The sequence below is a fragment of the Vulpes lagopus genome, chromosome 15 (genome assembly GCF_018345385.1).
Source record: "Vulpes lagopus strain Blue_001 chromosome 15, ASM1834538v1, whole genome shotgun sequence".
NCBI classification, from domain to species: Eukaryota; Metazoa; Chordata; class Mammalia; order Carnivora; family Canidae; genus Vulpes; species Vulpes lagopus.
In genome coordinates, this window is record NC_054838.1 from 21,270,433 (window position 1) to 21,342,521 (window position 72,089).

The 72,089-nt window shown below is 38.7% G+C and overlaps 7 protein-coding genes across 7 annotated transcripts; 5 read left to right on the forward strand and 2 right to left on the reverse strand.

Annotated features, from left to right (window-relative positions):
• Positions 1-3,101: 3,101 nt before the first annotated feature.
• On the forward strand, positions 3,102-4,049 carry LOC121476130 (olfactory receptor 51Q1-like). The gene has a single exon (XM_041729871.1). It carries the CDS (start codon positions 3,102-3,104, stop codon positions 4,047-4,049), a length of 948 nt encoding a protein of 315 aa, XP_041585805.1.
• A 6,162-nt stretch (positions 4,050-10,211) lies between these two features.
• LOC121476131 (olfactory receptor 51B6-like) lies at positions 10,212-11,159 on the reverse strand. The gene has a single exon (XM_041729872.1). It carries the CDS (start codon positions 11,157-11,159, stop codon positions 10,212-10,214), a length of 948 nt encoding a protein of 315 aa, XP_041585806.1.
• Positions 11,160-17,097: 5,938 nt separating this feature from the next.
• On the reverse strand, positions 17,098-18,036 carry LOC121476463 (olfactory receptor 51B6). Its single transcript, XM_041730504.1, has one exon. It carries the CDS (start codon positions 18,034-18,036, stop codon positions 17,098-17,100), a length of 939 nt encoding a protein of 312 aa, XP_041586438.1.
• A 15,456-nt stretch (positions 18,037-33,492) lies between these two features.
• Positions 33,493-34,431, forward strand: LOC121476459 (olfactory receptor 51B5-like). Its single transcript, XM_041730501.1, has one exon. The coding sequence runs from the start codon at positions 33,493-33,495 to the stop codon at positions 34,429-34,431; it is 939 nt and encodes a 312-aa protein (XP_041586435.1).
• A 7,243-nt stretch (positions 34,432-41,674) lies between these two features.
• Positions 41,675-42,607, forward strand: LOC121476460 (olfactory receptor 51B2-like). The gene has a single exon (XM_041730502.1). It carries the CDS (start codon positions 41,675-41,677, stop codon positions 42,605-42,607), a length of 933 nt encoding a protein of 310 aa, XP_041586436.1.
• Positions 42,608-50,464: 7,857 nt separating this feature from the next.
• On the forward strand, positions 50,465-51,400 carry LOC121476132 (olfactory receptor 51B2-like). Its single transcript, XM_041729873.1, has one exon. The coding sequence runs from the start codon at positions 50,465-50,467 to the stop codon at positions 51,398-51,400; it is 936 nt and encodes a 311-aa protein (XP_041585807.1).
• A 12,855-nt stretch (positions 51,401-64,255) lies between these two features.
• On the forward strand, positions 64,256-65,191 carry LOC121476461 (olfactory receptor 51B4-like). Its single transcript, XM_041730503.1, has one exon. The coding sequence runs from the start codon at positions 64,256-64,258 to the stop codon at positions 65,189-65,191; it is 936 nt and encodes a 311-aa protein (XP_041586437.1).
• Positions 65,192-72,089: the final 6,898 nt, after the last annotated feature.

A 72,089-nucleotide genomic window follows, 5' to 3' on the forward strand; every position in this document is an offset into this window, starting at 1 on the left:
TTGCTTCTTTAAAAAAAAAAGGATTACTCAACATAATGGGGAGAGATATAAAAATTTTGAAAATAATTGTTTTTTAAATACAAATACTAATATTGTTCTAGTATAGACTAAACTAAGAGCTACCTCATTCTTAATTCCATCTTTTATCAGTACACTTCCCTGACTCTAAATTTATTTATCTTTACAAGCAAACAAAACACAATATGTAATAGAGTGCTGGAAATAGGAAATATCCTGGTCTAGCATTCCATGTGATAAATACTTCATAAGGAGAATTTCTTCTCAATAATTGTTTTTGTCTAAAGAATTCTGGAAATTCTCAGTCAAAAACATCTATTGAGAGGGGAGCCTAGGTGGCTCAGTTGCTTAAGTGCCTGACTCTTTGATCTCAGCTCAGGGCATGATCTCAAGCCCTGCTTTGGGCTCTATCCTGGGTGTGGGAAAAAAAAAAAATCTCCAGAGAAACTATTTCCACAAAGCTTTTGTTTGTTTGGTTTGGTATTTATTTTGGTTTTGATGTTGGTCAGGCTGTTCTTGGAAAATCAGCACTTCTGTATGCACTTCTGTGTCCTTAGCTAAACATAGTCCAGGGCAGACTATGCCACACAAATTTTTCTTGCTTCTGTTCCTTGGGCTCCAGTAAGGCCCAAGGGCTACTCCCTTCCCTGAGGACTTGCAGGAGCCTATACAAATGCTTCTGCTCAGCAGAGTGAGGAGTTCTACAGGAAAAAGCAAGGCACCTGGATGACAGACACAGGTGAAATAAATGGTTATGGGGTTGTCAGAAAGATGGGATAGAAAGTGAGGCTGGGCAGAAAGACTTATCTCTGTGAACTGGACATAGAGATACATGTGACTGCTGAGCTGGAGAAAGGAAGGGTGATACTCTGGGAGCTTAGGGGATATGAGCTAAAACTGCATGATGGCACTGTGCCAAGGCACAGATTGTTGATGGGAACTTTCTCTGGGTAACGTTATGTTTGGAGAAAGGGAACCAAAAAAAGTGATTTCTTGGTGATGGAAAACCTGCTGGAACTCTGATGCCATTTTGGAGGCAGGATAAGGATTGGTCAATAGGAAGAGATTCTGGTTTCCATAGACCAGGATTTCCTCCCTTCTTGTGCTCTTCTACTTCCTCAGTCTACAAGTCTTTATAGTGGATACGATAACACTTATGATCACCCTCAGTCACAAGGGGGTTCCATTTTCTTGTGGAGGACAGAAGTAACAATATATTTTGAGTTTATCAAGAGCAAGTTTAGAGAAAGTGGAAGGAATTTTTATCAGATAGCAATGTTAAAAACAAACAGATAAAATAGTAAACTATTTTAGTCCAAACAACTGTAAGAGAGGAAAAATAATTTTCTGTTCACCCTTCTAGGTTTTTGGCTGAGGCCTCCCTATAGTAAAAGATTATCAGGTGAAAAATTAGCAAAAGTTTAATAATGTATGTACTGAATTTACCCTGGAAAAGTGAGTAACTCCTTGAAATAGCCCAAACCATCTCCTTAAATAAATGCCTTCTTTAGATAAAGACAAAGGAAGATGTTGGGGGGTCGGATGGGTCGGAGGGAGGGTTTCTAGTGGGAGGTTCCCAGGAAAAACACAGTAAACAAGGGAATGATTGTTATGCAGATTTACATCTCTGCCTTCTTCTTTGATAAGAATTTCTAAAGATTTACTCCTTCTCCTCATCAGGTCTTCCTTATACATGTAAATAGAGGTCAGTGTAAGGATCTGAAAGGCAACATCTACTCTGCTTTCAGAGATTGATTGTTCTATGTCTACTGTTTCTTAGAAATAATCAATTCAAGATAATCCTTAAACCAAATAGGCATATGGGGGGGGGGAGGCAGATTCTACTCCCTTTCACGTCTATCAATATAAACTTATACAGTTTCACAGAAAACTACTGGCTGACCCTATGGATCCAATTGCTTTTGAACCAAGAGGATATTTTTTCTTAGTCCAGCCTTATGAGGCTGTTCCCACAGAGATACTCCTACCTATTGTTGCAGTCTTTCCCAGAAAGTGTATCCTAGGCTAGTCTTTTATTTATTTTTTATTCTTTTCTTTTTTTCTTTTTTCATTTTATTTTTTTAAAAGATTTTATTTATTTATTCATGAGAGACACAGAGAGAAAGAGAGGCAGAGGGAGAAGCAGGTTCCATACAGGGAGCCTGATATGGGACTTGATCCCAGGACTCCAGGATCATGCCCTGGGCCGAAGGCAGGAGCTAAACCACTGAGCCACCCAGGGATCCCCCGTCTTTTATTTTTTTAAAAAGATTTATTTATTTTTGAGGGGAGTGAGAAGGGACAGAAGAAGGGAGAGAGGAAGAGAGAATCTAAGGCAAACTCCCTGCTAAGCATGGAGATCCTGTCCTGAATCAAAATCAAAAGTTGGGTGTTTAACCGACTGAAGCACCTAGGCACTCCTAGGCTAGCTTTTTAATATAGGTTCTTATGACAGATATCTGAGCACCAGAGTTTTACCCATTTAGCTCAGGTAGGGTCCTTTCCAATAAAGTCCCTGTACCTGTCTGGCTTCTAAAATTTTCTTCTTAGGACTCCTAGATTCTGAAGTCAGGCATTATCTTTTCCTACTCCTTTACCTCTGTTTGTTTCTCTCTTTATGGTTTGCCTGGCTCAAAAGAGTCAACTGGCATATTGGAATTGCTTTGTACATTTACTAGTCTTAGTCTCATCATTTTCTTCTAGCCTCATGGCATCCAAGGATGTCCTATAGTAATCTCTTCTCCATAGCCATACTTTCCAACAGCCATAAAGCCCCTCTATACCTTCCTGCTGCAAAGGCATAACTACTTTCTGCACAAAGAAGCCTGTAGGTTAAAACCAATGAGAACTTCATGCTCTCATCACTCGTTGACAAGAGATGACAAGCTAGGAGCTAAAACAAGCAAAATTGATAAAACATTTGTAAACTCATTTCCCAGCCAATTCCCTTCCCACAGGTCTTACTTGATGATCTATCAGAGAGTGATTTCCAGTAGTCAGAGAATATTTACTCAAATTCCTATGTTGTCTACTTTTCACAGATTTGACAAAGAACTCTGGTCTTGAGGCTGCCTCCTCCAGTCATGTTTTTAGTCACTAACTCCACTCAAGTCCCCTTTTGCTTCATCCTTAATGGCATCCCTGGCTTTGAGGTTTTCCATAACTGGATTTCCATCCCCTTTTGTTGTCTCTACACTGTCTCCATCATGGGCAATACCACCATCCTGGCAGTCATCAGGACAGAACCCTCCCTACATGAGCCCATGTACTTGTTCCTCTCTATGTTGGCTATAACAGATCTGGGGCTCACCCTCACCACTTTGCCTACAGTCATGGGAGTCCTCTGGTTTGGGGCCTCAGAAATTAGCTTTGAGGCTTGTTTTGCCCAGTTCTTCTTCCTCCACGGATTCTCCTTTATGGAATCTTCTGTGTTGCTGGCCATGTCCTTTGATCGCTATGTGGCCATCTGCCGTCCCCTGCATTATGTCTCCATCCTCACCAACCGAGTAATCAGAAGAATAGGGGTGGCCATCATTTGCCGCTGTGTTCTGGCTGTTCTTCCCCCATTGTTCCTGCTGAAACGATTGCCCTTTTGTGGCTCCCACCAGCTTTCCCACTCCTACTGCCTCCATCAAGACATGATTCGCCTGGTGTGTGCTGACACCACTGTCAATAACTGGTATGGATTTGTTCTAGCTCTGGTCATTATTACACTGGACCCCCTGCTCATTGTGCTTTCCTATGTACTCATCCTGAGAAGTGTCTTGAGAATCAGCTCCCAGGTTGAAAGGCTTCGGGCACTCAATAACTGTCTATCCCATATTCTGGCTGTTTTGGTCCTCTACGTGCCCATGGTGGGATTGTCCATGACTCACCGCTTTGCCAAGCATGCCCCTCCAATTGTACATGTCATCATGGCCAACATCTATCTATCAGCACCTCCCGTGATGAACCCCATTATCTATAGTGTTAAAACAAAACAGATCCGTCGAGGCATTTTTCACCTCTTTTCTCATAGACAATTGCAATAGAGCATGGAGAAATGGGTTGTGGATACTATTCCTTAAAGAAAGAACTTAGGAAACTTGGAAAGTTAGGGTTTGGGTATCCAGTCATATATGAATCACAAAGCAGGAATGGGTGTTAAATACATTATTGTGCTCCCTGGATTGGTAATTTAAACTAAGCTGAACCATCTACCCATCATGTAGCTGTTCCATTTACAGGAGATTTTTGCATACTGAGTTCCTCAAAACTGTAATTCTCAACTGTATCATATGGATAGAAATGTCTGTGATTCGTCCTGTACAAAGGACCACCCTGACCTACAAGTTTGCAGGCAGGCTAAAAATGTTATTTGTGAGACTTATGCTACATAAGTGACGTTAGGAGCCTGGTTAGTTGACATTATCTGACCTCCAGGGGAGAATTGGCCTTTCTGGTCTGGACACCAAAAGCTGTAAATCTTGCCTTATATCCCCTCTGGCTCCAGGCTGGGCTGGCTCCCAAGAATGGAATCTGGGAAGGGGCAAGCACATATGGCCCAGGCTCCTTAAAAATGTGAAGACATGATAACATAGAAATGCAGCTCATTCAAAATTGCACGTAGGCAAACAAATGTTTAACTTCGGACTCTGTCATATGCCCTATAAATACAGCCTTCATGGGAATGGTCAGTTGGAAGTCTCACCTGAGAGGAGGATGCCCTGCCCAGGCCTCTCATTTGGGACTCCAGCTTGGGCTGTCTCCACCCAGCATCCCCAGCTAATAAGGTTGGATGTTTTAAGTACCCAGTCTGATATAACTCTGTCCTATTCTCCTTTACTGCTTACAATTGCCCTCATGTATGCACAGATTTCCCTTTTCTTCTTTCTTTTTCTATTAGATTTTTATAATATCAATAAAGTGGTTTCTCCCCCCCCCCCCCCACCTTTAAAACTGAGAGTATGGCTGCCATGAATCTTTTGTTGAGAAAATTAACTTCTTTTTGCTTGCATTTAACTTACTTAATTTTTTAACTCTTGATCTTATTTAGCCAATACCATTTTTATCTATCAGATAACATGAGGTCGTGGCTTCCCTGATTGTAACCATGGGTCCTCTGTCAGACATGTTTTTCACGGCTTCTGGCTTTATAATTTTTTGCCTTCTCTGGGTAAAAAGACTCTTTATAGGGCAGCCTGGGTGGCTCAGCAGCTTAGCACCACCTTCATTCAGCCCAGGGCATGATCCTGGGGACCTGGGATCAAGTCCCATCCCACATTGGGCTCCCTACATGGAGCCTGCTTCTCCCTCTGCTTATGTCTCTTCCTCTCTCTCTCTGTCTCTGTCTCTCTGTCTCTTATGAATAAATACAAATCTTTAAGAAAAAAACAAAGACTCTATAATTCAATCCCATCTCCCTAGATCACATCATTTAGGAAGTGACAGTAGAGTCAATGTTCCTTCTAGACTTTTGGTAAATTGGAATGAGTTATCTACATTTTTTTCTGGCCTTCTTGTTTTCATAAAAGAATCATGTGATTGGTCCGGGTCCCTAAAGGAAACAACTCAGCTAAGAACAAATTCTTGCCATTGAATGTGTTAGAAAAAGTGAATAGGATCTGACTTGAAAGCCAAGAACTTTCTCAGTATCTGTAATTTTTAATAAATTTGTCATCATTGTAATGCTTTGTCCACTATTCTGGACATTCAATTTATGTACTGACGCAAATTCTAAGCCTCCCTCTGGAGGGTCACAGGAGCTGTGAGTGAACTGGGGGCTTCTCTGGGGGCAAGAGACCAAGTGAAGTTTGGGTTTATTGTGAAGTATAATCGGAAGAAGAGCAGTCTGCCTTGGTGAAGTAAACTTTGAGAAATCTCTGACTGCTTTCTAACTGCTGAGTGACTGAGAAGTGACTGATCTTTATCATGAAAGCAGAACACTTGCATAAAAGAATACATTTAAATGTATGTATTGTGCCACTGTCTCTATCCTCATTTACCAGCACATCAGAAATACTAGTTTTCCATTTTAACTTCAAAGTCCTCTGAGAATGTTTTTTTTTTTCCTAGTTTAATAATGAAATAACAAAAACTTGGGACACCTGGGTGGCTCAGTTGTTGAGCATCTGTCTTCAGCTCAGGGCATGATCCTAGGGTCCTGGGATCGAATCCCACATCAGGCTCTCCATGGAGAGCCTGCTTTTCCCTTTGCCTATGTCTCTGCCTCTCTCTCTGTATTTCAAATAAATAAATAAATAAATAAATAAATAAATAACATTTAAAAAAATAACAAAAACTCAGGGTTTAAGTATGTATGGTAGAGCTTCTTTTCCATCTGAACCATAACAAGACCTGAGGGACAGTCCTCTGCCCCCTTTCTAGAGGCTGTCTCCTGGTTCATTCACTAAGGGGGCAGGTGGCAGTAGTTGCCAAGTTGAGAGGGGAATGGTTGGAAAGCAGAAGGCTTGTGCCTGTGAGATAAGATTCCAAGTCTAGGGAGGGGCTGAACATATGAGCCTGTTGTCTCATGGCTCAGATAGTACCCCACCTCAGCCCTCTCAGTGTTGCATATATGGGGACTCTTGCTTGGGGAGGGGGAGGGGTTAGTCACTGATGAAGAATGAAGAATGATTTTCTTGAACTTGGGTCCCAGGGGACACCCTGACTTCCTTTCCCTCTTTAACATCCTGCCCACAGAGACTTCCCCTTGGGTTTCCTTTCTGACTCTCATTCCTGTCTCCCTGGCCCTCTCTCATTTGTCTTCTCCCCTTCCTTCACTCATTTTCCTTCCCATCTATTTCACTGACAAAGCCTACCCCCCTCCCACCCCCCCACCCCCGAGGCTTTTTCTGTCCTCTCTACTTACTGTTTCTCATCTTGCCCACTGAGGTTCACCTCTAAGCCACTCAGTCCCCAGGACAAATCCGGATAAGCAATGCATATCCCCCATGTGCCCTTGCAACACAACTGTCCTGCACACAGCTGATTGCCTGCCTTCTCCATGGGTGCTCAACAGTTGCTAAGTCCTCCTCTAAATGGCATTTGGCAGTGTTTCAAAGCCTGTGGTTCCCAGTGCTGGTGGTGAGGCTGGCCCCCACTCTGGCCACATTCAGACTCACATCCCCAGAGAAGCAGGCAGAGATCCTCCAAGAATGGTTAGGGACATAAACTTTATCCTGCCTTCAAGCCAGTAGATACTGAACATCTAAGACATTATAGAGAATGTCAATTGAAGTGGAGGTTACATCTGGACCACAGTCTTTGACCTCAAAGGTTATATCTAAAGATTTTAAAAACCATTACCGTATAATGTAAATGTATCAGTTTATGTTGAATACAATTGAGCACATTTTACTGTAGTGCTAAGCCTCACCAGGGCCTTAATGTACTCGGAATGGTGTGAAGCTAGTCAGTCACAGCCAGAGCCCTGTCAGGCCACAAGGTGACCTGTATCTCACTTATGTTTTAACGTATAAGTATGCTTTATGGAAGGACTTCTTTGGAGATACTAAAACCATATCCATTGCTGCGTATAAAGGAGAAGATGGTTGCTGACAAGCAGAGCAGAATATTGAGTTGTTATTCTCTCTTTATCTAAATGCCTCTCTTCACAGTATTTTCTACCACATGCTTGATCTTATCCTTCTTTATCCTCTGAGGAGGGGTAAAATAATGTTGAAAACTTATTATTGCTGGGCTGGAACCAGCCTGGCACAGTTTTGTCTTTGGCATCACCATATGCTCTAATCCCATGGTTTCCATAGCTGGCAAACACCAATGATACTCTGATAACACTGCTCTTAAGGCACAGAACCTGTTGCTCAGTGACCACCAGTTCCTCAGTTACCTAGATACCTCCATGGACTGTTGATATATAATAAAGACATTATTTTCAGTTCTGGCCTAGTTCCTGGCCCTAGTGATCTAACTGTCTACAGAACTCCTTACCAGACAAAAAAGAAATGTTTTTTGGCAGATGCAATAAATAACCACTGGAATTCAAGGTTATTACTGAAAAAACACAATTGGTTTTATTGAGAGTCCTTTATTTATCCCACATTGAATGGGTTGCTATGGCAAGGAGGCAAAGAACCAGCCAAAGCTTGAGCAACCCTCTCATAGACTCCTCTTCTGTATCTTTTTCTTTTTCCTCTTTCTCTCCTTGGTTATCCTACAGCTCTTAGGAAAATGTGGAGACCACAATGATTGAAAATCATTCACTAAAAAAATCAACATTTCATATAACTCCATTAAAAAGAAAATTCACCAATGGAAACTTAGGGAAGTTGACAAAGATGTCCTATGAGGTTGGCTTCAGTGTACACAGAATATATACCCAGGAAGGAACAGGCCGACTTCAAACATAGGAGACTTTGGTTATTCACTTTGGCGAGTCTCCTTTAACACAGTGATGAGCAAAAGCTTAGAGGAATAACCCAAAGTCAGAGACTTGGTCTCCATCTCTACCTCTACACTATATATAAAATGCAGAATTAGGAGAAATAGACACAAGAACATCATCCACTCTTAGTTTATTATTTGATTTAATAAAAAAAAACATTTTCCTTTTTAACTATTTTTTTGCATTTTCAAAATGTTTTATTTAAATTCAATTTTTAACATATAGTATAACACCCAGTGCTCATCTCATCATGTGCCCTCCTTAATGCCCATCATCCAGTCACCCTATCCTCCCATTCACCTACCCTTCTGCAACCCTATATTTGTTTCCCAGAGTTTGGGGTCTCTCATGGTTTGTCTTCCTCTCTAATTTTCCCCAGTCAGTTCCCCTCATTTCCCATATGGTCCCTTTCATTATTTTAAAGAACATTTTCTTAAGCTCCTGCTCTACTCAACCAAAGCATTGTTCTTGAAGCTGGTACACAGTGGATATCATAGTCCAGTAGGGGAGGAGCAGAGAGAGAGACACAAAAGAAGAAATTTTAGGTGTGACAAGTGCTTCTAAACAGAAAGTTGTGCCAATCCTTGGGCATGACAGACACAGGATACATTACATAGCTTGTAAACTGCACCAGAGCATTTGCCATGGTCCCACATTTGCATTTGGCTTGCCTCCATATTACCCAAAATTCCAGTGATTCTGTAAAGTTCTTCTTCTTTGATGATTAAGGGCAAGGGAAGGTGCAAGAGGTCAGAAATTCATTTATATTTAGCCCTGATTTCATCAATCTTTAGGGAAATAATCTTCCTCTGGGTGGCCTCCACAAGGCTATTGAACTCTGGCAAATTTATTCCTTCCTCTTTCTATATTAAATCTATAGCTATCCTTACTGTCACCTTTGAGAATGGGATCTTATCTGAATCCCTCCTCACCTGCTATATGGATTAAACTTATCCTTACAACCTGCCCTGAAACCATTTTCTCCAGGCCAGGCTTTTTTCTGCTCCTAACACATGTGTCTCCTTCTTTTTCTTTTTTTCCCCATAATTACACACACATAATCTACCCTTTGTTACCTCTGTTCTACACACCTGATAAATATGCACCAAGTTCCAAATGTGTCCAGTTCTGACCTGAATTAATTTCCTTTCAGGCTCTGATTATTTATAGTTTCTGATTAGCACCCTTTCATCAAGATCATCATAACAAAACGTCTTTCTCTGGACAAGGAGTTGATTCACTTCTTGATTTCAATTCACTTTACTATGTAAAAATTGAGCATTAATATTTTACATGTACAGTTGTCTTGCATGCATACTGTGTTCAATAGCCATCATGTGGAAATTAGCTCAGAAAGACTGTTTTGATGATGACAAGGTTCTAGAAAATGGAGCTGGGTGCACATAGGGACACAACAAATAAAAGTTAATGGTTGCAAGGATGTCCAGTCCACATGAAAACACAACCAAGACTGGAATCTGTTAAACTTGTTGGACCATGCCACAGAATTCAGAATCACATCAGAGCTGTTATTAGTAAAATTAATGCATTTAGTACAAAATGAATATCAATTGAGCACATGCTAAGAACCTTGCACTATGTTTTGTGCTTTACTATGACTTATTACATTTCATCCTTATGAGGAAAAAAAAGGGGGGGAATGGCAGAAAAAAAGCAGCTGTATCTGTAAGACTTTTTTCTGACATTTGCCCATTTATTTAAACGTGTTTCTTAGAAATTTGTGCCATTCAAGTAATCATTCTGTTTATAATTTCTTAGTCCTTTTCCAGATAGGAGAAAGTAAATGTCATGTTCTTGGTGGGGACAGAGAAATAAATTGGAGTATACTACCGCGAATCTGCTTAGTTTTAATACTGTAGATAATAGGGTTCATGAAAGGGGGGAAAAGGAAGTAGATGTAGCTCATTATGATGTGTACTAGATGGGGAACATTCTTCCCAAATCGGTGGATGAATGTCAAGCCAAAAACAGTGACATAGAAGACCAAGATGCAGCAGATGTGGGAGACACAAGTGTTGAGGGCCTTGGACCTCTCTTCTTCAGAGGCAATGCTCATCACAGTCTGAAGTATCAAAATATAGGAGCAAAATATTATCAGGCAGTCCATTAGGACCATAGAAAATACCACCACAACAGGATACAGGCGATTGAAGGTGATGTCAGCACAGGCTAATTTGATAACATCCTGGTGAAGACAGAATGCATGAGAGAGGACATGGGATCTGCAATAGGAAAACCAGTAGAGAGGCAATATTGGAGGCAATATGAGAACAAATCCCCTCATGAAAACTCCCACTCCAATCTTTAACACTTGGATGTTGGTGATAATGGAAGTATATCTCAGTGGGTTGCAGATGGCAATAAACCAATCATAGGCCATGGCAAGCAAAATTCCAGACTCTATCATAGAGAGGCTGTGGATGAAGTAGGCTTGGAGAAAGCAGATGCCGTGGCTGACTTCCCTGTGATTTATCCACATCACACACAGCACAGTAGGCATTGTAACTAGGGTCATCCCTAGGTCTGTGGTTGCCAGCAGGGCTAAGAAATAGTACATGGGTTCATGGAGGTTATGGTCAACCCTGATGAGAAATAGGAGAATGCCATTGCCAAGAAGTATAGAGATATAGACGACAGATAATGGGATGGAGATCCAGTGGTGTGATTTTTCCAGGCCCACGAAGCCAGTCAGCAGAAAGGGTGTAGCACTGGTATTGAGTTCCATAATAGGCATTTTCATAGAGTAAGTCTTCTCTTAAGGAAAGACCATGCACAGGTCCATAGGTCTTCAGAAATGCTCCTTTAGTAGCTTCTACTTTTTATTTATTTCCTGTAGTTCTTTTCTAAACTGTAATGACACCAGAGAAATAAAGTGGTCATTCTTAGGAAAGCCTTAGAGATAGGAGAAAGAAGAAAGAAAGAAAGAAAGAAAGAAAGAAAGAAAGAAAGAAAGAAAGAAAGAAAGAAAGAAAGAAGAAAGAAAGAAAGAAAGAAAGAAAGAAAGAAAGAAAGAAGAAAGAAAGAAGAGGAAGAAAAGAGAAAAGAAAAGAAGAAAAAAGAAAAGAAAAGAAAAAAGAAAAGAAAAGAAAAGAAGAAAAGAAAGAAAAGAAAGAAAAGAAAAGAAAAGAAAAAAGATCAACAACTGCAAATCATTGTTTAATATATGTGCCAGGGAATGTACTAGGCAAGGTGGATTTAATTGTGAGTTTATGAGATAGAGCTGATTCTTGTCCTCATAAAACATAAAATGTGAAAAAAAAGAAAATATTTGAGATTACACTATTAAGAGAAAAAAAAGGATGACAGTGACTGAAATGCATAGCTAGGGTCTGGGGGAGGGTAGAAAGGGGGAATGGGGGGAATGGGGAAAAAGGGGGGAGTACTTTAGTAGGTGCAGTCCAGGCTGATGGCAGCCTGCAGCCTTAGGCTTCATGTGGGGGTGGGGGTGAGGCAAACTTTGCCCTGGTAGAGCAAAGAGCAGCAGATTGTGCAAACCAAAACTAAAAACAAACAAACCAAACACCCTCCCCACAAAGAAACAAACAAACAATCCAAAACCAAAAAAGAAACTGTTTTGATAGGGATGGGTCTGAGTTGCCCATCCTCACATGTCTAACCCAGGCTATTTCCTAGGTCATGCTGAGACCCAGAGGAGTGTGGGAATCAAATAGGGAGGGAGAGACAGAGTTAGAGAGCATAACTGCTTCCTATTATACAATAGACATGGTGGGATGTGCCAGTGTGCCCTATTTTTAAATAGAATGCCCAGAAACATCTTAATTACCCTATTTTTTGATAACTGTTACTGAAAATGATAAAGAGGCCCCCACAAGGTCCCAGATGCCAGGAAACAGCAGAGTTGTTCTCTTCCTGCATCACATTAGACAAGGGGAATTTCAGAAATGGTGATCTCTTAGTAGTATCTGTGAAAAAAATAAGCCTTAACGTGTCCTTTTCCATGTTCACACTCAAAGACTGAGAACCTGTGCTTGACTCTAGCAAAGTAATGAGCATCCTTTGTGGAGCTGGCTGTTACTGATGTATGTGTGTGACTTGAGAGGTCCAGGGGTTGGACGAACAGCTAATTGATAATTAGGATCATATATTCAATGACACAGTTTGATGATGTTGAAATAAACTTTCTAGGCCTGAGATGGAACTGCTTCTACCCAGGGTGCCACATTAGCAAACTGAAACTTACACAACTTTCATGTCCCTGTCAATGTTCCACTTGACCAGAAACACAGTATATCCATCAGCCAAGCCCCCAAAACAAAGTCAACTCTGGGCCTTCTCACCCAGACAAGATTGACTATGTGGCTTCAGACAATAAGGTGTTTCTATTTGTCTCTTCCTTATTCTTTGTTCTTTATTCTTTATCCTGTAAAAACTTTCTGGCTTGCACCCCATATTGCAGTTCTCCAAAACTGCATGTCCGCTTCATGAAGTGTTAAATATATTTGTTTGCATTGGGGTGCCTGGGTGGCTCAGTTAAGTGTCTCACTTTGGCTCAGGTCATGGCTCAGTGCTCTGGGATTTAGCCCCACATCAGGTTCCCTGCTCAATGGGGAGTCTGTTTCTCTCTCTCCCTCTCCTCCTGCCTCTCCCCCTGTTCATGCTATCACACTCTTCCTCTCAAATAAATAAATAAAATATTTTAAAAAATATATTTGTGTCATCTAAATGGTCTTCTTTAATCATTATTTAACACTGCAAAGACTTCTAATTCTACAACTCTACAACCTTATCACCTTAAAAAATATATCCATCAACTCACAGAGGTGTTCATTCCTGGGGAGTCCTTAAGATCTTGTATTGATGAAAAACTGTTTTCCCAATCTAATCATTCTATTCCAGAAACTTAGAGGCTTCAAGAAGACACTCTGGTTCTCTCTTTTCTTCTGTGTGTTCTCATGGAGGAACACCACCCAGACATTTAAGTAACACACTTTACATTTGCCTTTCCTTGGGATCCTTCTCTCTTTTGTTTCCAGCCATTGTTCCTCATATTCCTGTCTGCCTTGTACCCTTTATTCTTATCTTCTGCATTCCCAGCATCATCTCTGCTGACTGATTAGATGATTTATATTATGCTACCTGTTCTGATACATGGCATCCAGTAGATGTAATGTAATCATCAAATACTCACTATTCACTTCTACATTTGCTGAGGTGTATACATTTCCAAAGCCATAAACTGATCATCTTACCTATAGATGCAATACATTCCTGACTTTCTTACCAGTGAATACTGACTGTGAATGCCTTTCTACTCAAAGCATCCATCTTTCTTTCCTAGGGTAGCATCCCTTGCTGGTTAAAATGGTGACCACTTTCCCCTACCCATACCACCCCATCACCAGATTCACTATTACTCCCTATCTGTGGGAGTTTAAGATCCTCAAAATCTAGAGTGTCTATACCTCAATATAGAAGAGAGTGAACAAAGCTCTACTCTGCCTTTAGTTACAGAATATGTACACTTATTTCCTAACAAATAAGAGGCTCTCTTCTGGGAATATGAAGCAATTTAAAGCAGAGTGTGTAATGTCTGCCTCTGCTTTCATCTGAGACTGGCCTCCTTGGCAAGTTTTTCTTTCTCTTAGTCTATATCCTTGATCATTATAGTGCCTCCCCTCCTCAACCCGATTTAAGCTCTGGGGGAATAAATACTTGGTGGCACACACAGGGTTTAAGAGAAAGTTGGTACAGACAGCTGGAGAGCACAAAAATAGCTAATCCATCCCAAACCTCTGAATCATTCTAGAGCTATCTGCTTCTACGGTAATAGGTAACGGTACGGTAATAGGCTACGGTTACGGTAATAGGTAACATCTATTACCACAAATGTTCTGCTTTTTTCTTCCAAAATATATCTGCCTAGTAAGGAAGGGAAAGGCATATTTTGGCTTTTCCTTATTCCAAAAATCTGCAAGAAAAGATTGTTTGGGAGTCCAGCTTTTTTTTTTTTTGAGGGGGGGGTTCCTTAGCATATTCCTATGCCTCATCACCTCTTGACTGACATATTGCTGCCTTTCTCCATAAGTTTCATTAAACCAACTCTCTATACTCTACCCTGCCCTGCCATATCCTGTTATCTATACTAAGCCTTCTAGGACATGATACACTGGAGTTTCTTACTGACCTATTCATGAGTCTTTTGTTCATCGGTGCCATAGATGTGACCCTGGAAACCTGACTCTGGCCAAGGTCTTGGTTTCTACACCATCTCTTTTGTTTGTATCCAGAAGCCAAGCTTCAAGTAGCATTTGTTTCAGAAGGTCCTCCCCAAGGCCCTTTTCTACCTCCTCCCTCCTTTGTTCTCCCAGCCTTGGGAATTTGGAGCTTTGGAACAGTGATGCCCCAAGGTCTAGAGCTGTATCTTGGTTTGGGCATTAGCTTTGCCACCAGGAAGGTGATTAATTTTAAGCATCACATATTGATAGGAAAGAAAAGTTAGGGAGGGTGGACTTTTGCTCCCCCCTCCTTTTTTTTTTTTTTTTGAGAACTCCCAGGACTTTGCCTTTACATTGAAGCATATGTGGATATAAGGATCAGAGCAAGGCATTAAATTGGTCTATCAGGAAAGTTTCCCCACCCTAACTGCCTTGGCCCAAGTGTTCAGCTGAGACCATTGTAATCCCAGAGCTCTGTTTCAGAGGACTCATCTCCATCTAACTTCCCAGTCCTTTATTTCTTAAGAGCTCTTTCTCTGATCTTTCCATACCATCTCTGCAAGGTAGGGAAGGACAGAAAGAGACAAGAGAAATTTTGGAGGTGTCAAATGCACCCATTTGAAGACCTTCTAAAATATATTGTTATCCTAATGTCCTTTATATTCATCTACAATGGCAGGTCCCAGGATCACTGGGCCTAGAGAGAAAGTTAAGAAAGATTTCCTTTGATGGAATTAGATCCCTCTGAATTGATTCCAAGAGCACAAGGAAAGGATGCATTCTGAAATAAAGAGTTAGGAGTTCATATTTTTGAGGGTGTTACATGAAAATTCAACTTAGGATGCCCAAATATTTGAAGGTATTACAGGACACAATAATAGAGACATTCAGAGGACATGTAGATTCAGAAACATAATCAGAAGAACCAAGAGACACACAGAGACATTGGTCACTTTTTAAGTTTTATTCATTTTGATCAAAAATTTGTATTTTATTAAAGATGACCCATGTGGTAGTTTCTGTAATACAGTAGAAGGTAAGACTCATCATCCTCCTGGAGCACATTGTCTAGAAACTACAAAAGGAGATAGACAAATGTCATGCAGATAGATACACAGCTGACTTGAATAAAATAAATGAATGAATAAACAAACAATAGTCCATTGAGCTCATCTGCTAAGGGTTATTTGTAAGCCTGGAAGTTGCTCTAAAGGTCTAGTTTCATGTTTGTTTCTCCATAGTACTCATTAATCTCAAAGAGTTCTGGGAAATTCTCACTTTCTTATGAACAAGACTAGGTGCAGGAGTCAGAAACCATTTTGAATGCCATCATGACAGAGCCCAGAAACAAGCTCCATCTATATGAAGGAAAGTGACTAGTCACTGGGTGGCCCCTTGTGTAATCCTAGTATTTCACACTGGGTCTTCTGTTCATAAAAATATCTTCTCTGATTCACATTAAAACCTGTAACCTGGGTCATGTGTACTGCTCTTTAATTGGTCATAGGACTTAATGTGAACTCCTTTGTATGTCTAGAATATGAACAAAATCAACTTTGATAGCTATTTGGAGCCAGAAAAATGTCATTTTTTTTCTTCTAGTCACAAGCATTGTCTCTATCCTCTCCCTTTCTCTCCACTCACACATATGACCAACTCTTTGTCAGCTGGTATTTTTCACATCCCAGGAACACCCATCTAGCCTTATCTGGGGTGTACTGCCAAGCTGGAACTTTAATGCCACTTCACTATTTGAAAATGCATATATCTCTGATTATTCCCTGTATCTAGGACTAACTCATTAAGACATTAAGATTTAGGAGTTATATCACTGTTATTATACATTTTACATATATTTACATATTTACATATAGTGTATTAGAATAATAAATAATAAATGTTTATCGAACATTTAACTTTGTAGACTTAGACACACTTTCTGTAGAGTTGTCATATTGAGCTGATGATAGAATAAGGATCATTTTTTTCACTTAGTGCAATTTTACAGAAATGGCAGTTATACTATTTCCATATTAGCAAAAAAAAGTGAGCGTTTGAGATTTAGAGTGTCATTGCTAGGTACCTCAGAGCCAGGACATGTAGAACATATGGAGAGACAACAGGCTTTTACTCAAACAGTCAGAGACCCATACTGTAGATCGAAGAATCATATATTAGGTGCTTTAGGCTCACCAAATAGGGTAAATGACCTAAAAAAAAGTATCTCAAGTGTCTCAGTTGGACACTTGAGATATATGCTTAGTGTTATATTTATATATGTGTGTGTGTGTATATATATGTGTGTATATATGTATATATATTATGATATATAATGCCATGCACAATCCAGCAAAAAATATGCATGTAATATGATGTTCTAAATATCAGAGAGAGGTAGATTTCGACTGACATGTCTTTCCCTAGCTACTCCTACTGATAAAGCTGTCAGTTTTCCCAGGTTCCCTGAGTTATTTCTTGGAGAGCAATGGGTCAAAGTTATGCTCTAGAATTAGGCAGAGAGAATAAACGAACTATACCACTCTGGATCTGCTTGGTTTTAATGCTATAGATAACAGGGTTCATAAAAGGGGGGAAGAGGAAGTAGATATAGCTCATTGTGATGTGGACCACATGAGGAGCATGTTTTCCAAATCTATGAATAAATGTCAGACCAACTACAGTGACATAGAAGACCAAGATACAGCAGATGTGAGAGACACAGGTGTTGAGGGCCTTGGCTCTTTCTTCTCCAGAAGCAATGCCCATGACAGTCTTGAGGATCAAAATGTAGGAGAAAAAGATGATGAGAAAGTCCAACAAGACCATTGCAAATACAACCACAACTGGATAGAGTCGATTGAAGGTGATGTCAGCACAGGCTAACTTAATGACATCTTGGTGTAGACAAAAAGCATGAGAAAGTACATGGGAATGACAGTAGGGAAACCAGTGAAGGCGAATAATTATTGGCATAATTGACAGACCAGCCCTTGTCAATACCCCTATCCCAATCTTCATTACCTTGGTATTGGTAAGGATGGAAGTATATCTCAAGGGGTTGCGGATGGCAATGAAACGGTCATAGGCCATGGCAAGCAAAACACCAGATTCCACAATAGAAAGAGTATGGATAAAATAGGCCTGAGAGAAACAGACCTGATGGCCAATCTCTCTGTGATTTAACCATAGGACACCCAGAACTGTGGGCATTGTGGTCAAAGTCACTCCAAGGTCTGTGGCTGCCAACATAGCTAAAAAATAGTACATGGGCTCATGAAGGCTATGATCATCTTTGATAAGAAAGAGAAGGGTGCCATTACCAAGAATAATGGAGATATAAACTACCAATAATGGGATGGAAATCCAGTGGTGTGCCTTCTCCATGCCTGGGAAGCCAGTAAGCAGAAATGGGGAAACAGTGGTGTTGAGCCACATTGCAGGCCTTGCAAAGAGGAAAATACTCCTTTCGGGGATGCAGTAGAAGCTCTGGTTCTGTAAAAGTTACCCCTGAATGTGCTACCTGTTCATAAGATGTTTATCAGTCTTGACTTCCAGTGATAGCAAGGATGATAATTTAGTCATTCTTTTGAGATTCCTAAGTAACGGGAGAATAGAATGTATAAAGAACTCTACATATAATTCAGGGTTATTGGACAACATACTGGCGATACAGCGATGTAGGCAGAATAGCCTTAGCTGATGTCTTTATAAATTATATAATCAAGAAAGTAAAGACAAAAATGAAAGAAGAAATCCATATATTTGAATAGTGTTGGAACTTACAGCATGTTTCTCATGGAGCTCCTTATCTTGACTTGCGATATTGAGGGTGGATGGAAAGTTTCCCCAGAATGTATGAAACCTAAAAGATAGTAGAAAATTAGTTCCAGGTAGTGTTGGAAGTGCAAGTATGAACATCTGATGGCAAAAGAAAAAAATACATATATAAGTAAACAAAAATCAATCAATAAAATAGACTTAATTGATTTGAGGGAATGACTAATACTAGTTGCAAAAAATGAAGCTTTAGAGAACTTTGAGAAGCTACAAAAGTGATACAAGTTAATTACATGTATCTATCTCCAAAACACATAGACCTCAAAATCTATGTTGCCTAGCATCATAATCCCTTAGTTATTGAGGTCATGTGTCTCAATGAATTCAAAATTTCACAGTATTGATAAAAAAAAGAGCAATAAAACGATTTTATGATAAGTACTTGAGAGCACTATTTGTTAACAGCATAAATTACTGTCAGTATATCACCTATTCGGAGATACAGACATAGATATTGCTTATGTAGGCAAGATCAAGGTGGATATTAAAAGCTATGGAATCTGATGAGATTTAACGAAACTGAGAAGGCTCTGTGACATTAGAATTTCAGATAATCCCTCTTGTGGCAGCCAAAGTCTGGGAGTAAAGAAAGCTTGCCTTGTGGCATCATGGAGAGACAATGAAGACCATCTTTATTTGGTTGATATGGACTAAATATCTCACATGCTTTGAAAAGGACATCTTAGTGTGAATTTAATATATGAGTCATAGAACACCTTTTTGCCATGAAAAAAGGTCTATGAGATTACTGGACTTTAATCCTCAGAAGAATTTGATTGATGTTCCAGCTGTGCTTTGTATTGTACATTGTAACAACAATTATAACAGGGAAGTCCTTTCATCCTGGACTTTGATTTCATTATCTATCAATTTCTATGTTGCCCAGTGACACTCTTGACACAAGATGTGAGAAGGGAATGAGATGGCCAATGGGGAAGTGCTTTGCAAGGGGTAAATTATTCTTCACTTCTGAAGCTTTGGTATTATTATTGAGAAGAGCCTTCTTCTTCTCATGCTCTCTTTCCCGTGACTATGTACCATGGTTATTCATTCTGAGAAATGTGTCAATTTTTTTAATGAAGCCTGGGGAACAGATACAAGATGCTGGGGGTTTTGAGGAGGCTGGATTTGACTGTACCTGAAAGTATTAAACTAGGGTTCACCTGAGCAGTGGATAAAAGATAGCATGTGTGGGCAGAGAGAGGAGAGGAGAGTGGTGAGTGAGTGTGGGGACTTTCGAAGATAGCTAAAGACATTAAGCCTGGAGCACTGAGACTAGAGTACATTAAGGGAAAAGCAACTCTCTTCATACGGGTAAAAGGAGGAATAGCTGACTCCTGCCTGTGAGTGAAAGGTTTGGGAAATACTTGGCTTGTGCAGGGTTAAAGAAGCAGGTGTGGGGGCACCAGACAGAAAATACAGAGTCAAAAAGCCAATTTAAAGAAAAAATAATTGCCGAACCTTCATTTTGTGTCAGAACTCTAGGACACTACATGGGTCTCTTTTTTGTGTGTGTAGAAACCTTATAGTAGCCTATTTTTTCCATTTTACAGAGTCAGGTTGATTATATGTCCAAGGTGATCCAGTAAGCAAAAGACAGAGTACTTTTTATACACTTTGGATTAGAAAGACTCCAGGAGTGGTGAAATCTTTGTAGTATTTTGGAATACAACCAAGCTTACTGCCTCTTTTTTTCTGTTTTTATATTGAGAATCTGAACATTTTTACTTGATTTACTCAGAGCTATTTCGGTTGGACATGAAATTATCTGTAAATTTCAGGAGTTTAAAAATCCTAGAATTTTTAAATCTTGTCCCTGCAGCCACTGATGATCTCCCTGAATCTTGGAGTGGACTTGAGTTTTCATTAATGAGAAGTTAATTACCAAAGTCTCAGACCCTGCTACAAAAACTGTGCGCTCTGTAGAGACACCCTAGGTATCCTGCTCAGACTTTTATCTTCCCTCACCTTCTCTTAGTCTCTTTTCCTGACAATTCCTCTATCCTGCTTCCATTTAAAAACATATATCCTAACCTCTGTTATCCTTCTTTTCTAGATAGTTCAAATTTATAGTCCATTCTCTGTTTACTCTATTGCAGGGCTTCCTATGGCTCTATTCTCAATACATAGTTCTTAGCAGAATGCCTTGCACATGATTCATGTTCTTTTCTGAATGATTGGTCTGCGTATACATATAAATTGATTTTCTGACCATCTTAGATGCCTGAGTTTTTTAAAAAAGATTTTATCTATTTATTCATGAGAGACACACAGAGAGAGGCAGAGATATAGTCAGGGGACAAGCAGGCTCCCCACAGGGAGCCTGATGCAGGACTTGATCCCAGGACCCTGGGGTCACAACCTGAACCAAAGACAGATGCTCAACCACTGAACCACCCAGGTACTCCTTATATGCTTGATTTTAAGCAAGTTCTCAAATCATCAAAGCATATAGATTGATCGGTACTCAGTGGGTGATTGATTCTGAACACACCTGGAAACACCCTGAGGGCTGTTATAAGGGATATGGAGAGAAAACTCTACCCTATCTTCAATTCAGGGAGTTGAATACCTATTGCACCCTGTGTCCCTCTCCAGGTGCTGAAGACACACAGCTGTGCAAACCTAAAACAAAGGTGCACGCACAGCCCCCACTCCATCCAAGATTAATTTTGACCGATTTATCAGTCTTGGATGATGGTGACTATTCTCCAGGAAGTGTTTAAACCTCTCATAATTACAGAGCTACCCCTTCTCACTCTTTTGGAAGACATTCTATCTTTGTCATTGATCTGGGCTTCTAGGGGGGAAAACACCATGCAGGAAATCACAGTGTTAGGCTGGAGGCCAGAGAGGCCATAGATACAGACATGGGGAGAGCAAGAATGAGAAATGCATAATTCATCCCTGATTCTACACCCATCACCCGGTTTGTTCCCATAAGTCTTCTTTGTCTCCTGTGTTCCAGAATCTGTCCATGGCCTTATTTTATATATCTGAGAAGGTAATCCTTAAAGAAATATTGGAGGGTCTTAAAAACCCATGACTATTCTCCACATACTCAACAGAGAATGCTATCATTTTCTTTTGCCAAGAAATCAGATCCCTAGTTCCTGCCCTCTCTGCCCTCTTACCTGCAGTGAGCCATTGGAGAGAAGATTCATTACATATCCTCACTAACCTGAATTTTGTTTCCCTTTCATTCTTCATTCCATAGGTGTAAATCTGGAGTCCTTGGCCTTATCAACGACTTAGTAGTCGACTTAGCCACTCTTTTCATAGACTGCACAGAATCTTGGCAAGTAAGAGCATTTATTTCAGAAACTCGTCTCCAGGGTCTTTTCCTGATTTAGGCCACTCATTGTCCCTTCCTCTCTGTATCCCTCGATCCCTTTGTTCCTCCCTCCTTCCATCTTTTCTATTTTTATTTGAACCCTTGACTTTGGAGATCTGGGGTTTGAACAGCAATCCCTAAGGTCTCCGTCTGTAAAAAAAAAAAAAAAAGTGTTGGGGGGGGGTTTTAGTAAAATCTCCGTTGCTAGGAGAGTGATTAGTTGTTTATACCTATTGGTATATGGAAGGAAAAGTAGCCCATATAGGACTGTGACTAAAACAGAGTTCTTCAGAAAGCATTTTCTCCAGTTGTCTGTGGGAACTCCCCATCATTGTTCCTAAAATGAGGAACATGTACAAGTTAGAGGAGAGCAGGACATCATTTTGGTGCAGTAAGAGTTCTCCCCATCCCATTGCCTTTCTCCTAGTCTTGAGGTCTGGCTAAAGTCAATGAGAGCCCAGATGCCTATCTCGGAGAAGGAAGCTCCCTTTCCTCCTCAGCCCTTGATTTCTTTTCCCTCCTCTATATCCTCCATCTCCATGTTCTCCATAAGAAGACAGAGCAAGGATGGCAGTTACTTTTAATCAAATTATAAGTGAGCTATGGAGGACAGAAATTGTAATGCTAATTATGTAGAAACCAAGAGTCTTACTCTCTTTCCCATAGAGAAATGACAACATATTATACATGTGATTAAAAGCATGAATGTTAGAACTTGAGTACTTGGTTTATACCATGACTGGTTCTTGCTGTGTTACTCTGCCACTTTTGAGGACTTAACCTCATTGTACTTGTGTTCCTTATCTCTAAAATGCATGTAATCATAATCACCATCGCATAAAGTTCTTTTAAGTTTTAAATATAAATCATTTAGAATAGTACTCGACATATAATAAACACTTGGTCAGTGTTAGCTATTATTACCTTGGTCATGATGAATCACACTCATTTTCATTACTTATATTTTGGACTGTTTTCTGCCACTGAATATTGAAATATTTGAGAAATGAACTCTGTCTTTTATAATTTTATGGCATATCAATATCCAAGTGATTAAACTATAGAATCAATGTCATATTTCGCAGTTTCTTTTTCTTTTTCGTTTTTGTTTATTTTTTTATTGGATTTTGATTTGCCAACATATAGTATAACACCCAGGGCTCATCCCGTAAAGTGCCCCCCTCAGTGCCCCTCACCCAGTCCCCCAAACCCCCGCCCACCTCCCCTTCTACTACTCTTTGTTCATTTCCCAAAGTTAGGAGTCTCTCATGTTTTGTCACCCTCGCTGATATTTCCCACTCATTTCTCTCCTTTCCTCTTTAATTCCTTTCACAATTTTTTATATTCCCTGAATGAATGAAATCATATAATGTTTATCCTTCTCCGATGGACTTACTTCACTCAGCATAATACCCTCCAGTTCCATCCACATCGAAGCAAATGGTGGATATTTGTCGTTTCTAATGGCTGAGGAATATTCCATTGTATACATAAACCACATCTTCTTTATCCATTCATCTTTCGATGGACACCGAGGCTCCTTCCGCAGTTTGGCCATTGTGGACATTGCTGCTATACACATTGGGGTACAGGTGTCCTGCCGTTTCACTGCATATGTATCTTTGGGGTAAATCCCTAGTAGTGCAATTTCTGGGTCATAGGGTAGCTCTATTTTTAACCCTTTGAGGAACCTCCAGAGTGGAGGTTCATACTGTTTCAAACTCCACAGTTTTTCAGAGTGGCTGTACCAGTTCACATTCCCACCAACAGTGCAAGAGGGTTCCCCTTTCTCCACATCCTCTCCAACATTTGTGGTTTCCTGCCTTGTTAATTTTCACCTTTCTCACTGGTGTGAGGTGGTATCTCATTGTGGTTTTGATTTGTATTTCCCTGATGGCAAGTGATGCAGAGCATTTTCTCATGTGCTTGTTGGCCATGTCTATGTCTTCCTCTGTGAAGTTTCTGTTCGTGTCTTTTGCCCATTCCATGATTGGATTGTTTGTTTCTTTGGTGTTGAGTTGAAGAAGTTCTTTATAGATCTTGGATACTAGCCCTTTATCTGATAGGTCATTTGTAAATGTCTTCTCCCATTCTGTAGGTTGTCTTTTAGTTTTGTTGCCTGTTTCTTTTGCTGTGCAGAAGCTTTTAATTTTTTAATTTTTATTATTTGTATTTTAAATTTATTTTTTAAATTTATTTTTATTTTTTATTTATTATAATTTTTATTTATTTATATTTTTTCAGAAGCTTTTTATATTGATTCAGTCCCAATAATTCATTTTGTTTTTGTTTCCCTTGCCTTCATAGATGTTGCAAGAAATTGCTGTGGCCAAGTTCAAAAAGGGTGTTGTCTGTGTTCTCCTCTAGGATTTTGATGGATTCTTTTATCACATTTAGATATTTCATCCATTTTGAGTTTGTTTTTGTGTATGGTGTAAGAGAATGGTCTAGTTTCATTTTTCTGCACGTGGCTGTCCAATTTTCCCAGCACCATTTATTGAAGAGACTGTCCTTTTTCCAGTGGATAGTCTTTCCTACTTCGCCAAGTATTTGTTGACCCTAGAGTTGAGGGCCCATTTCTGGGTTCTCTATTCTGTTCCATTGATCTATGTGTCTGTTTCTGTGCCAGTACCACACCCCACACTGTCTTGATGATCACAGCTTTGTAGTACAACTTGAAATCCAGCATTTTAATGTAGCTGGCTCTGTTTTTTTGTTTTCTTTTGTTTTGTTTTTGTTTTCTTTCTCAATGGCTATTCTTTCCCCTGGCTATTTGGGGTCTTTTCTGATTCCACACAAATCTTAAGATTATTTGTTCCAACTCTCTGAAGAAAGTCCATGATATTTTGATAAGGATTGTATTGTATTGAATGTGTAAATTTCCCTGAGTAGCATTGACATTTTTGCAATATTAATTCTTTCCATCCATGAGCATGGAATATTTTTCCATCTCTTTGTGTCTTCCTCAATTTCTTTCAAAAGTGTTCTGTAGTTTCTAGGGTATAGATCCTTTAGCTCTTTCGTTAGGTTTATTCCTAGGTATCTTATGTTTTTGGGTGCAATTGTAAATGGGATTGATTTCTTAATTTCTCTTTCATCTGCAATCCCCAGTTTCTGCTTCTAATGTCACAACCAATTTACAGATTCATCTCTGGTGAAGAGTAATTTTCATTTCCAGATCAAAACCACTAACTCATGAACACCATGTTACTTAGCAAAAAATTTTCAGATATCTACTATATTAGGTTTTAGTCATGGATGCATTTAATAGAGGATATACAAATAAACACACAGATATATATTTTTTCAATAAGCAAATGATGAGATTCAATAGAATTTAATTCCGGATTAATTAAATTTAATTTAAATCATTTTATTATTGATACAATAAGGAAGAAAAAACAGTATTGGGAAGTTGTATTATAGATAAACCTAAACCGACAATCAAGAAATACTCAATGAGCATTTTTAAGTAAAAAACTTATTGATGTAAATTTACATAAAGAAATGTACCCAAATTATAAAGGTTCAGTTCAATGAATTTGTTGCAAAAGAAATTCACCATTGTAATTACCACCTAGAAATAGAAACAGAACTTTAGCCCTTTTGTGCCCCTGTCCAGTCCAGCTTCTGGATGAATTTTACCCATTTGTGACTTTTATACGAGTGGAATAAGACTCCGTACTCTCTTTGTGTTTGGCATCTATGCTCAGCATTAAGTTGTGAGAAATATCCGTGGGTTTGCATGTAGCAATATATATAGTATTCCTTGTATGAATAAACCCCATATTTACTTTTCCAGTCTCCATAGTCAGTAATAGTTGGAGCTATTTTAAATAATGCTTGTCTGATCATCCTGGTTCATTTTTAATTGATCATTGTGTACACAGACATGAATTTCTGTTGGATTGAATCATAGGAATATAATTCCTTAGAAAGATATGTGTTCATCAATGATAGTAGTAGTAGTAGTCTTATATCAAATATAAGTATAGTGTGTATCTTTGTTAGTCTATAGCTGACTTTTTACTTCTTTTAATAACTTTTTCACAAAATAAGTTATTTTTAATGCAAATTTATTTATGGTTTTTGTTTGTGTGTGATATATAAGAAAACTTAAATCCCAAATCAGTGAATAAAAAACTCTGTCATTTTACAATAGCTTTGTTTTAACTTAACCATAGATTGAATTTTTTCTATGGTAGGAAGTTGGGATCAAGAACCATTTTGGAGGATGCCCGGGTGGCTCAGTGGTTGAGCATCTGCCTTTGGCTCAGGGTGTGATCCTGGAGTCCCAGGTTTGAGACCCACATCAGGCTCTCTGCATGGAACCTGCTCCCCCCTCTGTCTATGTTTCTACCTCTATCTCTCATTTTGTGTCTCTCATGAATAAATAAATAAAACCTTAAAAAAAAGAACCATTTTGGTGTCCAGATTAATTTTGTGCCTTTCATTAGCCTACATTCTGTTCTGATCCCAGAACAACCCATAGTTTGATGTACCTTCATAAGAAGGTACACCTGCACCCCGATGTTTCTATCAGCAATGGCCACAATAGCCAAACTGTGGAAGGAGCCTTGGTGTCCATCGAAAGATGAATGGATAAAGAAGATGTGGTTTATGTATACACTGGAATATTACTCAGCAATTAGAAACGACAAATACCCACCATTTGCTTCAACGTGGATGGAACTGGAGGGTATTATGCTGAGTGAAATAAGTCAATCGGAGAAGGACAAACAGTGTATGTTCTCATTCATTTGGGGAATATAAATAATAGTGAAAGGGAATATAAAGGAAGGGAGAAGAAAGGTTGGGAAATATCAGGAAGGGAGACAGAACATAAAGACTCCTAACTCGGGGAAATGAACTAGGGGTGGTGGAAGGGGGAGGAGGGCGGGTGTTGGAGGGGAATGGGTGACGGGCACTGAGGTGGACACTTGACAGGATGAGCACTGGGTGTTTTTCTGTATGTTGGTAAATTGAACACCAATAAAAATTAATTAAAAAAAATTATTTTAGCTTTGTTTTTTTTTTTTTTTTTGCCTAACTGCTCATGTGGAACCACTAAAATCCCAGATAGCCAAGCAATCCTGAGAAAGGAGAATAAAACCTGAAACATCACACTTAGCTGATTTCAAACTTTATTACAAAGCTAGGACCATCAAAACAGTATGGTACTGTCATAAAAACTGACATGCAGACCAATACAACAGAATCAAGAGCCAAGAAATAAATTCACACATATATGGTCAAATAATATTTGATAAGAGAACCAAGAATTTTCAATGGGGAAAGTCTCCTCAATAAATGGTGTTGGGAATGCTAAATAGTCACATGCAAAGTATTGAAGTTAAACCTCTTCCCACTCACACAAAGTAACTCTAAATGAATTAAAGACTTAAAAGACCTGAAAGCATAAAACTGCTGGAAGACCTGAAAGCATAAAACTGCTGGAAGAAAACACAGGAGAAAAGCTCCTTGACATTGGTTTTGGTGACAATGTTTTGAATATGACATCAAAAAGAGAAAGTAAGAAAAGCAAAATTAAACAGGTGGGACTATATCAAACTAAAAAGATTCCACACAGCCAAAGAAACAATCAAAGAAATGGAAAAGCAACTTATGGAATGGGAGAAAATATCTGCAAATCATACATCTGACGAGAGATTAATATCCAAAATATATTAGGAACTCATACAGTTCAATAGTAAAAAAAACAAAAAACAAAAAACAGGGATCCCTGGGTGGCGCAGCGGTTTGGCGCCTGCCTTTGGCCCAGGGCGTGATCCTGGAGATCCGGGATCGAATCCCACATCAGGCTCCCGGTGCATGGAGCCTGCTTCTCCCTCCGCCTGTGTCTCTGCCTCTCTCTCTCTCTCTCTGTGACTATCATAAATAAATAAAAAATTAAAAAAATATATTAAAAAAAAAAAGAAGACATATAAATGGCCAACAGGTAAATGAAAATATGCTCAACATCCCTCATATTTTGGGAAATGCAAATGAAAACTACAGTGAGATATCAACTTACACCTGTTAGAAGAGGATCTTGTCATCAAGAAGACAAAAGATAAGAAGTATTAGTGAGGATATGGAGAAAAGGGAACCTTTGTATGCTGTTGGTAGAAATGTAAATTGGTATAGCTGTAGTGCCAGAGATTACGAATCCGAGAAACCACCAAGGAGCCGACACCGATGCAAACACAAGAGGGTTTATTTACAAGCTCCAGCTTGGGTCCAAGTATACCCATTGCACCGGAGCAGGGACTTGGACCCCGAGGCTAAGAGGTGTAGCAGTTTTATAGGAGCCAGTGGCCAATGGGATTGTAACACACACAGAAAGTTTCACAGTCATGTCGGTTCACACTCAGATGGCCAATTGAATTACAATTTACCCTATAGTGACCATTTGAACTAGCCTATCTCTCTGGTCAGAATTGGCATGCAGGGGATCCCTGGGTGGTGCAGTGTTTTAGCGCCTGCCTTTGGCCCAGGGCACGATCCTGGAGACCCGGGATCGAATCCCACGTTGGGCTCCCGGTGCATGGAGCCTGTTTCTCCCTCTGCCTGTGTCTCTGCCTCTCTCTCTCTCTCTCTGTGACTATCATAAATAAATAAAAATTAAAAAAAAAAAAAAAGAATTGGCATGCAGGTTTGGTGGGCAAAAGGCGGGGTTTACATTCTTATGAGCCGGTTTTCCGGTAAGGGTGTGCTCAGCGGCTTGACTAGGGTGGGGGAGTGCCTTAAGCAATAACCAGGTCATGTGGGGGTCATACAGGAGATGGTGGATATAGCACAAAATGGAGTTAGCCCTGCGCTGCTTGTCCAGGGATAGGGGTTTTTTGTTAAATTCCTTGGGTCTCACATAGCCACTATGGGAAACAGGATGGAGATTACTAAAAAAAATTAAAAATAGAACTACCATATTATCCAGCAATTAGCTTCTGGGTACATAGCTAAAGGAAATGAAATCAGTATCTCAGCTAGCTATACCTCCAAGTTCATTGTAACATTTTACACAGTAACTAAGACATGGAAACAACTTACATGCCCATCTACAGATGAATGGATAGAAAAACAAGTATTTATCAGGTTTTCTTTATCTATATCTATATATACACACACATATATTAATATCTGTGGGACTAAAGTGATGAGATGTGCTTGGCTGAACTACTATGTTATATGTTCATGTCATTTCCTGGAAAACAGAAAAATTCTGGTGAGGTTAAGCCAATAAAAGAATGATGAGTACTGTAGATAGTGGGTTCATGTTGATTACTAGAGAGGCTGACTGGCTCTTATCATATTTACTCCAGTCCATCTAACTTTCCCTTCTTAAGCTAGACTTGAGATAATCCAAGCAGAAAATATAATTAGAATTCAAAAGACTTAGGGGCACCTGGATGGTTCAGAAAGTTAAGTGCCCAACTCTTGATTTTGGCTCAGGTCTTGATCTCAGAGTTGAGGAATTGAGCCCTTTTTCAGGCTCTGTGCTCAGCAAAAGGTCTGCTTAAGATTCTCTTTCTCTCCCTCCCTCTGCCCCTCCTCCACTTTCACACTCGCTCACATGCTATTTTTCTCAAATAAATGAATAAATCTTAAAAAGAGAAAGAATTCAAAAGTCTTAAGCTAAGAAGATGCATTAAGTTTCCTCCTGAGAGCAACTGGGAAAGATTTAACCTTTGAAGTAGGTGTGTAAGATAAACAGTCTCCTATAGGTGATAAAAAGTTCTACTGGGGCCATAAAGACAAGCCCTCTGATTTCTCACACATAAAGCTGCCACTTGAGGCTCTATTAATTCTTTATCTTATTTTGAGAAGATATATTAAGACCTTGGGGGATTAGTTAAATGTTCCTTCTCCTTCATAGCAGGCGTTAGGATACAGAAAATGTTTCTTAAAGATCTATAATTGGCTGCCAAAGGAAAATCTCGGGAGGCGATTTTTTCATTAATAACTTCACTGACTACATCTCTTAGCTGTCTATGAGAAGGAGCTATATGATCTGAGTCCTCAGGCAGGACCCAAGAACCCTGCTTCTTATCCTTAATATCCAGGTGATGGTGCATGTATGGGTAAACACCCAGTATATACAGGAAAAGGGTACTAGGGCACTCCTCTGAGCTTGTCTAGAGAGAGTACAGGGGGAAGAGGAGGGCAAGGATCTTCATAGCTTATGGCTCTCGAAGAGTGCACAGATCTCAGTCTGAAGTTGGTAGCACTTGGAAAGATATTCAGACATGAGTACCTCAGATCTGCCATGCTTAGTGGTATGATTATGATTGACCATCTCACATATCTCCTATCCTTTCTAGGGGAGTGAACAGAGAGGCATCTCTTATTCTACAAGATATCTAAATGAGGCAGAGAAGGGTTATAACTTTACATGATAGAAAATTATTTGAATTTCAACATACTCAACTATAAATTTTTCTTCTTGGTTCTATTCCAAGTCTTCATAACTTCTTTCCTTCCCCATAGTCTTTCTTTGGCTTTTGAGACTTTTCTCAATGTCCTCAGAAACTACAAGAAGCTCTTTGCTGAAGACATGTAAATTTCTCACAGGATGGAGTATGAAGTAGATCTGAACAGAATTCTTGGAAATAGAGAAGAGGAACCTCCATTGAAGGTAATTGGCAAAATAGAATGGATACTCTCCACTTTGGGTAGGTTTCTCTATCATGATTTATTCCTGTGTTACATATTCTCGTATAGAGAGAATTCTTCACAAATTGCATTAGGACTTTGGGTTACAGATCATTGCTTAAGAGTCAGAGAAGGAGGGGTAATGAAGTTGTATTTAGAACACATAAGAGCAATGATTATGTGGGATTATTGTTGTATCCAGTGACTGCAGAATAAAGAATATTCATATTTCCAATAAACACTAAATTTATGTATCTTAATCCTGAAGATAGAGTATGGACGATGAGAAATAATTATGTAAATTTTTTGTCACTTAGTTTCAGGTCAAAAGGTTCTGAATCACTGCCTTGTGTTCAGTTGTCTGGCACCTTTTCAATGCTAGAAACTTGGAGTTTGATTTCATCTACACAGGTACATTGTTTTCTTTGAGAACATCTTAAGGGTGGTGGCTTCTACTGGCAAAATATCTTCAAAGAAGCATACTTGAGTGAGAATATATTTTTTAACTTAGAAAAAAAAAACAGCTTGAATAAACTTTTCTGGTATGTAACAAGAAAAAAAAAATAGGACATCCATTTGCTCTAATCCAGCCATATTTACTGATAACTCTTGATTTCCTCATTAGTAAATATATATCTTTCAAACTTCTCCTTTTGAGAAAATGAGTGTACCATCCTCCTATTTGCTGAAGCCAAAAATTACACAAAGAAATAAACCAATCTCATTTTGTTTTCCTTTATTCCCATTAACAATATATCAGCAAAACTTGTTACTACCTAAAAAAATGTATCTTTATCTGTTTAAATTTTATTTTTACTGTCCTCCTAGTCAAAATTACCATCCTCAGTTAGATTATTTTGTTTCTAAATACTTTCTTTGACCTTGCTTGATTATCTATTAGTCACAAAGTAGTCCCAGTGGTAATTTAAAAATGCAAATTTCAGTAGGTGACTAGGCCCTGAAGAATTTATAATTTCCCAATGTTGGGATGCCTGGGTGGGTCAGTGGTTAAGTGTCTGCCTTTGGCTTAGGGTATGATCCTGGAGTCCCAGGATTGAGTCCCAAGATCGAGTCCCATGTCGAGCTTCCTGCATGGAGCCTGCTTCTCCCTCTGCCTATGTCTATGCCTCTCTGCCTCTCTGTCTCTGTCTCTCTGTCTCTGTCTCTCATGAATAAATAAATAAAATCTTTAAAAAGAAAAAAAGAAAGAAAATTCCCCAATGTGTTTTTATCACATTTGTGGTAAAACAAAATTCCAGTGTTATCCATAAGATCCTGTGAGACCTCACCACTGCCTGGGTCTCTGATGGTACCTATTGTCTGTCTCTTGTTTGCTCACCAAGCTCCAGACATGCTAATTTCCTCCTCTAAATGGAACAGTCTTTCTCCAGATATACTTATGACCAGTTCTCATTGTTTTTCAAGTCTTGGCTCAAATGGCACCTCCTCAGAGATATAGTCCCAGGTCATCCAAATTACTAAATTGTATGCAATACCATCCCCATCAATCTCTATTAAATAGTGCTTTTTTATTTTATAATTGCATTTCTATTTACCTAAATGTTTATTTATTTTCTAACTTAATTTATGCCTTATAAGATCAGTGACTTTGTCTTATTAGCATTTAATTCCAGTACTTAAAATGTCATGTTTATCACACAGTGGATGCTCAAAACATATTGGGTGAATTAATATATATATGTATAATTGTCTAAATGTAGGTGTGTATATGTAGATATGTACATGCAGGTTTGTATGTACATGTATGCATGTATGCATGTATTAGCATATAGTTGATGTATAGTTGTAATGGGTGTGTGTAAAACATAACGTGTTAGGTACTTCACTAGGTATTGAGCAAGGCAAATAAAACATGGTTTTTATATTCAAGTAGTCCATAATCTAGTGGCAGAAGAGATGTGGAAACCTTCTTCAAGGACATACCTCTTCCTTCTGCCAACAGGCAATTCTGTGTAAGCAGCAATAGGGCTCTCATTTATTATTTCTTGGGACAGGTTCAGAAGTGTATGGCTGATTATAAAAGAAGGAGATCAAGAAGATGGATATTTAAATACAAATGGAGAACTTGAAAAAGGAGAAATCAAGTTCTAGGGAGTTGTGATAGTGGGTTTACAGAAAAGTAATAGGGAAAGAAAAAGAAATCACATGGAAATAAGATAATTTTTTTTAAAAAAAACTGAAGGATAAAGTCAATCATGAGCCATATCTTTGGCTGGCCTAAGCATTTATTCCAGCTCCAGGGTCCATAATCATCTAACTTCCAAATAGTCTAGGCTATTGTAATGAACAGTGAATAGTTTTATAGTGTCCAGGAGGAGATTAATAAGCACATCATGTTTGTCTTCCCATCACTAATCCATGGAGTAGGGAAGCAAATTGCCTCTTCTTCCTATCTGTCTGCTCCTTAGCTATGGTGATAGTGGTACAGCTTTTCTTTCCATATTTTTTTTCTCTTAGACACCTGGGATTTTTATTGAAAATTCAGAGAAATCCTACATATGCAGGATAATGTGGGTTAGGAATCACTTGTGAAGGCAAGTATAGTTAGGTCAGGGTTGAGTTCCCTGAAATCCTCCAAATATGGATTCTTCTGTGAAGTTGGTATAGTTGATGGAAATGGTTTCTATGTGTAGTGTGTACCAGAAATTTGCTGGGGAGGTTATTAGAATACATATGACCATATGAAACACCAGGGATTTAATTAGGAAGTAGGAAGGAGATGGTTCCTAGAATATGCAGTTGAGAACACAGAAAATAACTCGAATACCTGGGTGGCTTGGTCAGTTAAGCATCCGACTGTTGATTTTGGCTGAGGATTCTATCTCTCCCTCTCCCTCTCTCACTCTCTAAAAAAACTCCCCCAAACTAAAAACAAGATACAAGTTGTTTTAATAATACATTTTGAGAAACAACGGCTTATATCAATGTCATTATTACCTTTAAGAGAGAATTCTGAGACGATATACTTGGAGTGATACCTTGAAAGTGGAGCTGCATTTCAGTGGTAATAACAGGAACAAAGGAAATCTCTTCTGGATAAACCCAACATGTGGCCCAACAGCAGTTCCAGTTCCTTCCTTTTGACTGGTTTTCCAGGCTTGGAGGCAGTTCACCACTGGATTTCCACACCCTTCTTTTTCATCTACCTCTCTATCCTTTTAGGCAACAGCATTCTCCTTCTTCTCATTAAGGAAGATCACAATCTTCATGAGCCTATGTACTACTTCCTGGCCATGCTGGCAGCCACAGACCTAGGGCTGACCTTGACCACAATGCCTACAGTGTTGGGAGTCCTCTGGTTGGATCACAGAGAGATTGGAAAAGTAGCCTGTTTTTCTCAAGCCTACTTTATACACTCACTTGCCTTTGTAGAATCTGGTGTTTTGCTTGCTATGGCCTATGATCGTTTTATTGCCATTTGCAACCCCCTTAGATATAGCTCTATACTCACTAATAATCAAGTGCTGAAAATTGGGCTAGGAGTTCTGATGAGGGGGTTTATATCTGTTGTTCCTCCAATCTTACCCCTTTACTTTTTTCCCTATTGCCATTCCCACATCCTCTCACATGCATTCTGCCTTCACCAGGATGTCATCAAACTGGCCTGTGCTGATACCACCTTCAATCGCCTATATCCAGTTGTGCTTGTAGTCTTGATATTTGTGCTGGATTCTTTGATTATCCTCATCTCCTATGTGTTGATACTCAAGAGAGTCCTGAGTATTGCCTCCAAAGAAGAGAGGGCCAAGACCCTCAACACCTGTGTCTCCCATATCTGCTGTGTCCTGGTTTTCTATGTCACGGTGATTGGACTGTCTCTGATTCATCGGTTTGGAAAGCAGGTTCCGCATATTGTTCACCTTACTATGAGCTACATATATTTTATTTTCCCTCCATTAATGAATCCTATAATCTATAGTGTCAAGACCAAGCAAATCCAGATTGGCATTTTTCGCCTTTTTACTACCCATAGAATCAAAGTATGATATCTGACCTTCACAGTCCCTCATACAGAATATGAGTACTCTGGGTTTTGGCAGAGTAGTGAAAAAGTCTCAAATCAAACACCCATGATAAGATTCTCTTGGTAAAATAATTGTCAATGTAGAGCTACAAGTTGTCCTACCTTATCTAAGTTCATGACTTTGGTCTAATGTAGTTTGTGCATTTTTTAAAGAAAATTTTGCATACTGGATATCTCTGTTTGCCACCCAGTTTTTGCGATAATACACTAGCTGTTTATAGGTGTGTCTATAATGTATCTAAAATATATTTCTTTGGGATTAGAAAGGTGGTGGATAGGAACAGAGTTATAAGGATATAAAATAATAATTGGTTTGCATAAAATAAAGTTTGGTCTGTTTATATCCAATCCAATCTAACTTCCATGAATTTCCCCCACAGATATTAATACTAATTGTGGGAACCTGTATGTTTGGTGACTGATGTTCTAGAATTTTCTTGTAAAGATGTCTGAATTTTTCTCACTCAGTATTGTAATCACTTGTTATCCCAAACGTATCATTGATTCTTCCTCTCTCCATAAAATGATCATGAATTTGTCTCAAGAACTATAAGCTTATATTTATTCCCAAGGCAGGACCTACTTACGAAAAACAGTTTGTGATAAGAGGAACCATGGATAAAAGAAAGGAAATAGACATAGTCTATTACTCTGTTACTCAGTACTTCTTTCCATCTTTTCCCTTATTCTCATCCTATGACTCCATCATTAGCTCTGATTTTGGTACCATCTACAGAACATCTACCAGTGGCTAAGTAGTCTAAGTAGAAAACATGATTTCTTCTCCCTCTTTTTACTATGAAAAAAGCTTGAGGGACTATAAGAATAGATTTCCACATTTTGATTAAAACTTTCTGACGAACTGGGAAGGGATTGCAACTCAAATCAAAATAGCTTCCAAGGATGGAGGCTGTGTCTTTATTACATTTCAATTAGGGCAAAGAAAGAAAGAGGTAAACCAGGAGAAGAAATACATAGAAGGTGCTATTGATGTAATTGGTACTTTGTCCAGATCACTTTAAAGAACTGTGTACCTACTTCTTGCTTCTGTGAGTGTTAGCTGCTCATCACTCACACTTGCTGCTTCCTTAGGTTATTATTCTTTTTTTTTTTTAATTTATTTATTTATGATAGTCACAGAGAGAGAGAGAGAGAGGCAGAGACACAGGCAGAGGGAGAAGCAGGCTCCATGCACTGGGAGCCTGACGTGGGATTCGATCCCGGGTCTCCAGGATCGCGCCCTGGGCCAAAGGCAGGCGCCAAACCGCTGCGCCACCCAGGGATCCCTTAGGTTATTATTCTTAAGTCAATTAGAACTACTTCACCAAGATTATGGCCCCTGTTCCCCAGGAAGAAGACCATGTGCAAATAATAACTTTTTCCCTTTTAAAACTCAACTCCAACAGGGACTGTGTCCTTGCTTATTATCCCCTTTCCCTCCCTATTCTGTTTTTTCTTGCTTCTTGTCTCCTGAGAAGATTCATTAATAAATTGTGTACATCTGAATTTCTGTCTCAGGTTTTGCTTACAAGGAATCCAACACAAGAAAACCTTCAACTCTCATCTTTTTCTTATTTTATCAAGAGATTTAATTGTGAAAGGACTGAGCTTATTAAAAGAGAGCAACTGTCAGTTAAGAAAAAAGAAAGCACTTTTTTCATCCTTATCACTTGATGATGTCCAAGTAACATAGCTTGAATACTAAAATGTCTATGTGAGTGTGTGTGAGATGATAAGTGACATTCTATTTCCCATGGTCCATTTCCCCAAAATACAGTAAATCAAAGCTAAAAAATGACAGGAAGCAATCTGGGACGACCATTTGGTCAATGATTAATGAAGTGACTGCCCTTGTTTAGGAAATTCATTTCTTATTTGCAAATAATTGAGGAAAAAATTCATTGAAAGGAGATTTATAGGGTAAAAATAGAAATGGAGATACCAGGGAAGAGATTAAAGGAATCCCTCTGTTAGTCTATACAAAAGAATTACAAATGACTGCAATCCACCTAGATATTTACTTCTTTTAAAAATCTATTTTACAAAGCACATCATTTCCTTGGGTGTCATAAAATTTAGAGTTACCTGTAGATACCATACACGTGTATCTGTTGTAAAATACAGGGTACCCAAAGTTACCTATTTGCAACAGTATATCCCAGGAAACACTGAAAATATGTTTTGTATTTATAAACAAGGTAGACTTCGAAGTGGTTGGTTGGACCAATGCACCAACCTATAAGTGAATCTCCATCAGACAAGTTTATGAAGTCTGAAATTTAGCTTATCATCATTGAACACTTGAAAAAAAAAAGAACTTGGGCAGAGTTACTATTGGAGGACTTTATGATAAACTCACTATAGCCTACTGAAATGAATAATCAGCATGTAATTATAGGAGAGCTAAGGTTTATAAGAATAATATATATTAGGAAAAACCCTTTGCAAGTATCATCCTCACTCTTCCAAAGAATATTATAAGTATATAGCATAAGCTTTAATTTAAAGGATAATCTACCATAAGGATATTGAATTTGAGTTAGGAAATGAAAGGCTGATCATGAGTTCCTCTTGATGAAAGACAAAATTCAGTCTTAAAAATGATCGGAAAGAGAATTAGAAATATCAGAGGTACATTGAAAACCCATAATATGATCTAAAAAGTCCTCTTCCAAATATAAAATGAGTACAAGTGAAAGGCTCATGGATTTCATTCAGTTAATCAACAAATAATTGCTGAATTCTTTCTCAGGAGATGCAGATTTTATAGGGTAAATGAAAGGAGATATATTTAAAGATACTTATTAGGTTAAAATAAGTTAGATATTCAGAGCTATTAGAAATGCTTAAAGGACCCAGGGGTCTCTATATCCAATTAAAGAATGTCAATCAACTTTTATTTAATAGCCTAAATCTCATAAAGTATCATTGTTATGAATACCTCATAGACAAAATTTATTTTTAAAGGGCATTTAGAAGTTTATGTCCCTATAGTTCTATTGCTAGACAAAGTGGCAATAATAGTAAAGAAGCACCATAAAAAATGGGTAAGATGAGATGGACCCTTTAGAGGAAACATTTAAAAGATGGGATCTACATAGAAGAGGATGGAATGCTAAAAGCTGACAGGTACTAGAATTGAATGCCACAGAAAAAAGAAGGCTGGTGACATCAACACAGGGTAGCAAAAAGCTCCCAGGGAAAAGAATTCTCTGAATCTTTAATGAAGGTATTTAGAATGCCTGGATGTTATCTTCATATATGTCACAAATATGATAGGATAGGAATAGGACTTAAATTGTGTGATATCAGAACTCGGATCCATTGCCAGGGAATGGTGGGTAAGGCCACAAGAGAATATTTTAACTGGATAAGTAAGATATTTTTTATTAATAAAGCTGTCTGAATATCTTCAAAACACATATTCTCATGAAGATAGAGCTCTGTAACCCGGAAGGAGACAGTCACTGACTGTAAGACCCTTGTCACGAAACACAACATCAAAGAAAGGCTTTCATTACATGAGATGAGAGGTCCTTCCAAATCTGGGGGATTATGCTACTGTGATTCTATACTTTCACGGACAGTATTGTCAGAGATATTAAAGGAATGAATAAAGTTTGGAAAACACATGAATGGCAGAGCCATAATGGCCACTTAAGGAAATGGTACCCACCCACCTCCTCCCCGTGCCGGCAAACCCAGCTGCTTGGAGTGTTGGCTCATATGGGTTAACAGCTGCTCCCATTTTCCAGTGACTTCTCCTATGCCTCGTGTGAGAAATTCTCCTGACTGGGGCATCTTGCAGCAAAGACCTTCTTTCTGTTCTAGAAAAAGTGATCCTTTCAGGAATGGAGTTACACACAGGGGTGGGGAGCTCTGTGGACAAGTGGGTAAATCTTCCTACTGATGAAACAGAAGGAAAGCTTGAAGTCATGTGGATTATCTCAAATACTCACTACATTATTTCACTTTAAATTCAAAATATGGCTCTCCCAAATCAAGTCACCGTGACAAAGAATTTTTCAGAGAAAGGAAAGTCTAAGCTAAGACAGGACAAGAGAGTTCATCAGATTCTTATCTATGCCAGAATGTGAGTACAGTCCTTTCTACTCAAATATAAATATCAGAAGAAGTAAACAATAGAAAGAACACCATCTCCATGTCCACTACTTCACTTCATTATTACTTAAGGTAAAAGCAGATTTTTTTACTTGTATTGTTCCAAATGCAAGAATATGATCTCTGGATAAGACTTACTAAAAGAAAGATATAAACTCACTGCTTGAAAGAATTTATCAGTAGTTAGACTTATTTGTGAGATAAAATCACTTTAAGAATGCATGTATAAAATAGTGTAAAAAATAGTGTAATAAGTGATCTCATTTGAAACCAAAGGAAGGTAAATGTCAGAGAATTATCAAACTTCACCTAAACTTGGCTAGATTACTTGCTCCCAGATTTAGGAATGACAAAGTCAAATGCAGTTTTGATGGTATCTTCTCTGTTCAGATGGGGCTCAGGAAGGACAAAGGTGATTTAACAGCATGACTTCCATCTTCTAGATGGAGCTACAATTCTGCTATCTGTGTAATGTGGAGTTATAGGACACAGCTCTGGGGGCCCTCCTTCCCCAGAGGAGGCCAGAAGAAGATAACCCAGAAGACTAATTATCCAACAGCCAAAGGAACCCTAGGGAAGCATTTTTCTATATAAATTATTTCACCAATTAATCCTATTAGCAGTTTCAAAGATAACATTTGCATTAGGTTCTATATATCAAGACCACAATTACCTCTCCCCTTAATTCCTGGTGTCCCAGGTAAGGCTCTTTAAGCATGAAAGGATGGGAAGGAGATCATAGAGAAGAAATTGAAGACAACTGCTCTTTTTGGACTCCTCTTCCTTCATGTAGATATTGCAAGATGGTGAATAGAGAAGTGGGGAAAGCTATGTGTAACCATGGGCTGTGCCCATTGTAACAGATTGCAGCATAAAGGTTCAACTCTCTAGGAAATACTGAATCTCAGAGATACGTAATGCAGTTTTGTCTTCTTTTGTTTTCATTTAAGTCATGGGTGCATGTATGAATAATCAAAAGATCCAGCTTGCTATCTAAACTTTCTTATTAGTCCAGGGCTATAAGAATATTTTTCCTATAATAAGAATATTCCTTTGGAAGAGGCAAGAAGAAGAAGAGAGACTAATGTTGGTAGTACAGGTGCAGGGCAAGGTCATCATGACACATACAGGTTTTGATATCACATCTTTTCCTTCTCTTGGTGCTATTCTCAATGTTCAGTTTTCTTTCTCTCATATATTCCTATGTTACCTTTCTGTCCTCTCTTTTCTCTTCCTCTCTTCCTTCTGCCTCTTGCCTTCCATAATATGACTAATTCTCAGTTATAGGACAAAACTGTGTATGTTCTTGCCATAATACCTACCTTTAAAATTTGCTGTTCCTTTAAGGCTTGGGAATGATCACAGTGTAAGAGTTCCACTGGGGGTAAGATACAGTCAGGCCTGGTCAAGAATTTCCACCAGTGAGAAAAAATCCGAGTCGGGGGAGCCTGATGGTGACCACATATGCAGGGTGTTGGTGAGTTATTGGTGACTCTTTTTTTTTTTTAATATATTTTTTTTTAATTTTTATTTATGATAGTTACAGAGAGAGAGAGAGGCAGAGACACAGTTATTGGTGACTCTTAACTGGACATTTGTTTGGGAAAAGGCTGTGCTTCCATCAGTCAGCTTACACATTAGCCAATTAGTGTATCAGTAAGTAGTATTTGTTTGTTTTTTTAGTAAGTAGTATTTGAAGTCAATGTCAATACGTAAATCAGTTTAAACTTTCAGCCTACTAGCCAATTAACATATCACTGTGTTAAAAATAAGACCATTGAAGTTTCGTTAGTGACCTGATGATCTATGTCAAAATCTATCATTGCTTCCAGGAAGACTGACACATTCATTTAACAGTCAATAAAGAAAGAAATGTTAGCATTGGATTGAAAATACCCATGTTTTCATTGGAATGAGTTAATTAGAGCCCTTAGGTCTGAGGGACTGGTAATAAAATGTAAAAGGCAAAAAGTTTTCATTAAGTTTTGTGCAAGAGCCTGGGTGATGCAGAAGAGACATGTGGGACTTAGCTACATAAAATAATATATATCCAAACAAATTCACCTTGTTGGCAGAATGTGTTTCCTTATGGCACTAAGAATGACATCCCTACTTTTTTTGCAGGCTGTCAGCTGGAACTGTCTGTCTGCTCCTAGAGGCTGCCTGAATCCTTTCTTATGTGGCCCCTTACGTCTTCAAACTAGTAACTATCTGTCAGGTTTTTCTCAAACTTTGAAACATTTTGGGTTCTCATTCCACCGCTAGTCTAAATTTTCCATCACTAGTGAAAAATTTTTGCTTTTAAGGGTCATGTGATTAGATTTGGTCCACCCTGTCTTTTCATGTCTTGTTAGCTCATTTCATTTTAGTGAGATAGATATGATTGTCCCTAGGTAAAATTTAGAAGTTGAAAACAGTCACTTCTAAGCTTTCATCTGCTGTCTTCAGTGTCAAATGTAATGCTTCCTTGGAGGAGAAAGTTGTAAGTTCCACAAAGTTGAGTAATATTAGCAGTCCCGAAAGGTTAGGAGGTACCTGGACAGACTTTAGGAACCTCTCTTTGGGGCTTTTTAATGTGTTGGTCCTGTGGGCTTGCATAAAATACTTATCCATACAAAGTATTATAATGTGAACTACAACTCAGGTAAATATAGTATCACCCCAAGAGAGCATATTTTTTGTGACAAGACCATGAAATCTGTGTCTTTAATGCCAAGTCAAGTTCTTCATTTATGTAGGTATCATCAATTCCTATTTGTTGAATCAATGAACATAATATGAATGGTTGATCCAGAATGGAAGGACTGACTTCTTTCCTACCATATAAAATATGTTCACAATTGAGAGAAGAAACTATATGACAGAACTAGAGGTGGATAAAGGTACAGATGGACTATATTTTAGTGCATTAAATAAAATTCAATATTAAAACTATTTTACCTTTTCCCTTTTTGTTTTAATGTGGCTACTAGAAAATTTAAAATCATGTACATGAAAAAAATCATGTACATGGATTAAATTATATTTCTACTGAACAGTTCTGGTCTAGAGAGAGGTTTTTTGTTTCTTCTCAGGGATCCACCATGTGGCTCAACATCAGTGCTGCCCCTTTTCTACTGACTGGCTTCCCAGGTCTGGAGATATTTCATCCTTGGATCTCCATCTCCTTCTTTGTCATTTATGTCTCCATACTCCTCAGCAATGGTACCCTCCTCTTCCTTATCAGAGAAGACCACACTCTCCATGAGCCAATGTACTACTTTTTGGCGATATTGGCAGCCACCGACCTTGGAGTGACTTTGACAACGATGCCTACTGTGCTTGGTGTTCTATGGCTTGATCATAGGGTCATCAGCCATGAAGCCTGCTACTTTCAGGCCTATCTAATCCATTCACTCTCTATTGTAGAGTCTGGAGTCTTGCTCATTATGGCCTATGATCGTTTTATTGCCATCCGCAACCCCCTGAGATACACTTCCATTCTCACTAATGCTAAGGTGGTGAAGATAGGTCTGGGGGTTCTAATGAGGGGATTTATCCTTATTGTTCCTATAATCATCACTCTCTCTGGATTCCCCTACTGCAAATCCCATGTCCTCTCCCATGCTTTCTGCTTACACCAGGATGTGATCAAACTGGCCTGTGCCGACATCACCTTTAATAGAATCTATCCTATAGTCTTGGTCTCATTAACTGGTTTCTTGGACTCTGTACTTATTATTATCTCTTATATTTTAATCCTTAATACTATCATGGGAATTGCCTCAGGTAAGGAGCGGGCTAAGGCTCTAAACACTTGTGTCTCCCACATTACCTGTGTTCTGGTTTTTTATGTCACTGTTACTGGGCTGACTCTCATTCATCGATTTGGGAAATATGTGCCACATATAGTTCATATTATTATGAGCTATATATATTTCCTCTTCCCTCCATTTATGAATCCAATAATCTATAGTATTAAGACAAAGCAGATAAGGAATGGTATCAATCACCTTCTCTCTTTCCATAGAATTTGATTCTGATCTATTTACCTTGGAGTATCTCACCACTATGGGATAAGTTTCTTGGGAGAATGGGCTGTATGAAGCTAATGTGGCTTACAATCAAAAGGACTGACATTCTTGTCACTTAAAAGACATAGCTCAGTGTCCTGATTCTTAGCCCCTTGCCCCCATTTCATTCCCAGGGACATTGACCATAGCCCTGTTGCTCTGTTTTGTGGGTTGGTTTGCTTATATACTGTCATTTCTCATCTTACAGAACTGTCTTCATAGTTACCTGAGGCCAGTTATATTTGAAATGGCTGCAGACTCTATACATTGAGAGGGCAGTGAGATAGTTTGCAAGAGTTCTCTGGTATTTTGTGGAATACAGGTAAAAATTTTTGAGTGCCTGAGAGTGCATCAGAGATGACAGAGGGTCTTAGACTACTCTACTAGTATTGCATTGCACTAGAGTGGAGCAAAAATAAATGAGAATAAGATATTCAGATCAAGAGAGGGCTTGCTGCCAATACCACCCAAGGCCAAACAAGAACTTGGATCCTAGCAGATTCCAGTATAGCATGCCCACCATAGATTAATGAGAAAGGTCTGAGTTGATGATATCTGGTGTGTTCAAACTTATGGGATGAGGCCTTCAAACCACACAATAAAATAGAGTTCCATTTCTTCCATGCCTGAGGTTTTGTTTTGTGTTCTACAGTTGATAACCTTGACATATTCTCAATTAAAAAGTGATACTAGTCAAAGAAACATTCTAATAGATACACAGGGGCAACATTTTGTCTTTTTCTGGATTGATGGTAGTGAAATAAAACATTTCCAGGAAGTATTGTAATTGTATGGACTTGAAACACATAAGATATTTAAGGAAAATTCTCTCAGGACCTCCCATGAATTCATTCCATGCAGGGGTAAACACTATGAGAATCGGTACACCAGCAATATAGGAAGAAAAGCTCTGTTTTATTAATTCATCAAAGGTAAAGAGGGCTAGGGAGAATGATGTATATTCAGCAAAATTATAGAAAACATGTTGGAAAATATAATGCTAATATATTCAATCAATAATTAGCCCATGACTTTTTCTTTTTTTTTTTTCCCCTTTTAACTGGAGAAGGAACTTCATATCCCCATGTCTAACAGGATTGTTGGAGTGACTTCCTATTATCCTCTTATAAAGGGATTTAATTCTCCAGTGAAAATGGTTATTTTAAAATAATCTTTGGAAACCAACAGTTGAGATCTTCCATCTCTGTTTACTCCCATTCTTAATTCACTTAGCATTTTTTCACACTTTAATTAGGTTTTCCCCAATTGATTCTATGAGAGATAAGAGAAAAATAGATCAATTGGCTTGAATTACTCAGTAGAGTAATACCTAGAAATGAATATAGATCAATTGACTTGTGTCAATTGTGTAGTCCATGCAGTTTAAAAATTAAAAATAAGAGAATACACAACAAGAACTTAAAAGTAAGGGAAAAGATACATTTAAGAAAGTCAGGCAATGGTGACATAAGTAAGTCTAACATAAGTCACTAGTAAAGTAATACATAGAAATGAATTCAAAGGTACTGGAGGGTATTATGCTGAGTGAAGTGAATCAATCGGAGAAGGACAAACATTATATGTTCTCATTCATTTGTGGAACATAAATAATAGTGAAAGGGAATATAAGGGAAGGGAGAAGAAATGTGTGGGAAATATCAGAAAGGGAGACAGAACATGAGAGACTCCTAACTCTGGGAAACGAACTAGGGGTGGTGGAAGGGGAGGAGGGTGGGGGGTGGGGGTGAATGGGTGACAGGCCCTGGGGGGGGGACACTTGACAGTATGAGCACTGGGTGTTATTCTGTATGTTGGTAAATTGAACACCAATGAAAAATAAATTTATTAAAAAAATTCAAAGGTAATTCCTATTTAAAGAAGGTATAACAGGTATGATATTTATTTTTTATTATGTATCTATATATATACATGCAAAAGCATCTTGAAAATGTAAGATTTCGTATGAATGTAGTTATCAGTTTTACTATACTGTCTTATTATGTATAAAATTTCATTCTACTTTTTATAATATTTTTTTTTGCCATTGATTTTATTTTATTTTTTTTAATTAATTTTTATTGGTGTTCAATTTACCAACATACAGAAAAACACCCAGTGCTCATCCCGTCAAGTGTCCACCTCAGTGCCCGTCACCCATTCCCCTCCAACACCCGCCCTCCTCCCCTTCCACCACCCCTAGTTCATTTCCCCGAGTTAGGAGTCTTTATGTTCTGTCTCCCTTCCTGATAATATTTTCAAACTTCCCCAGATAAAATGGATAGAGTATTTCTAGACATATGAAACATACTATTACATTTAAAGAACTAAAGCTGTAATCATATTATACCTTTGAATATAGCTAATTTACTTGCATCAATTTATTTTTAGGAATATGGAAAATTTGTAAAAAATAAAAAGGCACAGTATGGTAGAAACAATGTGTCTTGGAAGAAAAAAGTATGCCTACTCTTGCCTCTTTTGCTTGCAACCTTTGTGATCTTGAACAAGTCATTTAATCTCTGAGCCTCAATTATCTATCAATTAGGAAAAACAAAATGCATACTATTGGCACTCATATGTCCTGTTAATTATTTTAATATCATTGTATTGGCAAAGCTGGACATCTGAAAATTATGACCTGTCAACACTAAAATAGGAGGGAAGAATATTCAGCCAGTAGGAAATCACTTAATATATGATGATTCTTTCATATGAGGAAATACATAGTTAATAAGAGATACGCATATCATCTTCCACTGTTCTCTCTCCTTAATCTACCACTTTCAGTCAACTTCTCCTCTTTCTAAGTCATAGAATCTTTCTTCCATACACTTCTATGCCACCCTACTGACAACATCTCGTCAGGAATAAGTCCCTATTACAGACTGGAGTAGGTGAGTGCCAGGAACAGAAATATGGGGTGACTCTTCCTTTCTGATGTTAGATACAATCAAGAGAAGCACGTAAGAAAGTTTTCCAGAGGCTTGCACAGAGGGAATCCTAGCTGAGGTAAGAAACATCTGCAGCACAGAATTCTTCCTTTTTTTCCCAAGAAGCATATTAAAAGAACTATGCTAGATTTAGCTTTTCTAATTTGCAACACTTGGGATGGCATCATCATAACCATGAATGCCCTAAATTAAATGTGGTATTATGTGCTTTTATCCATTTTTTTCTGGGTAGAAATTTATAGTTTTTATTAGATCCTAACAGCACATGCACACACATTCGTGTGTATGTGTGTGTGTTTACACCTTAGAAACTGCTGTCTTAGAAAGGACATGTGAGACTCACTAGGGAAAATAGAAAACCTGAGACCCTGGCCATGACCCATCACTCTTGTAACCATAGGGCCTATACCTCATCCCATTCAGGAGGAAGGGAGTAGATGAGAAGAGCAAATGAGGAGGAGTAGGATTAACACTCTCCTTTCTGTTTACCTGTGCATTGGGACTTTGTGATGGATTCATTATTCACTATTTCCTTTTGAAGTCCTGGGACACCTGGGTGGCTCAGCAGTTGAGCGTCTGCCTTGGGCTCAGGTCATGATCCCAGGTCCTGGGATCGAGTCCCACATCAGGCTCCCTTGCATGGAGCCTGTTTCTATCTCTGCCTGTGTCTCTGCCTCTCTGTGTGTCTCTCATTAGTAAATAAATAAAATATTAAAAAAAGATGAAGTCCACATATCTTTCCTGTCCTTTCTTTTCTCATACACCCAAGCCCCCTCTGCTTCTTTTCTTCCCCCATATCCACTGAGAGTTAAGTTAAGCTCTCAGACTAAGCAGTTTGGTGTATTTCTTTTTTCTTTTATTTTTTAAAGACTTTACTTATTCATGAGAGACACAGAGAGAGAGAGGTAAAGACATAGGCAGAAGGAGAATCAGACTCCCCACAGGGGATTCAATCCCAGGACCCCAGGAACATAACCTAAGCCAAAGGCCAAACACTCAACCACTGAGACACGCAGGTGCCCCAGTTTGGTCTCTGTGTGTGTGTTGGAATCTATTCTAGTCTAGGAGTCCTATTTACCTAGAAAAACATGATAACACAAAAATCAGGTTGGTAAATTATCTAGATGTTTTCAGCATTAGAGACTCTGTTGAGATATTCATTGCCAATGCTTTGCACAAAATTGCACAGTGATCAAACCCAGTTATAAACTCTGCTAGTGTGTATTGTGAGATTCTTCAGGACAGAGGCTGTGCTGACAGAGGCTTTCATAAGAAATGTTTTTTTTTTTTTAAATTTTTATTTATTTATGATAGTCACAGAGAGAGAGAGAGAGAGACAGAGACACAGGCAGAGGGAGAAGCAGGCTCCATGCACCGGGAGCCCGACGTGGGATTCGATCCTGGGTCTCCAGGATCGCGCCCTGAGCCAAAGGCTGGCGCTAAACCGCTGCGCCACCCAGGGATCCCAGAAATGTTTTTTTTCATAAGAAATGGTTTTCTCATAGTGTCAGTGATGAGGTGTGTGCTCACTAATTCTCTGCACATTCAAAATAGTAATCTTTCTACTTGTCCCAGATGGTAGTGAGGAATGGTGCTTCTACTGGCTGTCTACACATCCAAGTGTATAGTGCCTTTTGAAGGACAATTCATCAGATATTAATAAAACAGTTCCCCCAGAACTTTAGGAATTCACTAAAGAAAATACATGTTCTGAGTTGGGAGATGCCAATTATTTTCAAGACCATAGCTTTCCTCACTCCACCCAGATATATCAGTTCTTGTGTGCCTGTTGTAATTTTCTCGACATCTGTCAACAAATAAGCCCATATATAGCCAAGCCATGTTTATGGAACTTTTGTTACATAATGTAGGATTGGAAGAATGCATACAGTATGATCCCAGCCCTGAGGAAACTGTATATAGTGGCCTCAGTTTGATGAAAGTATCTTGTACTCCTAGAAGCCCCACACACCTGCCCTTGGACCAGTATCAGGGTTCTTTTTTCATCCTGGACGGGTTTTCCCTTTATTCCAATGGCCCAGGAAGATGTCCTCTTTTTTACATTCTTAGACCTGTCATAGCCTTCTCTGTATCTTGTTATTTTTCTGATGCAAGCCTAGCTATAGAAGAACATACAGCCTCCCTGTTTCTCAAACTTTTTTCTGCTCATAAAAATATTAAAAGCTTGTGTCCTTGCTGATCGTGAACATTTTATTACCATTCTCTGAAAAGATCTCATTAATTTTTAAGAAGAAGCTTGCAATCAGGAAATATGGTTTAGTCATTCTAAATTCCTTTTTTAAAATAAACTCAAGACCTTATTTTTTTTTAATTTATTTATTTTCTTGCCTGATTGTTAATTTTCACAGTAAAAGCTAGGCCTGTATGAGCATGTGCTGAAAGGTTAGGGGGTACAAGACAATAGAAATAAACTGAAGCAACTGATACTAATAGAACCTCATAGAAAATGTGGGTCCTGGGACACCTAGGTGGCTCAGTGGTTGAGTGTCTGCCTTTGGCTCAGGGCGTGATCCCGAGGTCTGGGATCGAATCCCACGTCAAGCTCACTGTGGGAGCCTGCTTCTCCCTCTGCCTGTGTGTGTGTGTGTGTGTGTGTGTGTGTCTGTGTGTCTGTGTCTCTCATGAATAAATAAATAAATCTTAAAAAAAAAAAAAAGAAAATGTGAGTCTTTGCATTCTTACCCAGGGAGAAGAAAGGATAGCTCAAGGTTTCTACCTAGTGATTTTCCACTGAAGTATGTCCACTTCTGTCCAACCCCATAACACCCCATCATATACACACCAGCACAATTTATCATGTGGTATACTGTATTTTGATTCTTCTTACTTGTTCTATCTCTTTTCAGTGTGCTCCTCACACCATAACAAAGTGACCTTTAAACAATGACTAGCTGATCATAAGTCTGGGCCATCATTTATTTCATACTCTTGCCCTTTGGGTAATCTCAAAATTCATTACATAAATTGTAAGAACTCTAGATGATCAGAATCTGCTATCACGGACTCATTTTGTGTTAAGCTTTCTCTCATGAATTGTTCTAGAGATGCTATGATTCTTAGTATAAATTTAGCATAAATTCATCATGTTTTTTTCTTGTCCCATGACTAGTGCAAATATTTTTCTTTGGTGGGTTTTGTTTTGTTTATTTCTGTGCATGGAATTTATATACTATCTTACAGAAAAATATCATATTCCTGACTCTTCTGTTATTCAGTTCTCAGCTTAAATAGCACTTGTAGGAACCTTGCCCAGATGCCAGGGATATCTTGTATGTGCTCTCCCTAGCACACTGACATTCATACAGTAAAGAGAATACTTCGTAAGTTCATGGCAAATATTTTCTTTCTGGTCCTCACTAGATTTTTGAGTTTTGTTAATGAAAAGAACATGTTCATCACCCTGACTCTGCCACAAAACAGGCAATGATAAATGAAGTAATTTTAAGATACAACATAACATCTTTCATTTAACTTGCTGTTCACAGATCTACTGAGGTTCCTGTGAATCAGAACTGATGTCTCCAAAGTGACAAAAAAAAAAATACAATTGGAATTCACAAATTCTAAGAGCAACAAAAGCACATATGACTCCCTTGACCTTTGAGATAGACACTGGGAATGCTGATGTTGAGGATCTTGGGTCACATAACCAAGCCCTGGCATCTCTATAAAGGTGTTATTTGAGTTTCTAGTTTTCCTAAAACACCCTTGGGGAAGTGCATGAAAGGGCTGGCTGGGGACACCAATTGAATGGCTCAGCCACTTTCAGAAAAAAGAAGGGAAGGAAAATCAAAGAATCTCCCAAGTGGCTTCAAAGGTGAAACTCTGGGGAGGTGATTTCTACAAACATAAAGTCTTCAACTTGGACGCTTCAAAAGTTTTTTGAGAAGAAAGAGTCTGGAGTAAGTCCTCAAATAAGACAGAAAGAAGATAACCATTCCAGCAATAAGACTGTGTAGTAGATGAGTGCCAGGAACAGAAATATGGAATGACTTCTTGTCCTTCGGATGTTAGATGCACTCAAGAGAAGATAGAAAGATTTTCCAGAGGCCTGCATAGGGGACATATCCTACCTGGGGTGAGCAACATAATAGCACAGACTTCCTTTGGACAAATGTTTTACAGTAGATTTGAAATTTTCAGTGGGGAACCCATGGATGGGCTTCTGGAAAACTGTAAATGTGTTCAGACTAAATATGGCATTGTCTGCTCTTGTCCATTTTTCTCCATCAAGGGTTTCTGAACTTTTGTAAGAATTCCAGAAAATGCTGATAAACAATTTCAAAACAGAACAAAGTTTGCTAATAACAATAAAAAATCTAATGATTGCAAATATAAAATTAAATCAGGTGTAAATGTATCAAGTGTATCAGTGTTTCTACAACCAAACAAAAAGACAGTGTAACTAAGCAAAGTAATTATCCCTTTGTATTTCTTCTTCTCCTTTGTCGTCGTCACGTCATCTTCTTTGGCTTTGTCTCTGTCTCCATCTCCATTTTCTTCTCCTTACCTTTATTGCTTTAAACATTTTCTAGCATATACATAACAGTGTGGCCTAATGTATTGAAAAAAATATTTAATCGGAAAATTTTAACCAGTAACCTAATATTATATATAATGTGGGAAAATACCATGATTCTTCCCATGATTAGTATAGCCTAGAAATCTCCACTCTCTTCCAAAAGAAAATGGTTGTTAAACCACCTATATATCAATTTATTATTCTGAGTACAAAAATTGTGATTGAATCTGCTGTAATATACTCACATGAGGAGGTAGTGCAAACCAAAAAATCTGGATTTCTGGGTTAATAGCTTCCATAAACTTGCTCTCCATCTGTGGACATACTATGTGGTCCAATATTAGCACTGCCCCCTTTTTGCTGACTGGGTTCCCAGGTCTGGAGGCTGCTCATCACTGGATCTCCATCCCCTTCTTTGCAGTCTATATCTCTGTGCTTCTTGGCAATGGCACTCTCCTCTACCTCATCAAGGACGACCACAGCCTGCATGAACCCATGTACTATTTCCTTGCCATGCTGGCAGGTACCGATCTGATGGTGACATTGACTACGATGCCTACTGTAATGGGCGTCTTATGGATGAATCACCGGGAGATGAGCCACGGAGCCTGCTTCCTGCAGGCTTACTTCATTCATTCCCTTTCCATTGTGGAATCGGGTGTGTTGCTTGCTATGGCCTATGACCGATTCATCGCCATCCGCACTCCTCTGAGGTATAACTCCATTCTTACCAATTCTCGGGTGATGAAGGTAGGACTGGGCGTACTAATGAGGGGCTTTTTATCCCTCGTGCCTCCAATTGTGCCACTCTACTGGTTCCCATATTGCCGTTCCCATGTTCTTTCCCATGCCTTTTGCCTCCACCAAGATGTCATGAAACTTGCCTGTGCTGATATTACATTTAATCGTGTGTACCCAGTCATTCTGGTTGCTTTGACTTTCTTCCTAGATGCTCTCATTATCCTCTTCTCTTATATTTTAATCCTGAAGACAGTTATGGGCATCGCCTCTAGAGAAGAGCGAGCTAAGGCCCTTAACACCTGTGTCTCACATATTAGCTGTGTCCTGGTCTTTTATATTACTGTGATTGGCCTGACTTTCATCCACAGGTTTGGGAAGCATGCACCACATGTGGTCCACATCACCACGAGCTATGTCTACTTTCTCTTTCCTCCATTCATGAACCCCGTTATATATAGTATCAAGACCAAGCAAATTCAGAGAAGCATAATTTACCTACTTTCTGTGCACAGAAGGCCTTGAGCCTTTTTTTCAATATCTTAGGAACTCCAGGATTTCTGGACCTTTTCATAATTGGAAGGGACCTGAGTGTTTTACCTACTCTTCCTTTTATCAGAGTGAAATGAGATTTTAATTATTACATAAAGGTACAGGCTAAGTTGAATGAAATGAATATATATATATATATTCTATATATCTATATGTCTACATATAGATAGATCTATATATAACTTGATCACAGACAAGTCTTTTTGGCTAATTTTCACTTTTTCTCACTGATTTTTAGGGGTTCATTTTGTATTATCCCCTAATGTTTTATTTACATTAGAATATTTTTCCAGTTTTATCTTTCCATATAAATAACTTAAAAGTTTGCGTATAAATAATTCTATAATTTACCTTATCTTTTGAGATATTGGGGCCATAATTCCATAGATCTTCCTATTTCCAGGTTATTTATATCTTTTCTTAAACTTTGCATAATTTATTTTCATAGATCTTATGATATGAAATATTTGTGTTTGGAGGAGGGTAAGGAATTTAAATCAGTTCTTTTGTGTCTGTTTCTTGAAGTAACAATAACAATGAATCACTTGTTTGGTTGATTTTTTAAGGTGCTAGTATAAGACAGGCAATTTTTAATGCAAAAATAATATAGTAGCAACAAAACAGACAGAAAACTTTCCCTCTTAAAAATTTCAAACAATTGAAAAAATTTTTAAACAATTGGAGAGTCAAAAAATCAAATAAACCCAATTTTTTTTAATAAGCATTTTTTTTTTAATTTATTGATTCAGAGAGAGAGAGAGACTGAGAGGCAGAGACACAGGCAGAGGGAGAAGCAGGCTCCATGCAGGGAGCCTGACGTGGGACTCAATCCTCGGTCTCCAGGATCAGACCCCGAGCTGCAGGCGGCGCTAAACCGCTGCGCCACCGGGGGTGCCCAAACCCAAATTTAAAATAAACTTTGTGATCAATAGTAAAACAGAAATAAGAAACTGCCTTGAGACTGTGGGTCTCAAAAGAGACTATATTCAGGCTTGAGATAAGACTAAGTTTCCCTTAGGGTGCATGGATGGCTCAGTTGGTTAAGCATCCAACTCTTGATTTTAGTTCAGGTCATAATCTTAGGGTCATGAGACTAAGCTCTATGTTAGGCGCCACACTCAGCTTGGAGCCTGCTTCAGATTGTGTTTCTCCCTCTCCCTCTATACCCACCTGCCCCACTCTCTCTGTTTCTTCTTTTCTAAATAAAAATAAATAAGATCTAAAAAATTGACAAAAGCAAGTTTCCAGGGGAAAGTAGCCCATCAGGTGAGATCTGAAAAAAAGGTTAGAAAATGGTGAAAATAGGAGTAAGAATATTCTAGAAAGATGATAGCATATGTGGAGCCTTCTAGTGGGATGTATAATGGAACCATCTGGATAGATGGCATGGCTACTTGAGGAAGAGGATTTCTTTGAGGAGAAGCTAAAGAGAGAAGAGGAAGTCAGATATCAAAGCATCGGTTAGGGATCCCTGGGTGGCGCAGCGGTTTGGCGCCTGCCTTTGGCCCAGGGCGCGATCCGGAAGACCCGGGATCGAATCCCACATCGGGTTCCCGGTGCATGGAGCCTGCTTCTCCCTCTGCCTCTGTCTCTGCCTCTCTCTCTCTCTCTCTGTGTGACTATCATAAATAAATAAAAATTGAAAAAAAATTAAAAAAAAAAAGCATCGGTTAGCCATGGTAAGGGTTTGCATATCTACCCAAAGAGCTACTGAAGGAAGTAGCAGGATTTCATTGAGGTTTTCAAGTAATCAGGGCAGCATTATATAGGAAATGGATTTGAAGTAGCAGGAAATGAACAGAAGAAACAACAGGAGGATGCTGGAGTAGTTGGAAAAAGAGATAATAAAAGTTCAATTTAAGGAAGTGGAGATGAAAGGTAATGGAAATATATGACACATGTTTATGATCTGGATTTAATAAGATTTACAATTTTTTTTAGAAAAGCAGAGGGAAGGAAGGCTTGAGAGAAAGCAAAGATAACCCTAAGTTCTGCTTTATGCTGTTTAAAGAATGGCAATACCAATGGAAAAATAATTTTTGATTTTGAATATGTTTATAAATAAGAAGAATAGTAATATATTTTTTAAATTCTGAGATTTTGAGAATAAATCCAAATGATGAAGTTGTGATTCTATAAAATGACCAAAAGAAGTATGCCAGGCTATAGGACTGGGCTTTTTAAAGCTAAAATAGAAATTAAATAGTCATTCACTAAAATCACGTTTAGTACATGTTTCTTTCTTTCCCATCATTAAGAGTCATAGTAAAAGCAAAGCATGTATAAGAAGAGTACACCTAGGGCAGCCTGGGTGGCTCAGTGGTTTAGTGCCACCTTCAGCCCAAGGCCTGATCCTGGAGACCCAGGATCGAGTCCCACATCCGGCTCCCTGCATGGAGCCTGCTTCTCCCTCTGCCTGTGTCTCTGCCTCTCTCTCTCTCTCTCTCTCTGTGTGTCTCTCATGAATAGATAAATAAAATCTTTATAAATACATACATACATATATACATACATAAAATAAGTAGTGTAGAAAATACTGCCAGATAGGAGATGATACATAAATTATGATGTGATATAATGGGTTAGAAACAGAAGATCTGATACAACTTTAAACATGGAGATGGGACAGAATTGAAAGCTGGATTACTCTGGTTTATTTAAGTAACTATATACAGAGTTAAGGCTGTATCTTCACAAATACCCAATCACCAGTTTCTGAGAAGACATACATGTGGTTTTTAAAAGTCTATACTTCATTATTTCTTTCAAATGAACTGGTTGATTGGATCATCCTTTTCAATTTATAAAAACAATTTGAAAAAAAGAAAGAAAGAAAGAAGAAAGAAAGAAAGAAAGAAAGAAAGAAAGAAAGAAAGAAAGAAAGAAAAAGAAAGAAAGGAAGGGCAAGAAAAAGAAGAAAGAAAGAAAGAAAGAAAGAAAGAAAGAAAGAAAGAAAGAGAAAGAGAGAAAGAAAGAGAGAAAGAGAGAAAGAAAGGAAGAAAGGTAGGTCTTCACCAGGTGGAACTTGAGGTGGACCCAAGAGCTTTTGAACTGGGCCAAACCAAAATATTCCAAGGACTCAGCCTGAACCCCTGTAACTTGCTATAGTAAGAGATCTTGCTTAGTGATAGCCTTAGCAACCAGATATGTTTAGCTAAGATTCATTTTCTGCAGCCAACAACAATCAAATTTCTTTATAAACAACACACATAAGCTTTCCCTTTTGTCTCTAAAAATCCTTGACTTTTGTTCCCCTGGACGGACATATGTTTGATTTGCTACCCATATCTGTGCTCCCCACATTGCAATTCTGAGACCCTGAATAAATGTTCTGCCTCTTTTCTTGGTGGACACAAGTCATCTCTAAGATCTAAGAGACTTTATACTGCTAAGCACCCGTATATTTGTGTGTGTGTGCGCACCTATGCACAATAGTGATAAATCTTTTAATATTTTATATTACAACGTCTGATCTTAAAACTTTCCTTTTATAACTGTGACAATAAATTTAATGAACTGGAATAAATGTACTGAATTATTTTTTATTGTGGTTTACATGTGAGATATATATATAATGAAAATGCCATCTTACCATTTTTAAGTATATGATTCTATGAAATTAATTACAATCATAATGTTGGGCAACCAACACCACTATTTCCAATTTTTTTTGTTATTCTAAAAGAAATTAAAAATAAATAAATAAATAAAAGAAATTCATCATCTATTAATTGACAACTCCTCATTCTATCATTCTTCCAGTCCCTGGTAACCTCAAATCTACTTTATGTCTCTATGAATTGGCCTATTCTACATATTTCATGTAACTGAAATAATATAATTTGTCCTTCTGTGTCTGACTTATTTTACTCAGCACAAGGTTTTCAAGCTTTATTCATGTGGTGGCATGTATCAGAAATTCATTTCTTTTAGGACTCAGTACTATTCTGTTCTGTGTATACAGTAATATTGTACATTATGTTTACTCACCTGGTGAGGGACACAGGCTTATTTCTATCTTTTTTTATTTTATTGTATTTTTCTGCTGGCAGGCCTACAGTCTTGCATATCTCACCCCAGTGGCATCCTCCCCAAATGCTCCACTAGGGCAATCCAGGGGCAGCCCAGTCCCCAGACCTGCACACTGAATAGCTAGCTCACCACTTGGGAGACCCAGAGACCCCTCCTCCACCCCCTAGAACAGGGACACCTTCAGATTCTACTATCTCCTTGATGGTGAGGCTCAGGGCAGGCTAGGGGGAGGTGACAGAGGGAGAGGAGGATGGGAAGAGTGAGGGGTGCCCATTCTCACCTGACCCCTGGAGCAGTGTAAGAGTCCAACCAGGTAGCAAGCAAGATGGAGGCAAAGTGGGTGGAGTGGTTGGGGGTGCCTGGAGGGGGGCAGCAGAGAGGGTGGGGCACAGAGAAGGCAGAGTGTACCCCAGGAGCCCAGTTTCCTTAAGATCAGCTCTGCAGCCAGGAACACCCTGGGGCAGGAGTGAGTGAATAATTTCTATCTTTTGGCTACTGTGGATAATACTGCAATAAATATTGGCCTGTAAGTATCAGTTTGAGTATTTGTTTTTACTTATTTTGAGTACATACCTAGGAATGGAATGGCTAAGGTCATATTGTAACTTTAGATGAACTTTTTGAGAAATTGTCAAACTATTTTCCTCAGAACTGGCACCTTTTTATATTCCCACCAGGAATGCACAAGAGCTCTACTTTCTCCACACCCTCACCAATACTTGTTTTCTGTTATTTTAATTATAGCCTCTGTCCTAGTGTGATGTTGTATCTCATTGTGCTTTTGATTTGCTTTTTCCTAATGACTAATCATATTGCACATCTTTTCACAGGCTTATTGACCATTTGTATATATTTTTTTTGAGAAAAATCTACTGAATTATTTTTAAAATAGAATTTCCAGATGTCCTTTTAAATACTCTAGTCTGAGTCTAGAGACCTCTTAAACCCCTAATTTTCATTTCATGTTTTCCTAATAAACCAGAAATCCCTCATAATTTTATAAAATTATTAGTAAATTATTCATGCTTTCCTTTAATTATGCCCAAAACTTACCTAGATATATCTCTCCTCCTCCCACTTTGAATATTATACTGTCCAAACTCATCCCTTTACTGAGAAAACTAGACAAGTTTCCTGGAAGGAAGACATTTGTAATTCAGATTATTTAAATAAAATTTTCATTTGACTGGTGATGTTGTGGCAGGGCAAAATAGAAAAAAAAAAAAAAACAACCATTCCAGAACTAGAAATATAGGACCTCTTCATTTTATACGTACATCTTTAGGGAGAAAGATTAGAACTGGTGATTTCTTTTTAACAACTATGGACTCTGGCCTCCTCTGTATAAAGCTCTATCTTGAGAAAATAGGAAGATATGGAGAGGAAAATAATTCAGTCCTTGCAAATACAAGAAATAATTTGGGGAAGAAGTTTTCTGTATGGCTGTGCACTAAAACTTATTCAGCTTTATTTAGTTGTGAAACTTGAATTATTCCTCCACAAATCTCATGAGGGATGCAGGGTTGCCCCAGAGTGCAATGCTCAAGCCATTGATGTCAAATATAAATCAAAATCCTAAAATCTGGTTTAACATTACAAGTGTCTTACTAGAAAATTCCACTCCAGATTGCTCCTATCTTGATTTGCTGACCTTAGTTTAGAGGTTCTTATGGCTGAGCAAAGGCTGGCTTTGCAAGTCATAGTTGAAGCCACAGAAGCTGTGGGAAATCTATGGCTCCCTGTGATGGCCAGCAGTTACTGTGATATTGTACCCTACTCTAATAATATAATTAAATTTAAGGATAGGCTGCCTCTTTCAGAATGTTACATTTGTTTTTTGTTTTGTTTTGTTTTTGTTTATTTTTTAAGATTATTTATTTATTTATTCATGAGACACACACACACACAGAGAGAGAGAGAGAGAGAGAGAGAGAGAGAGGGGCAGAGACACAGGCAGAGGGAGAAGCAGGCTCCATGCAGGGAGCCTGACGTGGGACTTGATCCCAGGACTCCACGCCCTGAGCTGAATGCGGCGCTAAACCGCTGAGCCACCCGGGCTGCCCTAGAGTGTTACATTTGATGGAAGGAATCCCAGTTAAACTGGTCAAGACCTTTCAAGTTAAAACTCTTAGTTCCCTCACGTAAGAAAGATCTCAGTCACTTGGCACGGACTTTCAAGTTAAAATTTATTGATTTACCTATAACTAATGTCTGAGAGGAATGGAAGACTCAAGCTCTAGTGGACCAGCATCATTGGCATGCTTGTTGGGCACACGGTGGGTTGGGATCTGATGGTATTTGTTGCTGAAGAGGTAAAGGAAGGTTGCTCACTGTTGGACCAGCATGGGTGTTTTCAAGATAGAGGAAGCAGATTGTAGGGAGGTGGATTTATTGGTGAAGTTGTCCCCAAACTCTGTGTAGGAGATTGAGTGCTTAGTTTCGGGTGCTACCATAAGTGCTGAAGAACTTTTTTTTTCTGAGAATACAATTCCCTAGCATTGTGTTTAGTTGACACAAGTTCTTATTCAGCTGGGGTTCAAATTATCAACTGTTGTATACAAGGAAAATAGACAAGATGATAGAGACAGGCTTCCCAGACATCATGTCAGCAGCAGGAGCAGTGGTTAGTCACTCTACCTTCCATAACCTAGTCAGGTCAGACCTACTATGTAACCCCATTTTTCATCATTATCTTTAGTGGAAAGCCTCCTTTACAAATCCTCCACACACTAAATCCTCAACACACTTATACATATCTTTTCAACCTTGTCCCTGGATCATTAGGCCAGTTACCTTGCCCATATGTGAGGCTCAACTCAATGACTTCAATTATGACTGTCTATACCTATATGGTGACCTAGTTAGAGAAGAAAGAGGAAGAGAATAAGTTTAATCTGTGACATAGTATCATCTAGGTAGAGTGCTTTATTGAAACTAAAACTTCCTTTCATGAGTATTAGTCCAGCCACTTAGTAGTCTGTGTAGATTACAGAAATAGAGAGTGTATTTGCACGTATCATTTTTCAAAGCAGACTTTCAGGCAGGTTGGAAAAATAAGTTCTATAATGGGTGGTTGAAAATTCTTACCTTAAGTCTCACTGACCAAACAAAGAGCTCTGAAGGAAAAAGACACAGTCTTCTTGATCCTGCCATGTTATGCATTTCTTTCTGTGATGGGGTTGACATAAAAGTTGAAGATACATAAATGATAAAAAATAAAGAAAATGAGATATCATGATTTGACATACTGGACTAAGGAACCGAATCTAAAACTCTTCATTTTACTTAAAATAAAAGTAAAAACTCTATAATTTGACCACAAAGTCCATTGCCTAATTACATGATTCTGCATGCTTTCACTCAACAGATACTTACTGAGCACCAAATGTGTTCATTTCTGGTATGTACTGAAAATGCAAACCCTTTAAAAAATTTTGTGAATTTTAGTTTATTATGAATGCAACAAGAATTGAATTGATATCAAAGTTATTAAAAAGCTACATCACCTGGGGCATCTGAGTGTCTCAGTCGACTGGATGTCTGCCTTCAGTGCAGGTCATGATCCCGGGGTCCTGGGATGCTTGAATGGAGCCCTGCATTGGGCTCCTTGCTCAGCGGGGAGCCTGCTTCTGTCTCCTTCTGCCCTTCCCCCTACTCTCTCTCTCTAAAATAAATAAATAAAATCTAAAAAAAAAAAGCTAAAACCCCTTAACTATAATCCTAAAACCAAAGATTCTGAAGAATTATGAAATGTATTTATTGGCAAAATCTGACATGACCTAAAATCATAATGTGGTCAAATCTGACCTGAACATATGAGCAGTTATTTACTCTTTCTTTACTGTCTTAACATAAACAAGAGGTACTTTATAGCGTGTTACAAGGTATAACTTGCTGAGGGTACCCTATATATTATACAGAATACACATTTTTTACTTTTTTAGATCTTGAAGATTGAATCTGAAATGTGTTATGAGACAGATCTGATAATACCTGCCTTATTTATCAAAGTCTTATGTTGTGTGAGAATATAATTCATGAACAGTTTTAAAAGAGAGGGGACGAGTATTGTTCCCCAAATGCCAACATTCAAGAACAAGGGACTGATCCTCTTATTCAGGGACCCATAAAACACTTGAGAGTGACTTCGGTCATGCTTCACATGGCATTAGAGATGCTGCTTCTCTTAAAAATCTTCCATCCAGAGAGGAAATGGAGGGCATTGGGACCAACATCAATGGCCTAGAACTTTCTCAAATTAAAAAAGAAAAGAGGATTATTTATTCCCAAATAGCCTACATAGAAATGAGGTATAATGACTCCTATGGGAGTTGTTTCTTTAACAAATATATATCTCCCCTCACAACTCTGAATACACACTTGAGGATGCAGCAATAATGCTCTCAGTTGGTGCTCAGGTCCCACAAAGGCAAAGCTGTGGCTCAGGTGAGGAAACTCTGCATTCAAACGCAGCAGGGATGCTTTAAGTATATTTCTTCTACGTGGCTTATACAGTTTTTCTGTAAAGAATGAGAAAGCATTTAAGTCTTTCTCTTTCTAAGCATTTTTTGCTGTTGTTAATGAAATGAAGACTTCAGGAAAGGGGATACCTCATGGAAAGGCAAGCTTGGCCAGGAGAATCATTTATATTCAATGGATGTCAGCTGAGAATTTGAGCTTGGGGTCAGATAACCTCCGTTTGAATCCCTATAGGCTACATACTCATTGTGTGACCTTGGACAAATTATGTAATCTCTTGAAGGCTTGATGGTGTCATCTGAAGAATGAAAATAATATATTGTTTTCACTTTCTTTTTTTTTTTAAGAATTTTTTAAATTTTTATTTATTTATGATAGTCACACAGAGAGAGAGAGAGAGAGAGAGGCAGAGACACAGGCAGAGGGAGAAGCAGGCTCCACGCACCGGGAGCCCGACGTGGGATTCGATCCCGGGTCTCCAGGATCGCGCCCTCGGCCAAAGGCAGGCGCCAAACCGCTGCGCCACCCAGGGACCCCCTGTTTTAACTTTCTGACTATACATTTATCTTCCATTTCATCATCATTAGGCATATACTCCCACCATTCTACTGAGACAGAACATAAAGACTCCTAACTCTGGGATACAAACTAGGGGTGGTGGAAGGGGAGGAGGGCGGGGGGTGGGGGTGACTGGGTGGCGGGCACTGAGGGGGGCACTTGATGGGATGAGCACTGGGTGTTGTTCTGTAGGTTGGCAAATTGAACACCAATAAAAAATAAATTTATTATAAAAAAAAAAGAAACTGTTAAGAGCACCAAAGACCTATTTGCCAGAAACAATGCATATCTTCAATTTTTATCTTACTTGGCAATTCTGTGACATTTTTCACTATTAAACTACAACACTACTTCTATAAAATTTACTTTCCACTGGCTTTTATAATTATAGATCACCTTTGTGATCCTTTTATATTTCTGCTTATTTCTTTGCCCATTTCATTTGAGATATTTTTTTCTATCCTAAAATGGAGATTTTTCCAGGTTCACAACTTTCCTCTACATATCTATTTTCCTACATTAATTCATATCTAAGGTAAGATTTAAGCAATCACTTAAAAGCTCTTTCAGATTGTTGTCTCCACCCCATAGCTTCCCATTATTAATATACAGTAATATATATACTAGTTTATGTATATAAAGGAGCACAAACTCTCAGGTAAGAGGTAAGTGTGAAGAAATTGAAGTAGGAGACACTGATTGTATGGGGTGCTTGCAGATTATCCAGAAATAAAGAGAAGATTTTCCTATTTTGTCAATATGATCCTAATGTGCTGTCTTCTTTCCCTTCTCAAATTTCTTATGTCTTTATAGCTGGTTTTGGGCATAGTTCCCAAGCCTCTCATCAGCTGAAGAAACTGAAGATGTATCTGCATGATTCTCCAAAACTGTTGAAGACACAGGGTTAGCTGCTTTCAGAGCATCAGCCCAAAGAAGACTCTCAGGTGGGATAAGGGGATAGTGAATTCCAGTCACCTCTGTATCCCTGATGGAGCCTGTAGGCTTGCCTGATGGTGATAAGAAATTCCACTGACGTTACCACTATCACTAATGTCATATTCCACATTAAGAGAATCCCTAAACTGAGCAGCTCTTCCCTTTGGCATGTTTGGGTTGTGTGGATAGTTCCTGTACTGGCAAATCTTCTATAATTAAATGCCAATGTAGCTGCTACTAGGGAGTATAGATAATGAATAAGATACTCTTCTAAATTAGGTTAATCAAAATATATTAGTAAAAGGGATTCCAAAGTGATTACCACACAGTTTTGGAGCCTAAACCCATTCAAAATCTAAATTTGGACTTTTACATCACTATATAGTTTAAGCAATTTTGAATTTTCTCCTACTTTTTCCCTCTGGTCCTCTTTCTAGGTGACTACAGGTCTAAGGAGGTCATTTGTCTCTATCCTACACAATAAATTGTAGCATTAACCCCTTCTCTAGATCTCCATTATTAGAAAGGCAATGTTGGAAGGTTATAGGAGTACAGCAGGTAGGAATTACAATCTATAATGATATACACATCTCTCCTGTGTAGAGGTAGATAAGTGTTATCAAGGTGAGTCCCACATTGGTTGTAGTTCAGTGGATCAAGTTATACAGCAATAGTATCAGTGTTCACATCAATAAGGTACCTGCCACTTTAGTACCCATGCTGACCTTTCTGTCATCGACAGGGTACTCCAGAAAGGATTATTGCTTCCACAGTAATTCACCTTTCCTCTATTTATCTCCCTCTACCATTCGCTGCTCATTATTAGAGATGTTGTCATGTGTCAAATTCTAAAACAAAAAACAAAAACAAAAAACTATTGGTGTTTTTATAGGATTTTGTGAAATGGGGATACTGCAAAGATCACCATCACCTCATTATTCCTTAATTCCTCTTTAGAGGTAGAAATGGTGATGTCTATAAGAGAAAACAATCAATGTTTATTTTTTAAAAAACATTTTACTTATTTATTTGAAAGAGAGATAGAGATAGCAAGAGAGAGCACAAGCAGGGAGGAGAAGAAGAAGCAGACTCTTCTGCTGAACAGGGAAGCATGATGCTGAGCTCAATCCCAGGAACCCGGGTTCCTTACCTGAGCTGAAGGCATATACTTAACCCACTGAGCCACCCTGGCTGCCTAAGATAAGACAATGTTTAAAAAGACCCTGAGCAGGACACCTGGGTGGTTCAGTTGGTTTAGCATCTAACTTGATTTTGGCTCAGGTTATGATCTCAGGCTCTTCAAATCAAGCCCCGCACTAAGCTCCACACTCAGTGGGGAATCTGCTAGAGACTCTTTCCCTTTGCCCCTCTCCCCACTTGAACTCTCTCTCTCTTTCTCTCAAAATAAATCTTTAAACAAATTAAGTAAAAAGATCCTGGTCACATATTGATTCAATTGAAGTGGGGAGAAATTTGTATTTTTTTTTAATGCAGTTCTCTTTAATCATTGTAATCAACTTGTCACAAAATTTCTTGGTATTATGCAAACAAAGCTAACTTGATTTGATAATTATAGATAAATTATAAAAATATTGCAAAGTTCTCTATAGAAGCCCATTCTTAATTTTTCTAGATATAGCTTTCTAGATTCATAAATATCAGAAGGTCTGCATGATTGTCTTCACCAGCACTCTCTCCCTATGGGAGTTCTTACCTACTTCCTAAAACTGATTGTTTAAGGATGCACTGATTATTTCTGATATTGCTTTTGCCTTTCCAATACTCTTGTCTTGTCTTTTCCTTTTAATCTGTGGCTCAGTAGAAGTATTAGGCTTCTGGTTTCTGAAGAGGCCTTTGTTCTAGGACTGTCTTCCTTAAAATGTTTCCTGTAGAAGTTTCCAATTCTCTTCCTATGTTAAAGTTTGTCCCTGGTGTTATAGGCCTCAGATCCTTTGCAGCACTGAAAATTTCTGAACACCAAGTCTACTGAATAATCCCACCCTCCTAAATTGAGTTTACCACCTGTGCCCACTTGTTCTGACTTCTCTAGACTTCTATGTGAGTCATCTCTTTCACATTCCCTTTGAGATGGTAATATTGATGACAATATTTCTCAAACATTTCATGACAATAGACTTATTTATACTGATTATTTTCCTCAGTGATTAATCAGTGAAACAAATAGATAGTTGTTGTCAAGAGACAAAATCTGGACTGGCCCAAATTGGAAAGAAATACCCAAAGGGTTTATATGAAAGATAGTATGAGGGGCAGCCTGGGTGGCTCTGTGGTTTAGTGCCACCTTCAGCCAGGGGCCTGGACCTGGAGACCCGGGATCGAGGCCCACGTCAGACTCCCTGCATGGAGCCTGCTTCTCCCACTACTTCTCTCTCTCTCTCTCTCTGTCTTTATTTATGAATAAATAAATAAAATCTCTCTCTCTCTCTGTCTTTATTTATGAATAAATAAATAAAATCTTAAAAAAAAATAGTATGAGGATGAATGAAAAAGCAAAGGGAACAAAATAGAGCCCAAAGGAATGATTTTAAGGAACTGCGAGTAAGAACTGAGATAGAAAGAATAAAAGTTGGATACTAAATAGTAAATTGTTGAGATTATTAATATGTCAGCATTACTGTTATTTCTTATTCTAGACAAAGACCTTGTGAATTAATTAAGACTGAGAAAATCCACAAAAGCTTGTAAGGTTTGAAGTGAAAAATAGCCTCATGACATGCTCCAGAAAGATGGACAGAAAGAAACAATACTGATTTTTTAGTGGTCGTAACTCTTGAGAGAGTTCTTCACTTGAAAAAACCTACCATGTGGTCCAACAACAGTGCTGCTCCCTTCTTGCTAACTGGCTTCCTGGGCTCAGAGGCAATTCACCACTGGATCTCTATTCCCTTCTTTATGATCTACTTCTCCATCCTTTTGGGCAATGGCACACTTTTCTTCCTCATTTGGAACGACTCCAGCCTTCATGAGCCCATGTACTATTTCCTGGCTATGCTGTCAGGTACAGACCTTGGGATGACACTAACTACAATGCCCACGGTCCTGGGTGTCTTATTGCTGGACCAGAGGGAAATTTCCCAGGGTGCCTGTTTCACTCAGTCCTACTTCATTCATACCCTGGCCATTGTGGAATCGGGTGTGTTGCTTGCCATGGCCTATGACCGATTCATCGCCATCCGCACTCCTCTGAGGTATAACTCCATTCTTACCAATTCTCGGGTGATGAAGGTAGGACTGGGCGTACTAATGAGGGGCTTTATGTCTATTGTGCCCCCAATCATGCCACTCTACTGGTTCCCATATTGCCGTTCCCATGTTCTTTCCCATGCCTTTTGCCTCCACCAAGATGTCATGAAACTTGCCTGTGCTGATATTACATTTAATCGTGTGTACCCAGTCATTCTGGTTGCTTTGACTTTCTTCTTAGATGCTCTCATTATCCTCTTCTCTTATATTTTAATCCTGAAGACAGTTATGGGTATTGCCTCTAGAGAAGAGCGAGCTAAGGCCCTTAACACCTGTGTCTCACATATTAGCTGTGTCCTGGTCTTTTATATTACTGTGATTGGCCTGACTTTCATCCACAGGTTTGGGAAGCATGCACCACATGTGGTCCACATCACCATGAGCTATGTCTACTTTCTCTTTCCTCCATTCATGAACCCCGTTATATATAGTATGAAGACCAAGCAAATTCAGAGAGGCTTCATTCGCCTATTTTCTCTACACAATAGGGCTTGAGCTTTCATTTCAACAATCTTGATATTTCTGGGATTTTTTCATTTCCTGTTATTGGAAGAGAAGCTTGGTTTTATACTCAGTGTCTTTTTTCAGAGTTATATGAGACATAAAGCTATACGTTGACCTGTGCCTTGGCATCTTTATATTAGAGCTATTGTTCTCCTTTCTTTATTATTTGTCCATCCACTGAGTGTTCCCTCAGAAGATATCATCCCCAACCACTCTTTTTATCTGACTTCTTGCTGATTGCCTTGTTGTCTTCACTGGCCCTGCCTCCTCTAATAGCTCACTTGAGCCTCTTAGCATCATTATCAGATGCTATCACTCCTGAACAGCTGGATGCAAAAGTATTATTGACAGATGGGGCCAGGGAGAAAAATGCATTGTAATAGGGATAAGCACAGGTTAGTCAGATATATCCATGCAAACAGAGTTTGTGGTCCAAATGAGAGGAAATTTTTCTCTCCTTCATGTTCTCATCAGATTAAAAGAAAGTATTCAGTCTATCAATCATGCCTTAAATGGGACCCTGCATATCTGCTAAAGACTTGGTGGAGGGTTATGTAACTCAAACTATTGCATCTGAGAGATGAGTGAGGGTGGGTGATCCTAACAGAAGGGAGAAGGAAGTTGGCAAGGCTATGTTTATGAGAGTATACATAAAATCCACATTATTTTATTCTATGTCAATGGGCTTTATTTATGAATAACATGTGTAAGAAAGTGTGCCTGTGTGCATATAAGTGTTTCAGTATATCCACTACTTTGAGTTGATGGATATCTATCCTATAATATGCCTGGATATCTCTATTTGCTTTCTTAAGTCCCATGATAAATGTGTAGCAGGGTAAATATCTAATAAATATCTAAGGAATCATTTAGTATTTATCCATTCACCAAAATTCATTAACTGCCTAATCTGTATCAGGTTTTATAGTAAGTACTAGAGAAATAAAGGTGAAAAAAATACAATCCTTAATTTAAAGAGCTGTATGGTCTAGTTAGGGAGAAAAATATACAAACACAGAACTGATATAGGTAGAAATGAGCCTTAGGGAAATGCAGTACACTTACCAGGAGACTTTGGGATCATAGAAAAGATGATCAGCTCATACTGCCAGGAGCGGACAAGAGAGAGTTAACTAATATATTAGAAGTGACATTAAAGGAGAAAATGTACCAGACATTCCCTTTCTGTATTTCTTCATGATGTCATCATGATGAAATAGATGAATGCAACAAATACATTTTAATAAATAATATTTATGCTTAATGAGTAATATTTATATTAGATGTCTTAACCTAAATCTGTCTTTGAGTGCTGAAAGGCAACTGTTAGCCCATTGTTGAATGTGAATTAAGGTAGGAACCTATACATGCAGAAGAACAGAAAGAAGAAAACAGAACAAGGATAACAAAAACCTTACAATCAAATTGAAATTAAAAAGGGAACACGAATAAAAAATAAATTTATTAAAAAAAAGACACACACACACACATACAAAAAAAAGGGGTCAGAAAAACTGATGTTTATGAAAAGTGAGATGGATAGATAACATATGGCTATAAAGGTAGTATTTTGAGGAAAAAGTAAATCTTCATATTCTGAGTTCCTTTGTATAAAATAATTAAAGTCTATAGCCTTAGGTTATAAGAAAGTAAACTTTTACATAAGTGTAGGAAAGACATTTGTAACTATCAAAGTTGCACAGTAATGAAACAGGCTACGTTATATATTACCCACCACAATGAATACCCCAGAAAAACCAGAAAAATCATTTACTAGCGTTTCAAGTGTCTAGTCATAATGTAGAAGATTGTACAAGGCCTCTAAATTTTCTATGAACCATCCTTTCACTTACCTGCAAATATTTTTGATACAAATGCTTACATCATAATCCATCAAAAATCTCAGTACATTACTAAAAATTCCCCTTTTGTAACTGTTATTGCTGCTTCTCTTAGGGATAGCCACTGTTTTTGATCTACCTGATAAAAACACATCCCTTTCTAAAGTCTACTTATGTACTCTCTACTCTTTTAAATGTCCATTCAATTTTTTTATCTATAGAAGAAACTTCATTTTTCTTTGTAACGTATGTGTGTGTACGTGTGTGTGTGTGTATATACACATATACATATATATATATTTTCCAAGTGATTATTACATAGAGTACTTATTCATGAACCCTAGGACCTAGTTTTCTAAACACTTATAGACTAGCCATATTTTAGTATATGTGGGAAGGGGAGAGGGGAGGGGAGAGGGGAGAGGTTTATCTCACAGATGAGGCAACCAATAGAACAGCACCTCTGTCCATGGCACATGGTTCCTGCAAACACTGAATCAGAGCTCTCCTTGGCATACTACTGGTCGCTGAATGGATATAGGACAAGTGGCTCCTCTTGAATAGATGTCACTTCTGCCACATTGTTCTCCAGAAAGGACTTGTATCTCTCCTTTTTCAGAGAAAGATCCATGTTTAGCCATTGACAGGGTGATCTCATTCTTTGACTCCCACCTCCATCCATATGTGATCTTCATGTCTTTGCTCACTCCAATTCCCACACCCTCAACATACACATGACAATAATTCAAATGTAATATTAATAATAGGGATGCCCGGTGGCTCAGTGGTTGAGCGTCTGCTTTCGACTCAGGGTGTGACCCCGGGTCCTGGGATGGAGTCCCACACTGGGCTCCCTGCATGGAGCCTGCTTCTCCTTCTGCCTAGGTCTCTGCCTCTCTCTCTGTGTCTCTCATGAATAAATAAAATCTTTAAAAAATAATATTAATAATGGAAGTAACCATATGATTATTATGGCTGACACTATGCACAAGGCATTGAAGAGTAAATCATTTACTACTCACAATAACTCTGAGAGTCAAGCATCTGTAGCAGCTTCGTTTCTATAGAGGTGGAGACTGAAACACAGAGACACATAGTGTTGTCCCAAGATTGAAGAGCCAGTAAGTGGCAGAGGGGAAAACTCAAGTCAGGCTGTTAGGTTCCAGAATAGGTGCTCTTATACTGTAATAATACCTGACAAAACATGTTTCAAAGCCTAAGTTATTTGTTTTGCACTAAGATACACTTTGAGGTGAAAGAGGCTGGATTTAGTCAATATTATGGAGTTTGGCCGATCCCTGGGTGTCTCGGAGGTTTAGTGCCTTCCTTCTGCCAAGGGCATGATCCTGGAGTCCTGGGATCGAGTCCCGCATCCAGCTCCCTGCATGGAGCCTGCTTCTCCCTCTGCCTGCGTCTTGGCCTCTCTCTCTCTCACTCTCTATCTCTCATAAATAAATAAATAAATAAATAAATATCTTAAAAAAGATATTATGGAGTTTGGTGGGCTTTTGGCTCTCCAGGTCTTATCCTCATCACTTATGCATAATACCTACATGCTTTCACACACCTTGATTTCACAGTCAGTACTCCTGTTGCTTTTGGATGTGTGAGGTAATGCTGATTACTCATGATAAAAGTGGCAGAAACAGTACAGATCACTGGGATCTATGTGTTCCTCCATCTTTTCCATCAGCCTTGCAATTACATTGGCCGCGTAGCTGATTCTGGCTGAAGGAATGTGAAAATAATCATGTGTTCCTGGCCAAACCAGGGGTGTTTTCTCATCGTGCTTTCTGTCCTTCTATGTGGCAAGAAGTAAAGGACTGTGAGATGTGAATTCAAATGCTGGAAAGAGTCTGCATTCCTGTGCCTCTGCTTGGAAATGAGCACTCAGCAAAACTGACTGATAATTCACATCTGAGCAATAAATAAACCTGAATTTTGTGAGAAACTGCCTAAAATTATTGAAGCAAATCATGTTTCTGATGCAAATTTGTATTTATTTGTGGCTTATTTACTTGTTTCTAATTCAGTTTTGTTTTCTGTCAAATGCTATTTCAAATCTTCACCTCGTGGGCTGAGATAGAGTGACCATCATCAGTTCCAGACCTCCAAAAATGACAAATGTTTTCTTAGTTCACTCTCCAAAGTTGCTCATTTCCTCAAGTTCTCCTAGATTGATCATCGTTCACGAATTGTAAAGAATCACTGGATGTTTCCTAAATCCATTATTGGACCCTTCTACATCTGGCATGTTAACTGTGACCCAGATCTCTGAGTAGAGTTAAGACAAAAGGTGTTAGTCTCCGCAGGGCTTTAACCAGCATGCCCGTGGTGACTAACACCAACAGTCTTCTATTTTATCCTCACAGTATACCTGGTCTTCCCTGCCCGGATCCTATCCCTTCTATGATCTCCACCATGTCCTCCTGGCCAACATCAAGATATCTTGATGATATCAACTCTTGCCTGATGAGCCCATGTTCCTCTCCATGTTGGCTTAGATAGGTCTGTTTTTCACCCTTCCACATCCTTCCCACGGTCATGGGGAGCCTGTGTTGCAATATTTCAGAATTTGGCTTTTAAGCTTCTGTTCATTTATGCTTCCTTTTTGGATTGTCTTTATGAAATCCTCTACACTGATGACCCGGTCTTTTGTCTGGCAGGTGGCTGCGTCCTACAAAGTGTGTCATGCCTCTGTCTTTATTTACACGATCATCTGCATTGTTGGTGTCACCATCATTTCCTGTTAGGTGCTGTCTGTCCTTTTCTATCATTCTGATCAAATGCTTTTCATTTCTTGCTCCCACCATCTCTCTCATCCCTCTTGCCTCCATCTTGACATGATCTACTCAGTCTGTACTTTTGTCCAGACTAATGATTGGTTGGGGTTTATGCTAGTGTTGCTCATTGCAATACGGGACCCATTGTCCATTTTTTTTCTTGTCCACTGATCTGGAAAAGTGTCCAATTTCACTCTTTGTGGAAAATATCTATAAACTTTTTAGTTCACTCTGCTATAGCCATTTCAACTTAGACTAGTGAGCACCACAGTACCTTCTCGGATTTGATGTCCCACAGCCTGTGGCCCACAATCAGGAGAATATGAGTGATTACTGTGAAGATTGAGAATGTCAGTGGTAATCACAATGATAAAAATGGATTATTTCAGTCAATATATTATTTTCTCTTTTAGTAACTTTTTTTTCTTACACGTATCTGGAAGAACCCTTTAGAAAAGTAGGCTGCAGTTGTTGCTTTGACCACTAGAGGGAAGGCGACACCCATGAATTTAAGAGGCCAAGATGGGTGGAGCCTCACAGGAGAGAAGTAGGTCTCTTGAATGAAAGGGGGAACTCCCACCTTGTAGAGATGGGACGTCTGGCTACCCCTGTCACTTTCCTTTTTTTTCCAGTTATATTTCCTGAGAAAATGTCTGCACTCCCTACCCTATATCTAAAAATCAGAGGGTAGCAAGATATCAGCTTGGATTTTTAAAATGTCAGACTTTTAAAATGATTTTAGATACTAGTCTGTCTTTATTTATCCTAGGATTGCAGAAAAGATAATACTACCTCCAACTTAATAAAATGGAAATAATTTTTTCAAGAGATAAAGAAACAAATATTAAATCTCTTTAATCCCCTCCTTCCTTCACTCCCTCCCTCCCGCTCACTGCCTTCCTCTGGGATAATCAGAAATATTTTTGGAGGACTCACACCAGACAGCTACAGCTGGTTGCCTTTAGAGAAGAATGTTATTAGAAGATAGGGTTGGGGCCTCTGGGTGGTGCTGTTGGTTAAGTCCCTGACTCTTGTTTTTGGCTCAGGTGTGATCTCAGGGTAATGAGATCTAGCCCTGCATGGGGCTCTCCACTCAATGCAGAGTGCTAAAGTTTTTCTCTCTTTCTCTGCCTTTCTCCCGTGCTGTCTCTCTCTCATATAAATAAATGTATTTTTTTTAAAGAAGGTAGGTTTGCATGGGACCTTTCAATTTTTAGTTTGTATGTATCTGAATGGTTAGAGTATTCTATAATATAAATAACATTATATTCTAGCTATATAATGTTCAAATGTTTCCTTACATAATCTGATTTATGCTTTAATCCCTTGGAAAAGGGGGATGAATACTTGCTGCCTAGTGTGTTAATGATTAAATAAGATCAGGTCAGACTGACACCTAGACTGTGCTTAAAAGTATGTATTAAAAAGTGACATCATGGGATCCCTGGGTGGCGCAGCGGTTTGGCGCCTGCCTTTGGCCCAGGGCGCGATCCTGGAGACCCGGGATCGAATCCCACGTCGGGCTCCCGGTGCATGGAGCCTGCTTCTCCCTCTGCCTGTATCTCTGCCTCTCTCTCTCTCTGTGTGACTATCATAAATAAATAAAAATTAAAAAAAAAAAAAGTGACATCATCAAGACCGTATAGTGCGGGCATGATAACAGGCACATAGATCAATGGAACAGAATAGAGAACCCAGACATAGACCCTTAACTCTATGGTCAACTAATTTTTGACAAAGCAGGAAAGAAAATGCAATGGAAAAAAAGATAGTCTCTTCAACAAATGGTGTTGGGAAAATTGGACATCCACATGCAGAAGAATGAAACTGGCCACTTTCTTACAGCATACACTAAGATAAACTCAAAATAGATGAAAGACCTAAATATGAGACAGGAATCTGACAAAATCTTAGAGGAGAGCACAGGCAGCTTTGTGTTTGACCTCGGCTGTAACAACTTCTCCAAAGGCAAGGGGATCAAAAGCAAAATGAGCTGCTGGGACTTCATCAAGATAAAAAGCTTCTGCACAGCAAAGGAAACAGTCAACAAAACTAAAAGGTAACCTACAGAATGGGAGAAGATCTTTGCAAATGTCTTATCAGATAAAGGGCAAAGGGCTAGTATCCAAAATCTATAAAGAAGTTATCAAACTCAACACTTCTCCCCCCAAAAAATCCAGTTAAGAAATGGACAGAAGACATAAACAGACATTTCTTCAAAGAAGACATATAAGTAACCAATAATCATATGAAAAAATGCTCAAA

Bases quoted from the DNA above. Each gene is read 5' to 3' on its own strand.
- LOC121476130 (XM_041729871.1), top strand. From the start codon at position 3,102: ATGTTTTTAGTCACTAACTCCACTCAAGTCCCCTTTTGCTTCATCCTT.
- LOC121476131 (XM_041729872.1), bottom strand. From the start codon at position 11,159: ATGCCTATTATGGAACTCAATACCAGTGCTACACCCTTTCTGCTGACT.
- LOC121476463 (XM_041730504.1), bottom strand. From the start codon at position 18,036: ATGTGGCTCAACACCACTGTTTCCCCATTTCTGCTTACTGGCTTCCCA.
- LOC121476459 (XM_041730501.1), top strand. From the start codon at position 33,493: ATGTGGCCCAACAGCAGTTCCAGTTCCTTCCTTTTGACTGGTTTTCCA.
- LOC121476460 (XM_041730502.1), top strand. From the start codon at position 41,675: ATGTGGCTCAACATCAGTGCTGCCCCTTTTCTACTGACTGGCTTCCCA.
- LOC121476132 (XM_041729873.1), top strand. From the start codon at position 50,465: ATGTGGTCCAATATTAGCACTGCCCCCTTTTTGCTGACTGGGTTCCCA.
- LOC121476461 (XM_041730503.1), top strand. From the start codon at position 64,256: ATGTGGTCCAACAACAGTGCTGCTCCCTTCTTGCTAACTGGCTTCCTG.